This window comes from Archocentrus centrarchus, chromosome 11, assembly GCF_007364275.1.
Source record: "Archocentrus centrarchus isolate MPI-CPG fArcCen1 chromosome 11, fArcCen1, whole genome shotgun sequence".
Classification (NCBI taxonomy): domain Eukaryota; kingdom Metazoa; phylum Chordata; class Actinopteri; order Cichliformes; family Cichlidae; genus Archocentrus; species Archocentrus centrarchus.
In genome coordinates, this window is record NC_044356.1 from 35,911,076 (window position 1) to 35,983,164 (window position 72,089).

At 42.6% G+C, this 72,089-nt stretch overlaps 1 protein-coding gene and 2 long non-coding RNA genes across 4 annotated transcripts; 2 read left to right on the forward strand and 1 right to left on the reverse strand.

The window, feature by feature from the left end:
- The first annotated feature begins 13,357 nt into the window (after nt 1–13,357).
- On the forward strand, nt 13,358–13,854 carry LOC115787548 (uncharacterized). The gene is made up of 2 exons (XR_004020514.1): nt 13,358–13,429; nt 13,669–13,854. It is a non-coding gene; the product is annotated as an uncharacterized LOC115787548 (long non-coding RNA).
- Nucleotides 13,855–41,021: 27,167 nt separating this feature from the next.
- On the reverse strand, nt 41,022–42,217 carry LOC115787547 (uncharacterized). Its single transcript, XR_004020513.1, has 3 exons — nt 41,939–42,217; nt 41,580–41,684; nt 41,022–41,170 (listed from the first exon to the last, which is right to left on the reverse strand). It is a non-coding gene; the product is annotated as an uncharacterized LOC115787547 (long non-coding RNA).
- LOC115787545 (corepressor interacting with RBPJ 1-like) lies at nt 42,104–46,822 on the forward strand. 2 transcript variants are annotated; one of them, XM_030740281.1, is made up of 6 exons: nt 42,104–42,230; nt 42,362–42,639; nt 43,087–43,208; nt 43,747–43,890; nt 45,824–45,970; nt 46,208–46,822. In XM_030740281.1, exons 3-6 carry the CDS (start codon nt 43,091–43,093, stop codon nt 46,282–46,284), a joined length of 486 nt encoding a protein of 161 aa, XP_030596141.1. In that variant the 5' UTR covers nt 42,104–42,230; nt 42,362–42,639; nt 43,087–43,090; the 3' UTR covers nt 46,285–46,822. The 2 variants fall into 2 exon arrangements, with proteins under 2 accessions (XP_030596141.1, XP_030596142.1); XM_030740282.1 differs by lacking the exon at nt 42,104–42,230 and having other exon boundaries at nt 42,339–42,639.
- The last annotated feature ends 25,267 nt before the right edge of the window (nt 46,823–72,089 follow it).

The following is a 72,089-nucleotide window of genomic DNA, read 5'->3' on the forward strand; positions in this document are numbered from 1 at the left end:
AGGAGCAATGAAGGTGAGACTGAGATCAGAGGAGACAAACATGGGAAACAGACTTTTACAGTTTCCTGTGACGCTCCTGCAGCTCACAGGTTTTTGTGCTGGATGATAAATCCTGTTTCCTTGGTGTGTCTGTGAGTTTCTGTCAGCATCAGTTTAAAGCCTGCATCAGTTTAGATCAATAATGTGTCCCAAAGTTTCCCCCACAGTTTTTCTTTGCTGACCAGAACACACGTTAGTTTTCTTTGAAATGTTAGATTTACTAACAGATTCATTTTATTAATGTGTTTTAGTGCTCTAGAGACAAAATTTAGTTGTTTTTCTCATCATGTTTAAACTGGTGGCAGCACAGTGGTGTGGTGGTCAGCATTGCTGCCTCACATCTAGAAGGTCTGGGTTCGATTCCACCGTGGCCCAGGCTTCTCTGTGTGGAGTTTGCGTGTTCTCCTGTTGGTAACATTTTTCAGGGTCTCCATGTTCCTTTTGGCCGAAAATTCCAACCCCATTGAATCCAAAGTTTCCAATAAATCACTGGGATGAACAGGTTCCAGTGCAGGCTGTTTATTAGACATCTTAGTTACACAAAACACAGGCAAAGACCAAAACACAGACAGTAACATAGTTGAGACTGAGAAATACACACACACACAGACAGAGAAAGATGCAGGAACAAAAAGAGTAGAAAGAGAGGAAAGGACCGTAAGTGAGTGAAGTTAAAAAGTAAGAAGTGAGAAGTAAAGTACAAAAGAGTGGAAGAAAGTAATGAGTGAAAAAGTGAGTAAAATGGGGTGAAAGAAGAAGTAGAAGTCCAGAGTTAAACAGAGTACAAGAAAGCAACAAGCCCTCCCGGGAGTGAGTGCCTTTGAGCCGCTGCAAAGGGGATAGAGGAAGAGCAAAAAAGAGCGCCAAAAAGAGAGCCAAAAAGACCTCTCTCCCAACTTTACCACCGCCTTTTATTGCCCAAACTCACACCTCCCCCCTGTTGTTATCAGAAACAATGGGCATAGAAGGATGCTCCCAATCCACTATGTTCCATACTAGTTCGATCCTCATGCAATGGCTCCAAGACTTGTTCTCTGGGGCCTGCCAAAACAAACAACTTTCCCACGTGAAAATAACTCCCACCGGAGCACTACTCCGCCCTTCTATCCATATTTTCACATTACTAGAAATACTTTTGGGCGGTCTTATCGCAATACTCCCTTACATTATTACAGTAGCTCAGGTGGAACTTCAACCCCCCTTTTTCAGAACACACACTCCCCGCTACCTGACCTCCACTCTGGCAATGCTGTGTCAAAAGTGCACTGTGTACAAAGGTGAGCCTCTAAATATGAATGAGTGCAGTTCTAATAGTGGAAAAAACCCAAGGCCCTGGACAGAGCAGGCCTCAGTTCTTTCCACTCACCTAAAGCATGCAGTGTTCCAGTGTGTGAGTGACAATATAAGTGAAAAAATAATATATAATGTGACCATTAACCCCTTAACTGGCAAGGGCCCGGTGACGGGCCGTTTGTAGTCCCTTTTATATGGCAGGCTAGACCCTCCCATTTTTATTGACACGTCATTCGGCCCATCATGTAACTGGCTGCACCAAATCACCTGACAAAGCTACGTGATGCCCTCTGAGTATTATTGGCGCTGGGAAACCCATTTCTTAACATTATTGGCCGAATGAGGTGTCAGTCAAAATGGGCGGGTCTAGCCTGCCATATAAATGCACTTCATTCGGCCCGCGGACCAGACGCAGCCGATTAATAGGCTATGAAATGGGTTGTTCAGAGCCAATAATAACCAGAGGGTGTTATGTAGTTGTTTCAGGTGATTTTATTTGCTGCCAGTTAAGGGGTTAATCCAGTGTGTGTGATTAATATATGTAACAATACATGATATAGTAAAATACCAATATCAGATGATAAAAATATCCAACACTCCCCGTGTCTGTGTGGGTTTCCTCCCACAGTCCAAAGACATGCAGTTAGTGGGGTTAGGTTAGTTGGTCACTCTAAATTGCCCACAGGTGTGAATGGTTGTTTGTCTCTGTGTTGGCCCTGTGACAGGCTGGTGACCTGTACAGCCCCTCCCGCGACCATGAACAGGATAAGTGGAGAATGGATGTCAGAACTTTTATTGTAGGGATGAAAACAGAAATTAGTGGTTCAAACATTAGTGACTATAAAGAGGCTGATCGATTGTTTTCTGTTGATCTGCAGGAGGTTCCCCCTCCGTGATCGTCCCTGTGGTTGTTGCTGTGGTCGTTCTCGCTGCCGTCGCTGTGATCGGATTCATTATTTACAAAAAGAGAACAGGTGAGAGAGCAGAACTACCTGGATCTGTTTGTACACTGCAAACAAATAATAATGATGGTAATAATTCATCGCAGTCATTATTTACAGTTCGCAAAGCAGCATAACTAAGGGATGGTTCAGGGTCACCTGATTCAGCCCTAACTATAAGCTTGATCATAAAGGAAAGTTTTAAGCCTAATCTTAGAAATAGAGAGGGTGTCTGTCTCCTGATTCCAAGCTGGGAGCTGGTTCCACAGAAGAGGGGCCTGAAAGCTGAAGGCTCTGCCTCCCATTCTACTCTTAAGTATCCTAGGACAACACAACTCAAGGTGTAGTTGACGCCCAGCTCCGGGACCACTACCTCAGGCGTGGTGTCCAGGTACGCCAGTAGTAATTTAGTGATGACAGTGATGGGTCATTTCAATCAGTGGTTTCAGTTGAAACTAATTTAGGACTTCGCTCTATTGTTTCATGTTGCCTATTGAGGTCACTGGAACAAAGGGGGGTTGAGACATCTGGGGAAGGAGCTCAGGACCGCACTGTAAGCGGGGGAAAGTTGGTGATGTAATCCACCTCCTCTGTTCAATGATGGTTGTTCACAGTGGACATAGATGGCTTCTTTCACTCCCCTTTCAAACCATCTGTTTTCCCTGTCCAAAATGTGAACATTGGCATCCTCAAAGAGTGCCCTTTGACCTTCAGATGCAGATGTACAGCTGAGTCTTGTCTGACAGTATGCTCCGGCGAGTAGGGGGGTGGTCCTTTGTGTTTACATTGAAGTTGAAAGTGTCATTTTTGATTGACCACTGGATTCCAAGCACATGACCTTCTGGTGTGGTCTCAGGTTTGAGGTTGAGTGACTCTGTTGTGTTTGCTCTTTCTGAGGATGCAAGATGGGAGAGAGCATCACTTTGGTTGGAATTGAACTTGTGCAAATGTAAATCTGCAAGTTTGCAAAGGGCTTGCGTTTCAGTGATGAGTTCTTGAGCCTCTTTGACTGAAGGGACACTCGTCAACCCATCATCTACGTAAAAGTTCCTTTCAACAAAGTCTGAGGCCTTTGGGTACTCAGATCTGTGCTGTTGTGCTAGGTACTTAAGGCCAAAGTTAGCACATCCAGGGGAAGAACCAGCACCAAATAAATGCACAGCCATTCTGTACTCTTTGGGCTCTATGTCTAATTGCCCATCGGGCCACCATAGAAATCGTAAGTAGTTTCGCATCTCAGGGCAAACAAAGAACTGATGGAACATTCTTTCGATGTCACAGACTATAGCGACATTCTCCCTTCTGAAACGGCAGAGCACTTCCACCAATGAGTTGATCATGTCAGGACCTGTGAGAAGAGTATCGTTTAGTGAGATGCCAAGAAACTTAGCAGAACAATCAAAGACGACTCTTAGCTTTGCTGGCCTTTTGGGGTGGTACAACCCATGTTGTGGGATGTACCATGCAATCTCATTATCAGTCACAGGAGGGGCTGGTTCTGCATCACCACTGCTGATGATGCCACTCATACAGGTGCGGTAATGCTCATGATACTGTTTGTCAGCCTTTAGCCTTTTCTTTAGGTGTTGCAGTCGAACTGTGGCTAGCCTCTTATTGTTGGGAAGGGCTGGTGGTTTATTGTCCTTGAAGGGAAGGGGCATCTGGTAGTGTCCATCTTCGCTTTGTTTAATGGTGTCACTGAGGATTTGTAAAAAACGAACGTCATCCTGGGATACGTACTTATCCTCATAGTTTCTCTCGTTGAAGTCTGACTCTAAGACTTTAAGCACATCAGCGGCTGAGGGTGTGGGCATTTCTTTGACTGTAATTTGGTGCACATAACTCTGATTTCCCTCTCTGTCCAAGTGGGGATTACCAGACCCAATGATACTCCAACCAAGTATGGTTCTTTGTGCGAAAGGCTCATTTAGCTGTCCTGTGACAATCTCTAGGGGAGCTAGTGCTGATGGACAGTCATAACCAATTAGCAAGCCCACTTCACAGTCCTGTAGTAGCTGTAGCTGATTGGCTAGGCCTTTAAAGTGTGGCCAATGAAGTGCAGTATCTCTAGTGGGAATATGAGACTTGTCAATTGGGATGAAGTCACGAGAGTAGGCTTGTTTTATTTTGACATGGATGTCAGTCAAAGCTATGCACCTGCAAGTTGCTAGCAAGTTTACTCGCCACAACCGTGTCAACAGAAGTCGTTGTGCTGAGTTTTAAATGCACTGGTTGAGTATCCACCTTCAGCTCCAAGGCTAAATCTTCTAAAATAAAGGAAGAATCGCTCTGGGTGTCAAGCATGGCGTATGTGAGTATTTCTTTCTGTGGCTCAGATGCAACATGTCTTTCTCTCCCCTCAGCCCAACCGGTCGCGGCAGATGACCCCCCCTCCCTGAGCCTGGTTCTGCTGGAGGTTTCTTCCTGTTAAAAGGGAGGTTTTCCTTCCCACTGTCACCAAGTGCTGCTCATAGGGGGTCGTTTTTGACTGTTGGGTTTTCTCTGTATTATTGTAGCAATACAAAGCGCCTTGAGGTGACTCTTTGTTGTGATTTGGTGCTATATAAATAAAATTGAATTGAACTCACACAAAAACTGGTACTATGCTGGATGTGGCAGATGTTTTTCTCGTAAGTACATGGGTCATAACTTTATGCACTTCCTTGTTTGCACTCTCAGCTGGGGGCACAGAGACCTCAGTTCTCCTTTCTTCTGGTTCTTTTACTCTCTCTGTGTGCAGACAGGTGGGGTGACGTCGACCGCACTTACTGCAGGAGTGACGTCCCTTGCGTTCTTTAGTTACGTGGCCTTTTCTCAAACACCCAAAGCAGAGATGATTTTCACGAATGAAAACTTTCTTTTTTGTCATTGGTTTTTTCTGCAAAGGCAGAACACTTGGTTATGCCATGCGATTCATCCTTGCAAAACAAACAAGGTGGTTTAGGTTTAGGAGTGACCACTGTGGGTAAGGGAGGCCTTGTCTGAACAGTTGTACTATCTGCTTTAGCTCTTTTAATGTGTCTCTCCTCCGTTTTTTCATTCATTAGGAATGGTGAGGCAACAGGATTGCAAGCCACTCTAGCTTCCCTTTGCATGAACTGGGTGAAGTGAGCAAAGCTAGGATATTCCTGCTGTTTGTCTAGCTCCTCCACTACAATGCGACTCCACCTCTGTATTATCCAGTCAGGCAGTTTTTTAAGAAGCTTGTGATTTTCCTCACAATCATTGAGGATATCCAGGCCCTTGACTTGGGGAATAGCCTCTGCACAGCTTTAGAGAAAGTCTGCAAACTCTCTCAATGCCAGGGGATCGTTAGCAGCTATTTTGGGCCATTTTGCAAGCTTGGTTCTAAATGCTCTTTGGACAATGAATGGATTGCCATACCTTTCTTGTAGAAAATTCCAGATGCCCTGGTATGCCCTGGTACGCCTGCTCAGTGTTACAAAAAAAATATCCCTCTACTGCCTTTTGTGCTTCACCTGCAAGATAATTCTTTAGATACAATATTTTCTCACACACAGGTAAGGGTTTGTTCCCAATTAGTGCCATAAAGGATACTTTCCAGTCAACAAACTTTAGAGGGTCACCACTATAGATAGGTGGTTCAGGTACAGGAAGTCTGTTTAAGGTGAGGGAGTTTGCAAGTGCTTCAGCTAAGAAGAAGAAGAAGAAGAAGAAGAAGAAGAAGAAGAAGAAGAAACAGCCTTTATTGTCCCACAGAGGGGAAATTTGGGTGTAACAGCAGCCGCAGTTATTATAAATATAAGTAAAAATATAATAATTCACACTATTAAGAAAAGAATATAAATATATATAAAATCAACAAACAAGATTAACCTTAATACTACTAATAATAACACTATATACAATGTACATGATGTGCCTGTGTGTTGAACCTTAACAGGCCGGACTATTTACAGTATATTATATATTATCCTACATTGTGTAGGTTATTGTGGTTTTTGTTGGGAGCAGTGATGATTATAAAGTCTTACAGCTGCTGGGAGGAAGGATCTACGATAACGCTCCTTTGTGCATTTAGGATGCAGCAGTCTGTCACTGAAGGAGCTCTCCAGCTCAGCAACAGTTTCATGCATGGGATGGGAGACCTTGTCCATCAGTGATGTTATTTTGGTCAGAGTCCTTCTGTCTCCCACCACCTGCACTGAGTCGAGAGGACATCCTAGGACAGAGCTGGCTTTCCTGATGAGCTTGTCTATCCTCTTCCTCTCAGCTGTAGACAAGCTGCTGCTCCAACATACTGCTGCATAGAAGATGGCTGATGCCACCACAGAGTCATAGAAGGTCTTCAGGAGTGTCCCCTGCACTCCAAAAGACCTCAGCCTTCTCAGCAGGTAGAGTCTGCTCTGACCCTTCCTGTAGAGCGCATCAGTGTTATGAGTCCAGTCCAGTTTATTGTTTAGGTGAACACCCAGGTACTTATAAGAGTCCACTATCTCAATGTCCGCTCCCTGGATGTTCACCGGTGTCCGTGTGGTGGGTCTGCGCCTGCGGAAATCCACCACCAGCTCCTTGGTTTTAGCGGCGTTGATCAGGAGGTGGTTCCGCTGGCACCAGTCCACAAAGTCCTGAGTCCACTGTCTGTACTCTGAGTCATCCTCACCTGTGATGAGGCCAACTATGGCAGAGTCGTCAGAGAACTTCTGCAGATGGCAGCGGGGGGAGTTGATGGAGAAGTCTGCAGTGTAGAGGGTGAAGAGGAACGGTGCCAGCACAGTTCCCTGTGGGGCCCCCGTACTGCAGACCAGCCTGTCAGAGACACAGCCCTGTGTCCTCACGTACTGTGGGCGGTCAGTGAGGTAGTCCAGTATCCACTCTGAGATGTGGTGGTCCACTCCTGACAGTTCCAGCTTGTCTCTCAGAAGTCCGGGCTGGATGGTGTTAAAAGCACTGGAGAAATCAAAGAACATGATCCTCACAGTGCTTCCAGGCTTCTCCAGGTGGGTCAGAGCTCGGTGCAGGAGGTAGATGATGGCGTCATCCACCCCGATGCCAGGCCGGTAGGCGAACTGCAGCGGGTCCAACGAAGACGACACCATGAGGCGTAGATGGTTGAGGACCAGCCTCTCGAGGGTCTTCATTAGATGCGATGTCAGGGCTACCGGCCTGTAGCTGCTAAGATCCTTTGGATGTTTGGTCTTTGGTACCGGTACCACACAGGAGGTCTTCCACAGTTGTGGTACTTTCCCCAGCTTCAAGCTCAGGTTGAACATGTATCCCATGATGCCACACAGCTGATCTGCGCAGCACCTCAGGAGCCTGGAGCTGATGCCGTCTGGACCAGCAGCCTTTCGCACCTTGATTTTACGTAGCTCCTTCCTCACATGATGAGTTGAGAGGGACAAGATGGAGGTGGGGGGTGGGGGTTGTGAGATGGAGTCCTCAGAAGTGAAGGGGGTGGGTGATGGCTGAGAGCTGAGAGGTGTGAGGTCCCAAGAAGAAGAAAGGTTGGCAGTCATTAAAGATGGTGGGGCTGACAGCAGGGGGGACTGGGCTGGGGGAGGGGTGGGTGGCTGGTCAAACCTGTTAAAGAACTGGTTCAGGTTGTTCACCCACTCTAAGTCTCCCACAACCCTAGGGCTTGGTTTGTGGCCTGAAATTGAGTTCAAACTCCTCCAAACCCCACTGATGTTGCTCTGCTGTAGCTGGTCCTCCATCTTCTTCCTGTAGATGTTTTTTCCATCCCTGATTTTCCTTCTCAGATCCTTCTGCACGGCTCTCAGCTCCTCCTTATTTCCTGATCTAAAGGCTCTCTTCTTCTCCTTCAGGAGAGCCTTTATTTCGGAGTTGATCCAGGGTTTGTTGTTTGAAAAACACCGTACCCTCCTGGTGGGCACAGTGTTTTCCACGCAGAAATTTATGTACTCAGTGATGCAGTCCGTGATGCTGTCGATGTCCTCCCCATGAGGGGCACAAAGCTCTTCCCACACAGTGGAGCTAAAGCAGTCTCTCAGAGCTTCTTCAGTCTCCTCAGACCATTTCTTCACTGTGTGTGTCACAACTGGTTCTCTGTGTACCAAGGGTTTGTACACAGGCTGGAGATGAACCAGGTTGTGATCTGAGCCCCCCAGGGGAGGCAGAGGTGATGAGCTGTATGCCTCCTTGATGTTGGCATACAGTAGATCCAGTGTGTTGGTATTCCTGGTGTAGCAGGTGACATACTGGGTGAAGGTGGGGAGAGTGGAGGACAGGGAGACGTGGTTAAAGTCCCCTGAGATCAGAAAGAGGGCCTGTGGGTGCTGTGTTTGGAGTCTGCTGGTAGTAGCATGGAGGACATCGCAGGCTGCAGCAGCGTTAGCAGAGGGCGGCACATACACAGTTATCACAATAACATGTGAAAACTCCCGAGGAAGATAGTACGGCCTCAAGCTAACAGCGAGCAGTTCAATGTCCTTACTGCAGAGCGTCTCTTTGATGGTTAGATGTCTGGAGTTGCACCATCTATCGTTCACAAACACAGCCAGACCCCCGCCCCTCTTCTTACCACTCTCCTTGGTTCTGTCGGCACGGATCAAATGAAAGCCGTCCATGTTTATGTGTGAGTCCGGGGTTAGCTCGGTTAGCCACGTCTCCGTCAGGCACATGAGGCTGCTCTCCCGGTAGCTCCTTTGATGTCGCGTTAGCGCCGCCAGCTCGTCCACTTTGTTGGGAAGAGATCTCACGTTTCCCATGATGATGGACGGGATGACGGGCCTGTACCTTCTCCTCTGGCAACGACGACCTATGCCCGCACGTCTCCCGCGTCTCTTCCTTCTCAGTTCGCGGGGAATATCAGGTCGTTCTGCAGGAGTAGGCACAGCGGAGCTCCCGATGGAGAACAGCTGGTCCCGAGAGTAAACAATAGGAGCGTGGCCACTCTCGCAGTCTCCAAACATAAACACCATAAAAAGGGTAAAAAACAAAAACAAAGTTTTCCAGAAAAAAGTCTGCTCCATCATGGGGAAAAAGAGCAGAAGATACAGAAACTCAAAAACACATCTAATACTAAACAAAATGAGAAAAAACACAGAATGAGTGCGGAGCTGCTGAAACTGGCTGCCTGCTCGCGCGGCGCCGGAAGCAGAACTTAGCTAAGCTAAGTTCTTCTCGTTCTGCACTGCTGTGGTGATGTTGAAATGATGGAGCCAACGGATTTAAGGAGGGCTGTGGTACGCTGACAGGGTCATTTAAAGCATTTTCCATGTTGTGGCAGGATGCTAGATCACTGTTTTCAGGGTCGTTTAAGGTGCTTAAAGCTCTTACTCGTGCTGCTGCTATTTTCACTTCACTGTCTGCCTTTAACTGTTGTAGTTTAATTTTTTCCTGCTCAAGCCTTGACTTTGTTTCCAATTCTTCTTGTTTTAACTTTGCTAGTGCCTCATTTTCCTTTCATTTCCATTCATTCTCCATTTGGTTGACTTTACTTTGCTGTGCAAGTATCTCTTGTGTGGCCTTTGCTTGTTCTATTTTAGCTGCAAATTCAGCTTCTGCCTCTTGACAGCTTGTGGAATCTGCCTTTGAGCGTGCAACTGAACCATCTGGAAATGATGTTTCAGTTTTTGTATCACCAAACACAGAGCCATAGTCATTCTTGTTTAGCATTACCCTTACCCTTTGATCGTTAAAGGGCTGATCAATATTTTCTTGTCGTTTAGCAATAAGCTCACAAATGTCCATTGTAAGCACAGTACAGGCATCCATTTTTTGACTATGTTTGGGATCATGCTTTGGTTGCGGCGAATGGGCTCATAATATTGTTGTACAACTGCATGTTTGTCCCTTATCTCATGGCTGGCACTGTTTAAATCTTCAGGTGAGCAGAAAGTCTTTAGTTTTGTTCTGATTTCTTCAGCTGACTCCTTCCAGGAGTTATATGCTCTGTCAAATGCCTTTTCATTTTTCTTCGCATCCTGTTCATGCATTTCCTTGCCCTTTTCGGTTAAGCATCTTTCACGATTGCTGGATCTCATTTCTTGCTGCTCTACGTTGTCGGGTTCTTCAGCAGGGCACGACATTTGTTCCTTTAATGTGTGTATTTGCTCTTTGTTGTAATGTCTGGACTTAAATTTCAATGAGCGTTGCTTTAACTTTAAGACTATTTAGAAACAACGCTCAGATCAGACATTTAAACCATGTAGGTACACAAATTAGCAACCACATCTTGACTGTAAATACTGCTGTTATACCACAAGTTACTTTAGAAGATAAACGACCCATACAATTTAAGGAATAGCATTTACCTGATGCACATACAATGTAGCTTTAAAATGATAAAACCACAACTGCATTTGAGGCATTAAACTCTGAATTAGTGTGCAGGTAATTCGATCTTGTTATCAGCAAAGTCCTTACGGAGTATAATACCTGAACCTTTGTGAATAGCCAAGTCAGAGTTCAATATGAAGAACGGTGATGAAGGAGTAATGATTCTTCACAGTAACAGAGTCTCTCTTGGCTGACATGTGGGTTACGCTGATCTACCGTGGGACTTTCTTTCACTCTGCAACGGGTTTTCACTGTAGCAGACCCTCAGACCCAAGAAAACACGGAGAACTTTGACGGGTGCAGTGGATTCACATTTACTTCATTCAAAACCAAATATTGCTGGAGTGCACCAAATACACCGTGAAAACTAAAAGAAAACATAAAATACATTTGCTTAGGTGCCTTTGATTGTCTCAGAACATGAATACATTACATAAAGTGCAAACTTTGTGAACTAATACAACTCTAAACATGTACCTCGCTCCGCTGTCCAAGGGCTGCAAGGTGATCAAGCTAAAGTTCCTGCTGTGCTGCTACGAGTCCTCCTTAAGCTGCTTTCTGTTAAATGTGCGCAACCAGTTCTGATTCACAAAGATGAAGAGCATCTTCTCTTCCTCTCATCTGCGGGATATTCCAGCCCCGAGTACAGGAAATGCGCCAAAAACCTCCCTAACTCTTGTTTTTCGGTTTTAGTGAAGGCACAGCTCATTACCAACTAGGCTGCAGCACCCTCTATTGTACATAACTGGTAACAACATAGATTCAACTTATAACCACAGAATGGACATTTACAGTCTTAAAGAAACAAAAAGAAGTCCAGTCGCCTTTTTTCAAGCTCCAGAGACTACTATGACCTGGATGACTGAGAATCTACACAGACACAATGGACCAAATTATTTGCTCACCTTTTAGAGCCACAGCACACACAGATCCTGTACATGTTCTCAAAGGTTTGGTGTTAACATTGGTAAGCACGTGAGTCCAATTGGCTTCCGGGGGGCAGGGCAATCAGGATCTGGTGCTGTGCGAATCACACATATTGGTAGGGACATCTCCCTGCCGTCCCTTGCTAATCATACCCCGTGATCGGCAGGGACATGATGGACATTATTTGACATTTCTCTGGAGCTGCAGGGGAGCTTATGGTGTAATAAATGGATAATAAAGAGTAATTAACACATAATGCAGCTGCCGAGATGTAAATGCAGCAACATCGCTGGTCACTGATGTAGGTCACATTGTAGGGCTGCAGAGACAGGGCTGCAGTGCATGCTGAAGCTTTAGGTCAGTATGATATCACATATTTGAACCCTTTTAGTCCTAGCTTTCACAAACTCCTTTTCCACCCCTGGGGTGCCGGTGCCCGTGCTGTTCCCAAAAGAACCGGCGAAAAGCTTAGGAACGGGCCCGCATTTCTGCCGTGCTTGCGAACTGCTCCTTTACGTGTGAGCGTGAACGGGTCCTCGTCTGCACACGGAAGCCGAAGCGCACAAACGTGGGAGAACACGCTCCCCTTTCTGTGCTGCAAATACGTTTTAGGGTCCAAACCAAACTACTGCAGCATCTGTGTGCAGCACAGAGGGAAACACAGACAGCGATTAGAGCAAGACGACAAGTACGCACTTTGTGTTCTTTTATCTGTGATATGAAGTGATACAAAGCAGCAAGTTCAGCCTTAGAGCCCAACCTAATTCACAGCCGTGAAAATCGCTTTTCTCCTGTAATACACATGTAATATGGTAGAAAACTTGATGTTGAGATGGCAGAGTCACGCCCTTCTGCTGCTTTCGTCACGTGTTCTTGGTTCCAGACCAGCTAGTTTGCGGGCCCAGAGTTGAACCCGTTTTTCGGCCGAGCACCGAGTGGTTCCGCGGTGGAAAACCCGCCTAACGGTTCAAATAAAGGCACCGGAACCCTGTTGGTGGGAAAGAGGCTACAAAGAGCAGAAAAACTAGAAAACATACAAAAAAGATTCAAACAAAACTTCAAACACAAAATGATCAGAGCTCAGATTTAAATCCTCAGAATATTAAAACCACATTCATTAATTATTGCAGCTGTTTGTCATAACTTCTTTATTTCTATCCTGAGCCTCAGTTTGTGAGTCAGAAAACAAAACAACCACCAACTCAGTTCTTAGAAACACACAGACACACACACACACACACAGACACACACACACACACACACACACACACACACACCTTTACCTGCATTAGAAAGTTGTAACTCCTCTAGCTTCCTCCTCGGTCACAATCGTTTCAGTTTCTTTCCTCACAAACTCACAGCAGGTTTGTGTTTCAGAACTTTTCCTAAATGTGTTTCTTTATAAACAAAAATGTGTTTTGTCAGTCAGCTGATTATAAAAACTTGAATTATTAATATTTACTTTCAGTGGTGAGAGTGAGATTAACCAGAACACACATTTCATCAATCTGACTTTATTGTCACATGAACACATTTGTGTGTAATATCTATGAACATGTTTGTGAGTCTGTGTTTTCATTGGTACATTAAGTTCATGTTTTTATCCAGATTGCAAAATGAAATTATTAAATTGTGTTTCATGACTTGCATCATGTGTGAAATGAAATAATGTGTGAAATTTATAGTTGAACTGCTAAAATTATGTATTTCTCTCATTTTATTTCAGACAACCGGCCCCCAGCTCGTAAGTTAAGCTTCATCTGTTTCCTCTGATGTCTCTACATGAAATATTGTTTGTGTGTTTGAACCTAAAGTCTCCTCAGGCCTGTGTTAGCTGTAAAAGTGTGCGCTCAGAGCAGGATGTGCTCTAACTGTGTGTTTCTGACCTGCAGCTGTGGAGAACCCTGAAGTTCAGGAACAAATGGTTCCTACAGCCTGAAGGACCAACAGCTCCTCTGCACTCAGTGAGTCACTGCAGAGTTTATCATGTTTAATATTTCATTTTAAAACTCATGGATATTGTGACTGCAGGAAACTGTCCTGTTTATACATAACCAGAGTGATAAAGTTTAAATCATGTGTCAGTGTCCTGCAGAAGCATGTGAGGCAGATACCCGACTGAACTGGAATATTTTAATGATGATGTAAATATGTTGTTTGTGCAGCTGAACAATGCAAAAATTCATTGTTTTTCTCTCTTCAGGTTTATGGATAAATGCAGTGAAACAAGAGGCGGAGCCTAAACTGGAACATCATGGATTATTGATGAAATGATGGAACTTTGAGGAATCTGGTTGTAGATGATTATTAATCAATATTTAACTTTGAACATGAGTCACAAATGTTTAACAAAAACATCATATCTGGATCATTTCTGTGCCCATGTGGAGAAAAAAAAATCACCTTTAAACAATAATGTCATGGTCCATTTGATCCTGTGTGTTTTGTTTTTACTTTTTTTTTTTGTCTGTTTTGGGTTTGGTTATGTTTTGTTTTCTAGTTCCTTGTGTTTCCCGGTGTCAGGTCTGCGTCTTTGTTCCCCCTTCTGACTTCCTGTTTTATTTTGATAAGTCGTCTGGTTCCTGTCTGTTGTGTTCAGTTTTGCTTCCCCTGGTCTCATCAAAGTAATTAGCATCACCTGTGTTCCCAGCTGTTTTCCCCTCATTATCCTCTTGTGTATTTAAATCCTGTGTTTTCGCTGCCTGTTGTTGTGTCATCGTCATTGTTTGCCTGCTGTGTGTGTCTTGTTTTTTGCCTTGTATCTGGAATCTAAGTCAAGCTATTTTTTGTTAACCTGAACTGGTTTTGTTCAGCCCTGCCTTCCGTTCTGCACTGCTAAATAAAGCTGAGTTTATTACTGGGGTCCTCCTCCTGCCTGCCACACAGCCGTTCCATGACCAATAATGAAAATAATTTTACAGCTACAGTCACAGTTAAACCTGTGTGAGTGATAATAACTAATAAAGGTTATCTTATCATCTTAAACAGATCCACTATATTTACAGTTTAGTGTTCCTGGTGTGGGGTTTGTCACAAAACTAGTCAAAACACTAGGAATAAAACACCATAAGAAACACCGGGGGTCAGAGGACAGACAAGCTGAAAAAACAGACACAAGACCATAGATACGGAGGAGACAGGGACAAAGGGAACAGGACATCAAAACAAACTGGGGACTGAAACTCAGGAAAATAAAAACCAAATACAAAATGCTGGGCAAACGGCCCAGGACGTGACAGTACCCCCCCCCCCCCCCCCCCCAAAGGCCGGCTCCCAACGGCCAAAACAGGAAACAAAACCAGACCAGGGAGGGAGGCAGGGGACCGGGAAGGTGGGCCCGAAACAAAAACAAGCCCAGGCAGGGAGCAACAAAGGCAGGGAACAGAAACCAAAACACAAGGGAGCACAGGGGCCAGACTGGAGCACGAGGGCAAATGAGGCGATGAGGAGACGACACAGGAGGCCGACCACGCCCCCAGCGGTGGCGGCGATCGCTCTCCGGAACCACAACAGGCCTGGACTCTCCTTAGCCCAGGGCGGTCGAGGACTCAGGACACTCGGAAGGTCCGGACTAAGCGGGACCCCCTGACGGCTAGAACTGAGCGGGACACTCTGAAGACGCAGGCGGCTCAGACTGAGCGGGACCCCCTGACTGCTCGGACTGAGCGGGACACTCGGAAGACTCGGGCTGCTCGGACTGAGCGGGACACTCGGAGAACTCAGGCGGCTCGGACTGAGTGGGACCCCCTGACGGCTCGGACTGAGCGGGACACTCGGAAGACTCGTGCGGCTTGGGCTGAGCGGGACACTCGGAAGACTTGGGCGGCTCGGACTGAGCGGGAACCCCCAATGGCTCGGACAGAGCGGGCCAAGGCAGTGGTGCAGGGCACACAGCCATCTCCTCGCACAGCTGGGGCTGCTTGGGGAACTGTGTGGGTGTGTAAGGTGATAGGGAGGATGGTGGTGACAAAAGGTCTGAGGTACCTAGTGGACACTGCACGAAAAGAGGCATATCCGTCCCCGTATACTGACGCGGGCGCACCTAGTTATCGTCAGCTTTCGTCAGCATACGGGGAAGCGCATGTTCGTTCGCCTGAGACGGATATGGTCGTTTACGTACCACTAGAATCAGCGGGGGGTAAAGGTACGGGGGGGAGCCGGCAGGCGAGGCGTTAACGACTCCACTTTACATATGAATAGCAGCGCTGCAAGCTGAAGCAGCGGTAACAGACCCACGCGGCTTCTCAGTCATTGGCTGAAAAAAGTGACATCACAATTCAACCCTCGCATGTGATTGGTTGGTAGATCTGTTCCCCCATTGGCCTTTATAAAAGCAGGCCCGGGTAAGCCCCCCCCCCCCCATTAAATAATAACCCAGTAATAAAAATTCTTAAATTACTTTGTAATATACCTTGTATGCTAATAACCTAATTCAATTATGAGAAAGTGAGAGGCACAAGTTTGAATTTTTTTGTTTTATTTATTCACTTCCTGTTCCTGTTTCGGAGCACAGTGTTTTGCTGTCTGTTAGCTGTTATATCTGTATAACTCGATTTATCTGGATAATAACATATTTTAGTGTAATCTTCACCTACTTTAAATAGCATACTCTTTGCTGAATCACCTGTATTCACATTACTCACTTTATTTGTTTTTAGAAATTCGCTAGCTTAGCTCAGCTAGTAGCTTAGCCCTTAGCCGACTCATTACCAGCATGGCTTCTTCTCCTGTCTCTCCTGCACTTTCCTGCTCTGGGTGTCACATGTTTAGTTACTCCTCGGCCTCCTTTAGCAGTAACGGTACTTGTAATAAATGTAGTCTGTTTGTAGCTCTGGAGGCCAGCCTTTCTGAACTAGAGACTCGGCTCCGCACCCTGGAAAATCCTACATCTAGCCAGGCCCCTGTAGCGGGTGCGGACCATGGTAGCTTAGCCGCCGTTAGCTCCCCCCCAGCAGATCCCGAGCAGCAGGGAAAACAGGCCAGCTGGGTGACGGTGAGGAGGAAGCGTAGTCCTAAGCAGAAGCCCCGGGTACACCACCAACCTGTTCACGTCTCTAACCGTTTTTCTCCACTCGGCGACACACCCGCCGAGGAACAAACTCTGGTTATTGGTGACTCTGTTTTGAGAAACGTGAAGCTAGAGACACCGGCGACCATAGTCAAATGTCTTCCAGGGGCCAGAGCAGGCGACATTCATGGAAATTTGAAACTGCTGGCTAAGGCTAATCGTAGATTTGGTAAGATCGTTATTCACGTCGGCAGTAATGACACCCGGTTACGCCAATCGGAGGTCACTAAAATTAATATTGACTCGGTGTGTAACTTTGCAAAAACGATGTCGGACTCTGTAGTTTTCTCTGGGCCCCTCCCCAATCAGACCAGGAGCGACATGTTTAGCCGCATGTTCTCCTTGAATCGCTGGCTGTCTGAGTGGTGTCCAAAAAATGACGTGGGCTTCATAGATAATTGGCAAAGTTTCTGGGGAAAACCTGGTCTTGTTAGGAGAGACGGCATCCATCCCACTTTGGATGGAGCAGCTCTCATTTCTAGAAATCTGGCCAAATTTATTAACCCTCCTAAAAACTGACTACCCAGGGTTGAGACCAGGAAGCAGAGTTGCAGTCTTACACGCCTCTCTGCAGCTTCTCTCCTCCTGCCATCCCCCCAAAACCCCATCCCCATAGAGTCGGTGCCTGCTCCCAGACCACCAAAAACCAAAGCTAAAATCAGCAAAAAGCTATTTAAGCATAAAAATTCAAAAACAATAAAAAATACAGCTTCATCAACTGCACCAAAAAATAAAACAATTAAATGTGGATTGTTAAACATTAGGTCTCTCTCTTCCAAGTCCCTATTAGTAAATGATTTAATAATTGATCAACGTATTGATTTATTCTGCCTTACAGAAACCTGGTTACAGCAGGATGAATATGTTAGTTTAAATGAATCAACACCCCCGAGTCACAGTAACTGTCAGAATGCTCGAAGCACAGGTCGAGGAGGAGGATTAGCTGCAATCTTCAATTCCAGCTTATTAATTAATCAAAGACCCAGACAAAGTTTTCATTCTTTTGAAAGCCTGACTCTTAGTCTTGTCCATCCTAATTGGGAAAATCAAAAACCTGTTTTATTTGTTATTATCTATCGTCCACCTGGTCCCTACTCAGAGTTTCTGTCTGATTTCTCAGACTTTTTATCTGATTTAGTGCTCAGTTCAGATAAAATAATTATAGTGGGTGATTTTAACATCCATGTAGATGCTGAGAATGACAGCCTCAACACTGCATTTAATCTATTGTTAGATTCAATTGGCTTCTCTCAAAATGTAAAGGAGCCCACCCACCACTTTAATCATACTCTGGATCTTGTCCTAACATATGGCATAGAAACTGAAGACTTAACAGTATTCCCTGAAAGCCCCCTCCTGTCTGATCATTTCTTAGTAACATTTACATTTACTTTAATGGATTACACAGCAGTGGGGAATAAGTTTTATTACAGTAGAAGTCTTTCTGAAAGTGCTGTAACTAAGTTTAAGGATCTAATTCCTTCATTGTTATGCTCTTCAGTGCCAACACAGTACGGAGCAGCTACCTAAACTCTGCTCCCAGTGAGGTCGATTATCTCGTCAATAGTTTTACATCCTCACTGCGTATAACTTTGGATACTGTGGCTCCTCTGAAAAGGAAAGCTTCAAATCAGAAGTGCCTGACTCCGTGGTATAATTCACAAACACACAGCTTAAAGCAGATAACCCGAAAGCTGGAGAGGGAATGGCGTCTCACTAAATTAGAAGATGCTCATTTAGCCTGGAAAAAGAGTTTGTTGCTCTATAAAAAAGCCCTCCGCAAAGCTAGGACATCTTACTATTCATCATTAATTGAAGAAAATAAGAACAACCCCAGGTTTCTTTTCAGCACTGTAGCCAGGCTGACAAAGAGTCAGAGCTCTGTAGAGCCGAGTATTCCTTTCACGTTAACTAGTAGTGACTTCATGGATTTCTTTACAAATAAAATTTTAGACATTAGAGAAAAAATTATTCATAACCATCTCAAAGATTATTCTTCATGTTCGGCTGCTTTCAGCACTGCTGGTATTTGTTTAGACTCTTTTGCTCCAGTTGATCTTTCAGAGTTAACTTCAATAGTTACTTCCTCCAAACCAGCAACATGTTTGTTAGATCCCATTCCTACTAGACTGTTCAAAGAAGTCTTTCCAATTATTGATGCTTCAATCTTAAAAATGATCAATCTGTCTTTATTAGTTGGCTATGTACCACAGACCTTCAAGGTGGCTGTAATTAAACCTCTGCTTAAAAAGCCATCACTTGACCCAGCTGTCTTAGCTAATTATAGGCCAATCTCCAACCTTCCTTTTCTCTCAAAGATTCTTGAAAGAGTAGTTGTAAAACAACTAACTGATCATCTGCAGAGGAACGGTTTATTTGAAGAGTTTCAGTCAGGTTTCAGAATTCATCACAGTACAGAAACAGCATTAGTGAAGGTTACAAATGATCTTCTTAGAGCCTCTGACAGTGGACTCATCTCTGTACTTGTCCTGTTGGACCTCAGTGCAGCTTTTGATACTGTTGACCATAACATTTTATTACAGAGATTAGAGCTTGCTATAGGTATTAAAGGTACTGCACTGCAGTGGTTTGAATCATATTTATCTCATAGACTCCAATTTGTTCATGTAAATGGGGAGTCTTCTTCACACACTAAGGTTAATTATGGAGTTCCACAGGGTTCTGTGCTAGGACCAATTTTATTTACATTATACATGCTTCCCTTAGGCAGTATTATTAGAAAGCACTGCATCAATTTTCATTGTTATGCAGATGATACTCAGCTTTACCTATCAATGAAGCCAGATGACACACATCAATTAATTAAACTGCAGGAATGTCTTAAAGACATTAAGGCCTGGATGACCTCTAATTTCCTGCTTCTAAATTCAGATAAAACTGAAATTCTTGTTCTCGGCCCCACAAATCTTAGAAACATGGTGTCTAACCAGATACTTACTCTGGATGGCATTACTTTGGCCTCCAGTAACACTGTGAGAAATCTTGGAGTCATTTTTGACCAGGATATGTCCTTCAATGCACATATTAAACAAATATGTAGGACCGCTTTTTTGCATTTGCGCAATATTTCTAAAATTAGAAACATCCTTTCTCAGAGTGATGCTGAAAAGCTCATTCATGCATTTATTACTTCTAGGCTGGATTATTGTAATTCATTATTATCAGGCTGTCCTAAAAGCTCCCTGAAGAGCCTTCAGCTGATCCAAAATGCTGCAGCTAGAGTACTGACAGGGACTAGAAAGAGAGAGCAGATTTCTCCCATATTGGCTTCTCTTCATTGGCTCCCTGTTAAATCTAGAATAGAATTTAAAATTCTTCTCCTCACATACAAGGTCTTGAATAATCAGGCACCATCTTATCTCAAAGACCTCATAGTACCATATCACCCCAACAGAGCCCTTCGCTCTCAGACTGCTGGCTTACTTGAGGTTCCTAGGATACTTAAGAGTAGAATGGGAGGCAGAGCCTTCAGCTTTCAGGCGCCTCTTCTGTGGAACCAGCTCCCAGCTTGGATTCGGGAGACAGACACCCTCTCTATTTTTAAGATTAGGCTTAAAACTTTCCTTTATGATAAAGCTTATAGTTAGGGCTGGATCAGGTGACCCTGAACCATCCCTTAGTTATGCTGCTATAGGCCTAGGCTGCTGGGGGGTTCACATAATGCACTGTTTCTCATTCACCTTATTTACTTTGTTTATACTCCACTCTGCATTTAATCATTAATTGATATTAATCTCGGGCTCTCTTCCACAGCATGTCTTTCTCTCCCCTCAGCCCAACAAGTTGCGGCAGATGACCCCCCCTCCCTGAGCCTGGTTCTGCTGGAGGTTTCTTCCTGTTAAAAGGGAGTTTTTCCTTTCCACTGTCGCCAAGTGCTGCTCATAGGGGGTCGTTTTGACTGTTGGGTTTTCTCTGTATTATTGTAGGGTCTTTACCCACAATACAAAGCGCCTTGAGGCGACAGTTTGTTGTGATTTGGCGCTATATTAATAAAATTGAATTGAATTGAATTTATATTCACAAGCATTCTCCTAAATACGTTTCTACTGCAGGTCTATATTTAGTCACTAATCAGGGATTAAAGTATCAAAAATATTTTGACAGGGAAGGGGTCCTTCCGGTACCGGACGGTCACCAGTGCTAATAGCTGTGCTCGCTAGCAGTATGTCCGGGAGCTGAAGCAGAGAAAAAATAACAGCTGAAATTCTCAGCACAGCGAGCACAACACATGAACACGCAGAGAGTGGTGGAGGCGGAAAAACATGTCAGAGATGATCGCTCAGTGTCAAAGGGAATCCATCACAGCGACGGAGAACTTTATATAATCTGAGGGTTTTTTTTCCTAACTCCTGATCCCCCACTCCATTCCAGTAGGTGGCGGTAATGCAGCTTTAAGCTGCTTCGGTCAACCGCAAACCCACAAGATGAAGAAGACGACGGAGAACTTCAATGCAGCTAATGTGGGTCGGATCGGATTGCATTTTTTATTTCTTTCCGATATCCGATCCAGTAATTTAGGCCAGGATTGAACCGATACCGATATTGAATATCGGATCGGCGCATCCCTAGTTGTAATGCCAACAGTAACGCTAAGGCCTCCTTCTGAATGGTACTGTAGTGCAGTTGGTGTTTTGAAAAGTAGCAGATGGGATGGTAAACACCATGCTTGTCCTCCTGCAGAAGCACTGCACCAGCCCCCAGAGCACTGGCATCCACCTCAAGCTTGAATGGGTGCAGAAAGTCAGGAGCAGCCAGTACAGGGGAGCTGCAGAGAAGATCCTTGGCTGCCTCAAAGGCAAATTAACATTCCTCTGACCACACGAAAGGCAACTTAGGACTAGAAAGCTTTGTCAATGGTGCAACCACATCAGAAAGATTTTTGCAGAAGACTATGTAATAACCGGCCATGCCTAGAAAACGGCGCAACTCACGATTTGTTTGAGGAGCAGGGAAATCTAATATTGCCTGCATTTTTGCTGCGACAGGAAGGACCTGACCCTGTGCCACCTTTTTTCCAAGGTACAGTGTATCACAAAAGTGAGTTCACCCCTCACATATCTGCAGATATTTATATATCTTTTCATGGGACACCACTGACAAAATGACACTTTGACACAATGAAAAGTAGTCTGTGTGCAGCTTATATAACAGTGTAAATTTATTCTTCCCTCAAAATAACTCAATCTACAGCCATTAATGTCTAAACCAGCGGCAACAAAAGTGAGTACACCCCTAAGAGACTACACCCGTAAATGTCCAAATTGAGCACTGCTTGTCATTTCCCCTCCAAAATGTCATGTTACTCGTTAGTGTTACTAGGTCTCAGGTGTGCACAGGGAGCAGGTGTGTTCAGTTTTGTAGTACAGCTCTCACACTTTCTCATACTGGTCACTGAAAGTTCCAACATGGCAAAGAAGTCTGTGAGGATCTTAAAGACGAATTGTTGCTCTACATGAAGACTGTTATATAAGCTGCACACAGACTACTGTTCACTCTGTCAAAGTGTCATTTTGTCAGTGTTGCTCCATGAAAAGATATACTTAAATATATGCAGACATGTGAGGGGTGTACTCACTTTTGTGATACACTGTAGGTAACCACAGCCTTTCCAAATTCATATTTGGCTAAGCTCCATGTCAGAGAGGCGGTACCCAACTGCTTAAATATTTCACTGAGGCGTTTGATGTGCTCAGTCCAGGTGGATGAAGAGGCTACTATATCATCCAGATAAACCTCACAGTTGGTGATTCCACACAGAACAGTGCTCATGAGCCGCTGGAATGGGGTGGGTGTGTTTCGCAATCCAAAAGGCATCACACGTTACTGAAGGAAATGGTCAGGGGTGACAAAGGGACTGATCTCAGAGGCACATTTGGTCAGTGGGACCTGTCAGTAACCTTTAAGGAGGTCTAACTTTGTCACAAATGTAGCCGAGTCGACACGATCAACACAATCATCCATACGTGGAAGGGGGAATGAGTCTGGTTTTGTGATGGAGTTAACCTTACGGTAACCTTACAGAACCGTGATGTTTGATCAGGTTTGGTACTAAAAAAAAGCCAAGGCAGACTACATGAGGAGAATAGAGTCCCATCTGTCCAGCAATAACACATGGGAGGTGAGGCAGAGCATTCAGAGCATCACAAACTTCAGAGGTGAAGTCTCAAACCAGTTTAACTTCCTGAAAATTCTTCATAATTATTAAAAAGTATAAGTAAAGTCATAATGGCCCTGTGTTTACTTGGCATAGGATTGATACCAAATCTTGCAGTATTGCACACAGCTACATTGAGCAACATGTACACGAGGAGTGATTGACAGTACTAAGACCCTCCTCCTGGCTCTGATTGGTTGTTTTTGACTGGGAGCGGTTCAGGGAGGAGGTGGAGGAGCTCCACTTTTTTAGCAGATTATCGGTCTCATACTGTCGTGACAGTTTTAACAAATATGTAAAAACCAGATTTTTTATAAAAGTTACTGCAGCTTTAATCTGTATAAGATTAAAGGCTTTACTGTCGATGAGTGTTTGCCATTTTTTCAGTTTTACACATTTAACTGTGGTTTTGAAATAGCAGCCATTTTTACAAAGATTGTTGGTTTAAAAACTAACTTTATGTATTGTTTATGAAAGGCAGAGAAAAGTAAAGACTTTTGTGATGAACTATGAATAATTGTTTTACATTCTGTGATAAATGATGGAAGTCTTTCTGGGTGGTAAGCACTGGAGGGATGGTGCTTGACACCAAGCTCTGTCATGACCTGAGCGAATACTTTTGACATGAACTTTGTCCCCTGATCTGATTGGATGCATTTTGGAAGTCCAAAAGTTGAAAAAACTTAACAAGCACTTTCACAATGGCACGAGCTTTTAATGAGCACAAAGGGATGGCTTCTGGGTACACACACATCATGGTGAGGATGTACTGGACCTACACAGTCAACAATAACATGCTTGAATGGCTCATCAATAACAGCGATGGGTTTTAAGGGAGGGGGTGGTTTACCTGTGAGCTGACATGTGTGGCATGAGCGGCAGGACTTCACCACATCAGATTTAAGAGCAGACCAGAAAAAATAATGAAGGACACGATTGTAGGTCTTGATAGTTCCTAGATGAGCGAACGTCAGGTGGTCGTGCACTAAGCTTAAGACTGGGTAACGAAACAGCTGTGGAACCACAGTTTGATACACTGAGTCATGAGTGCAACCAGAGCGAGGAGTCCAACACCAGAACACCTCAGTGAAGTAAGCTGCAGACTTTTCACTCTTAGGTTCCTTTACATAAGACCAACAGGCTGACAAACTGTCATAATTTTTGGTCTCTGGAGCTTGAAAAAGGCGACTGGACTTCTTTTTGTTTCTTGAAGACGTTTCACCTCTCATCCGAAAGGCTTCTTCAGTTCTCAACCAAATGGTGGAGAGACCCAGGTATTTAAACCCCAGTGGGCGTAGTCCCCTGGAGGTGGTTATGACCCTCTATTGATCATGTGCGTGAACACATGTGCCCAGGTGTGAAGGGGGCGTGGGTCATATTTAATCAGTGGTTTCAGTTGAAACCAATTTAGGACTCCGCTCCATTGTTTCCTGTGGCCTATTGAGGTCACTGGAACAAAGGTGTGAATGGGGGTTGAGACGTCTGGGAAGGGAGCTCAGGACAGCACTGTAAGCGGGGGAAAGTATCTCCTCTTTGACTCCCACCACCCTCTGGAACACAAACTTGGGGTGATCAGGACCCTACAACACCGTGCGGAAAGTGTTCCCTCTAAGGCAGAAGGGAAGCATAAGGAACACACACACATTAAGAAAGCCCTCAAAACATGCGGTTACCCCAACTGGGCCTTCATCAAATCAGCTAAGATGCACAGGAATGAAGGCCAAACACAAACTACAGAGAATGGGAAGGACAAGAGGAACGACATTGTCATCCCATATGTGTCAGGCTTGTCAGAGAAACTCAGAAGAATTTTCTCCAAGCATGACATCTCAGTATACTTCAAACCAAGTCACACCCTAAGACAAAAACTGGTTCATCCCAAGGACAAACCCGCCAAACACAAGATCAGCGATGTAGTGTATGCTGTTCAGTGCAGTGAAGAGTGCTCGGACCTCTACATTGGTGAAACCAAACAGCCTCTTCACAAACGAATGGCACAACATAGAAGAGCCACCTCGACAGGACAAGATTCAGCAGTACATCTTAGTGTTGTAGTACTCGAGATCGGTCTTGGTCTCGAGACCGGTCTCGAGACCGCTTTTTGATGGTCTCGGTCTTGTCATGGACTCGACCGCATTTGGTCTCGGTCTTGTCATGGACTCGGACCTTGCGGACTCGGGATTTTATTTCAAGACCAGTCAAGACCACAGCTGTGGAAATATCACTAAATTGCCAGAATACTGTCCAATTTATTTGTTAACATCTTTGCTTTTATTGGATGCAAAACGTTCTGATTCAAATCCAACAAATATTGCGCTCCTCTGCCTCTCAAAGGAGCGCACCTCACAGACTCCGCCCCGGCTAGGTCGCTGCTATTATCGCTGCTTACGCCTGTATCATTTCACCGCAGTTTGCAATCTACCACAGACCACGGACAGTTTCATTCACAGTGTGTACGTTTGATCTCACTATGGTCACGCGTGTGCTGCATAAATCGAAATAACCGCATGAACACGAAGAGAAGTAAGAGGGAAAATGAAGATCAAAGGAAAATTTCAGGCTTCCGATTCAACAAAAAAATCCCAGCATGAAAGGTAAATACCAACCTTCATGTATTTTGATACACAAACTAAAAATTTAATGCAAGTTTTAGGGCTGCAACGATTCTTGGAATAATGCAATTCGATTATTAAAATCCTCGACACAAATTTGTTGCTTTGATGTTTCGTTTCAGCTCTGCAGCTCAGGTGTCTCTGTGTAAGCGGAGCCTTTCCAAAAAAAACAAAAACGACCCTTTAACACGAGTGGATCGCTGAGATGTTTTTTTCACGCCCCTACTTCTCTGTGCTGTGAGTGCGCATGTTTGAATGTGCGCGCGTGTTGTGCAGAGGATGTCAGCTGTTATTTTTTTCTTTACGTCAGCTGTAGCCACCAGAACTGATCTATAACCACAGTGTACTGGGGAAAGGGGGGCTGCCATTAGCACTAGCAATCGTTCGGTGCCCCCTCCACCCCCTTCAGTACAGAGGGGCTCCGTCAAAATGTTTTTATCAACCACCTGATCAGCAACATGAAGAACAGAGAACTTTGTAGCTGCTCCATCCACCCTGTTTGTTTCACACAGAGAAACATCTGCAGTACGGAAGTTAAAATATGCTGATGAGTTGTTAAAATGAAAAATTATTTCTTATCCAATTACTTGATTAATTGACGGAGTAATCAATTGAATACTTGATTACTAAAATAATTGATAGTTGCAGCCCTACTTGTATTCAGAAAGCCATAGTCAAACATTAGTTTTCAGCACCAGTAGAGCTATGAGAGGCCTTCAAGAATAAAATACTACAGTTCCCAGCAAGATGATGTCACTTCCTATTGTTGCATTAAAAACGTGATAGTTTATGCTCACAATATGGTGGCTGATATTCAAATGTAGGAAATGCTATTAGCAGCTGAGGAATCTGGATTATGTTTTTGTTGTGTATTTTTTTATGTGATTTCTGCAAACACAGTGGAAGGAAACGGCACTCTGGGACACATTAAATGCTTGATGTATAAATGTAACTTTTCTGGATTATATGCAAAAATTATCATTCTATCGATCTAATAAGGCCTGATTTAGAGTTCTGCATTGATCCTTTGTGTATAACTGAAAATCCTCTCTGAAGCAAACCTGACATGCACCTCGAGAAATGTAACTACACGTCCAAAAAAACTGATTACTGCTTTCTGGTTATGTCTTAGGCCCCATCACTCAATTAACAAGTGGGAGCGGCATTTAGTGGTTAGTATTAGCTTACTAATTAGCATTAGCATTAGTGCTGGGGTGAGAAATATTTCTTGCTAGAACCCGGAAGTTACCATGGCCACCACCAATGGTAACAGCAGAGAAGTAAGTAAGTTGTTTCTCCGCCATTCATACATTGAGCTAGTGGTGGGCAGATTGATCCTAATATCGATAATATGGATGCCAACGTTGTATTGGTATTGATCAATATCAGTGTAATGAGATCGATACTTTGGCTTCAGTTTCTCTCCTGTATGCAGTGCTGCGGTTTCATTAAAGATACGAGCTGACTGTCTAAGTGTCGCTCCTGTCACAGCACAGAGCACTTTGCTCCTCCCCACAGTGTTTTGTTATACTGTCATGTGATACATAACATATTTTATTTGGGAAAAAAAAGGATTTTGCTATGAAACATTTAAATCAAATTTAAATTTAAATTTGTAGAAAATTAGTGAATGAAGGAACATTTTTTATTAAATTTTTTATTATACTTTCTGAAAAATCTACCTGGAAAAAAGTTTGCATTTGTTCTTGAGTGATGATTTTGTACACTTAATTTATGAAAAAAAAATCCAGACATCAATTTATGGGGAAAATTGTTTTGTTCTATTGTTTCAGAACAATAACTTTTATTTTGATAAAGTATTTTCTACTTACATATAAACTTTGCCCAATTCTATCCTGGGTTTTAACTAATTAATGATCCAAAGGAAAAAAATCTCAAACCAGTTAAACTTCATGGAAATGCTTCATAATTATTAAAAAGTATTGGTATCAGTATCGGTGATAATGGCCCTGTGTTTACTTTACATAGGATCGATACCAAATTATGAAGTGTTGCACACAACTACATTGAGCAGCATACACCAGGAGTGATTGACAGTGCTAAGACCCTCCTCCTGGCTCTGACTGGTTGTTTTTGACTGGGAGCTTTTCAGGGAGGAGGTGGAGGAGCTCCATTTTTTTCGCAGATTATCGGTCTCATACTGTCTGACATGGTGACAGTTTTAACAAATATGTAAAAACCAGATTTTTTATAAAAGTTACATCATGCAGCTTTAATCTGTATAAGATTAAAGGCTTTAGTTCTTACTGTCGATGAGTGTTTGCCATTTTTTCAGTTTTACACATTTAGCTATGTGGTTTTGAAAAAGCACCCATTTTTACAAAGGTTGTTGGTTTAAAAACAACACAACTTTATGCATAGTTTATGAAAGGCAGAGAAAAGTTAAGACTATTGTGATGAACTATGAATAATTGTTTTACATTCTGTGATAAATGATGGAAGTCACCCAGGAGTATTAAATATATTTATTTGAGCTGTGAGTGTTTAATATCAGGATGATTTTATGGGAATGCGGATCTTTCAGATCAATTTGAGAAGTGATTTTGATCATGTTTCACATTTTATTGTGTCATGTAGTGTCAGGCACTGGTCTTGGTCTTGTCTCGGTCTCGCCCCCCCTCGGTCTTGGTCTCGACTGGTCTCGGACCCTAAAAGTCTTGGTCTTGTCTCGGTCTCGATACCCTCTGGTCTTGGTCTTGTCTCGGTCTCGGGTTAGGTGGTCTTGACTACAACACTAGTACATCTGCATCTGAAGGAAAAAGGGCACTCTTTTGAGGATGCCAATGTTCACATTTTGGACAGGGAAAACAGATGGTTTGAAAGAGGAGTGAAAGAAGCCATCTATGTCCACTGTGAACAACCATCATTGAACAGAGGAGGTGGATTACGTCACCAACTTTCCCCCGCTTACAGTGCTGTCCTGAGCTCCCTTCCCAGACGTCTCAACCCCCATTCACACCTTTGTTCCAGTGACCTCAATAGGCCACAGGAAACAATGGAGCGGAGTCCTAAATTGGTTTCAACTGAAACCACTGATTAAATATGACCCACGCCCCCTTCACACCTGGGCACATGTGTTCACGCACATGATCAATAGAGGGTCATAACCACCTCCAGGGGACTACGCCCACAGGGGTTTAAATACCTGGGTCTCTCCACCATTTGGTTGAGAACTGAAGAAGCCTTTCGGATGAGAGGTGAAACGTCTTCAAGAAACAAAAAGAAGTCCAGTCGCCTTTTTCAAGCTCCAGAGACTACTATGACCTGGATGACTGAGAATCTACACAGACATATGTCATCATTTTTCTGAGCTTCAATGAGCTTTTCTTTACCTACTGAAAGCATCAGGGCTGTTTCATCAGGCTGAAGCTCCACTGAAACAGGCACACTTTCATCATTAGGCTGTGAACTCGCTGGGCCAGTGTCGTTCATAAAGGTGGCACTCAGGTCCACCAAGTCACCAAGTTTACGTGCTTGTGTGCGTGTCACAGCCCACACCGGTGGGTTTGGTGCATCAAGATTGGGAACGCTCACATCTGTCTGTAGCATGTCAGTTACTTCGAGTGATGGAAAAACTTGACTTGAATCATTCCTGAGAATAACGTCAGTACCTGCCACTGGTAACTGAGGGCGCACCACAATTTTAACTTTGCCTGATACAAACTGAGACGACAACTGCACAAAATGTAATGGTGCACGCACAACACACAGTTTGACTCCCCGTGTATTGCTTTACATGTTATAACATCACACACACACTTTGACACGTTAAGGTTAATAATAACTTCCCCAATTTAATTAGAAACACACATTTAAACAATATTTCTTCCCTCAGGTCTGTTAACAGTTCAAGCATAAAAATCAATAGTCCACAATAATATGCTACCAAATAAAACTCGTTGCAGAACTGATTCGGGGCTCGAGTGCAGTGAGACCAAAAACTTTGGGGTCGTTTCACTCACTGAGTATGCCAAATATATCGGTGCAAGAGTTCAGTCACACGTGGTCCTTCCAGGAGCAGGAATGAAGCACAAAGGCATACCCGTCGAGCTGTCGCCTTCCAGCGTTGCCAGAAGAACCCTGAGCTATCGGTAGCTCAGAGCGCTATCTGGGTCTTTCCTCTCGTCTCTGCGCTTGGACAGTTAGCTGAAGCTGTTGCAATGAGCTGTGTTAGCTAACACATCTGCACCACTGTAGGACTGAGCTGAAAACTGTAAAACTCTACCACAAATAACTGTTTTGCACCAGTGTCATGCAAAATAGTGACAGGAACTCTTTTTTTCCCAAATCCCCAACCAGACACAAAACCTTTTGATACAAAAGGCCTGAATTCCTCATCCACTCTGTCATCCCCACGATGCTACGAGTGGGTCTTAGTTTGAAGAAGGTTTACTGGAGAAGGAGAAGATTTAACCTTCTTAGACTGTTCTTTCCTCTGGAGAATTGGACACACAGTGATGAGATGTCCTGGTTCATGACAATAAAAACACTCTAGATTCAGTGGTAGCAATAATGCTATGCCGGAGGTGTTTAGGAGACCCATGTTTTGGGCTTACTGAACCTGGTGTGTACCTGTTAGGGGATGAAAGAACACTGTTGTGTGTCAGAATAAACTCATCAGCTTTACCGCAGCTGCGTCGAGAGTTGTAACCTTTTGCTCTTTCAGGTACGTCACAGTTCTTTCTGGAAGCTGATTCTTAAAATCTTCCAACAACACGAGCTCACACAAATCCTCTAAAGTTTTTACTTTGGTTGCCTGACACCATTTATCAAAAAGGGTCATTTTTCCTCTGGCAAACTCCACATAAGTCTGGGTGGCAGTTTGTTTCATATTCCTGAATTTTTGGCTGTAAGCTTCTGGCACCAACTCATATACACACAACACAGTGGCTTTTACAACATCATAGTTTAAGCTGTCCTCAGTTGAAAGAGCTGAACATAGCTCCTGGGCTTTTCCCACTAGTTTGCATTGCAGCAAAAGAGCCCACACACTCTTTGTCACACACCTGCGATGTGTTCAAATGCTGTGAAATAGGAGTCCACTTTGGATTCCCTAAATGGTGGAACTAGTGTGATGTGCTTATATCAAAGCTGTCTTCTGGCTTAGGGGATGGTGACTGAGGAGAGAGGGGAAGCAGCAGCTCTCACCCTCAGGTGCATGGCTTCCACCTCCAACCTCTGCCTTTGCTCCACCTCCTTTATGGTAAATGGTAAATGGACTAGTTCTTATATAGCGCTTTTCTACTCAGTATGAGCACTCAAAGCGCTTATACAACCTGTTTGCATTCACCCATGCACTCCCATTCATACAAGCACTTCCATTTTTATGAAGCTAAGTGCTTTTAATTACCTAACATTCACACGCATTCATACTCCGACAGAACGGTCGGAGAGCAACTTGGGGTTAAGTATCTTGCCCAAGGATACATTGGCATGTAGCCCGGAGTAGCCAGGATTTGAACCGCTGACCTTCCGATCAGTAGGTGACCTGCTCTACCTACTGAGCTACAGCCACCCCTTTATGCACAGAGTAAGCTGCAGCTCCTCTGCAGACATGGTTGTTTGAGGAAGGAGACTTTGTGGTGGGGTAGGAGCACCAGCAGCAGCACCCAGTTCAACTCCCTTCAGGAGCTGGCTCCCCAAACAGGCCCCTTTCACTCAGCTCTGCACACAAGAGCTCCTTCAGCTCTTTAACCTTGATGTTTCTTGGCACCTGCACATCAAAAAAAAAAAAAAAGATAGCAATAATCACAAGATCATCCTTCTTACACTTATTGAGCTTATCCCTAGCTGGGCTTATAACAAAGTCCTCCAACTGAAACTCCATAGACAACCCCCCCCCCCCCCCCCCCACACACACACACACACACAAGAAAAAAACCTGCCAACCAGAAATGCAGAACAACCAAAACAAGTACGACTCACCCCAGACGATGATGAAAACAAAGAAAAGGACGAGGCCCCAAATTCATGTTACGTCCCAGGTCCAGGGGAAAATGGGGCATAACATGGAGTGCTACCCCCCCACTCCAGCCACGCCCAAGAAAGGTCAGCAACACTGTTGTACTTTATAGTGTGCAGCAGTTTATTTGCTTCAGAGGTGAGCAGTGCCAAACCAACGAACAAAAAGGTGAATGTCCATAATTTAACCTATAAACCAAAAGCAAACCAAAGACAATCTTACCTGAGCTCCTAAAAATGACTTCTCCCTCCTACATACCTGCTGCAGTGCTCAGTATTTACAGTGGATGGAGCTTACTTTTTATAAAACTATGTACAGTGCTTACTAGTGATGGGTCAGTCGTGAAGGATCGGGCTGAGAGCTTTGAAGTGAACGATGGGAGCCGGTGTTGTGCCATAAAGTGATTTCTGATGTTTCAGTGTGCTCTTATGTATAATATCTTTGCTTATATTGGTGAACAGAGTGTAGTCAATAGGATTTATGAAGGGCTTATACATAAAATGAAGAAATTACCTGTTTTTCAAGTACGTTTAGGACTCTGCATTATTGCACCTACATTATAATACATAAGCTTGGGAACGCCTTGGGGTCCCTCCAGATGAGCTGGTGGAGGTGGCTGGGGAGGGGGCTTCTCTGCTTAGGCTCCTGCCCCCGTGACCCAACCCCAGATAAGCAGAAGAGAATGGATGGATGGATTATAATAAATCCAGTCCTCTTTGGTCACTTAAAATAACTTTACAAAGTGTATTGTTATATTTTTTTTTGTGATTTCTGCTCTCCTCTTGGCCAGATTTCTCTTTAAAAAAAAAAAAATTTTAAGATCGTGTTTTAAGATTGTGTTTTGCTCTTTGGCAAGATGGCGCCGGTGTTCCGTCGAGTCGCGTTTCCCCATCAGATACTGTTTCCCTACCGTCTCCTCGCCGCCCATGCGCCGCCCATGCGCCATAAAGCGGTATCTGATGGCGGTCACTGGGTCATCAGTTACCGTTCCCCCAGTTTATTACCAGGGGAACGGTATGTGATGGCTTTATGTCACCCATCAGATACCGTTCCCCCTATAATAAACTGGGGGAACGGTAACTGATAACCGAATGACAGCCATCAGATACCGCTTTATGGCGCGTGGGCGGCGCTTGGGCAGCGCGGAGCGGCGAGTAGACGGTGGGGAAACAGTATCTGATGGGGAAACGCGACTCGACGGAACACCGGTACGCTTGGCTTGCCGTCTGTCGCTGCCTACCCTGCTTGCGTTGGTGCTGCTATCGACGCTTATTACCCAAAATATCTACGTCGATACCTTACTAGTTTATGATCATCAGACGCTTCTGGATTTCCGGCTTCTAGCAGAAGTGAAGTCTTTTTATGATGACCACAAAATCTTACCTCTGTTCCTGTCAGAGATCCCGGACTACCTTTGCCGAGCGCGGGCTCTGCTCCCCCGGAGGAGGCGCCGCCGCTCCCGCGGGAGACGCAGCGGTACACAGGTACGGCTAAAGGCATCCTTAACACATCCTGCGGGGCCCGTTGGAGGAGCTGTATCTCATCCCACATATGGAGTGACTTATGGTCGTTTTCCTCTCTGCTGCTCAGGGGATCCTCCTTACACCTGGTTGGTACCTGTTGCTGGCCCGGAGGGTCTGTTCCAGCTTTCGCGGCCTCGTCGCCTCCTCTCTCTTCGTTCCAGGCAGACTGGAGTAAATCAGGGGAACCTGCGGACTCTTCGCCGGGACGTCTGCAGTGTCAGCGCCCCAGCCCCAGCGGCTCCTATCAGGTTTGGTCTGGTGAATGCTAGATCCCTCTCGAACAAAACTTTTATTCTTAAGGACTTCTTTGCTTCCAAGGCGCTGGACTTCCTCTGTATGACTGAGGCCTGGGTGAACGCTGGTGAGTCCAGCGTTTTTTCTGAGCTTTTACCGCCTGGCTGTGGCTATTTTAATTCTCCGCGGACATCAAGCCGTGGAGGAGGAATAGCAGCTCTCTTTCAGAATATGTATAAATGTAAGCCGCTGTCTCCATCTTTGTATTCCAGCTTTGAACTGAGTTTATTTGAGCTGGGTCGCTCTCATCTACAGACCACCTAAATACAACAAGGATTTTATAAATGATTTTTCTGAACTGCTGTCTGAATTTATGCCTAAATATGACCAAGCCCTTTTAATCGGGGATTTTAATATACATGTGTGCTGTCCTGACAAGCCGATGGTTAAGGACTGTTTAAATTTAGTGGACTCTTTTAGCTTTATCCAGTGGGTATCGGGCCCCACACAGGAACGTGGACACACACTGGACCTTGTTTTATCGTATGGTTTATCGATTTCTAATCTGTCAATTTGTGATGCAGTGTTTTCAGACCATAAGCCTGTGTTATTTGACCTTGCTTTGCCCTGTAACAGTGTTAAACCTCACGCTCCCGCGCAGCACTGTCGTGTTTTTAACTCGTCCACTGCAGCACATTTTCCCGCTCTCTTCAATTTAAACTGTGACATTCCTGAGTCTCCTAATACAGAGCTGCTCACCTCCTGGTTTCACTCCACCTGCCAGTCTGTTTTGGATATGGTGGCTCCAGTAAAATCCAGGCGGCCTAAAACTAAATCTGAGCCCTGGCTGAATGACTCCACTCGTGCTGTCAGACGTGAATGCCGAAAGGCTGAACGGAAGTGGAGAAAGGACAAGCTGCAGGTGTCTTTTGAAATATTAAAGGACTGTTGGCGTCGCTATCAGGCAAGTGTGAAAGAGGCCAAACGAGAGTACCTGTCAAGTATTATTGTGGGAAACAGTCACAAGCCTCGTGTACTGTTTGATACTATAAATACTGTTTTGAATGCCCCTCAATCTGCTGGCATCGAGCCCTCAACTGAGGCTTGTGAGAAATTTCGTGATTTCTTTGTGGCAAAAGTAGAAAATGTTAGTGCTCTCATATCACCTCCTGTTTGTGACCCCTCAGTCTCTGCTCCCTGCTCTGTTGCTGCTGCTTTGCACCAGTTTGTGCCGATCAGTATTTCTTCTTTATCCGAGATTGTCGGCCTTTTAAAGCCCTCAGGCTCCCCGATTGATGTCATCCCACCTCGATTTGTTAGAGGTTTTTCCAGTATTAGGCCCTGCTGTTCTTGCTCTTATTAACAGCAGCCTGTCCTCTGGGGTGGTTCCTCAATCTTTCAAACACACGACAGTGTTGCCATTGATTAAAAAACCCGGGTTAGATTCAACTGTTTTGTCAAATTTTAGGCCTATTTCTAGGCTCCCTTTTCTATCAAAAATCTTGGAAAAAGTCATTTATAGCCAACTGAAAGCCTTTTTAGATGAAAATGATATCCTTGAAACTTTTCAGTCTGGTTTTAAGCCTCTCCATAGCACCGAGTCTGCCCTGCTAAGGGTGTTTAATGACATTTTCCTAACTACAGATGCGGGAGACTATGTGATTTTACTTCTTTTAGATCTAACGGCTGCCTTTGACACAGTGGACCACAACATTTTAATTTCTCGTCTAGAATGTTGGGTGGGTATTCAGGGCACAGCTCTGGAGTGGTTCAGGTCATATTTGACCCAGAGAACATTTTCTGTTGGCCTAAATGATTTTAGATCATCCTGTGCACCTCTGTCGTGTGGGGTGCCTCAGGGCTCAATACTCGGACCACTACTGTTCTCTCTGTATTTGCTCCCCCTTGGTTCCATTTTAGGAAGCATAAAATTGCCTTCCACTGCTATGCAGATGACACCCAGATTTACATGCCCCTAAAACAAAGTGATGCGAACGCCGTCCACACACTAACGAAATGTCTCGATGACGTCAAAGCTTGGATGGCTTCAAATTTCCTGAATTTTAATGATAAAAAGACGGAGGTCATCATCTTTGGTCTGGGCATCACGGGGAGGGTCACTCCTGTGGATCTGGGTTCTTTATTTCAATATGCTTAGCCCACGGTCACAAGCCCACGGTCACAAGCCCACGGTCACAAATCTGGGTGTCAAAATGGACGAGAACCTTAAGTTGGAGGGTCAGATTAATGCTGTGGTTGAGTCTAGTTTCTTTCATCTGAGACAGCTCGCCAAAATAAAAAATATCTTGTCGAAAGATCACTTTAATACAGTGATCCACGCCTTTGTTACAACCAGGCTGGATTACTGTAATTCTTTGTATTTTGGCATAAATCATTCCTCACTGTCTCGTCTTCAGCTTGTACAGAATGCTGCTGCACGGCTATTGACTGGAACACATAAGAGGGAACACATCACTCCAGTTTTATCTTCTCTGCACTGGCTTCCTGTTTATTTTAGAGTTCATTTTAAAATTCTTTTATTTGTTTATAAGTCCTTAAATGGCCTTGCACCACCTTACCTCGCAGAGTTGCTGCATCTACACTCCCCCTCCCCCCCACTTACATCTGCTGACCAACTGCTGTTGGTCGTACCGAGGACTAAGCGGAGGCTCGGGGGGGACAGAGCATTCGCCGTGGCAGCCCCCAGGTTGTGGAACGCTCTGCCTATGCACATCAAACAGGCCTCTTCACTAGCTATTTTTAAACCTTCTCTTAAGACCCACCTTTTTTACCAGGCATTCAAACAAGCTTGAGATGTTTGTATCGCAGTGTATTTATTTCTTATGTATCTATTTGTTTTTTAGTCTAATTTTATCCTGACTTTTGATTGTGTATTTTATTTTTATTTTATTGTTGCTCTTCTATTTTTATGTTACTGATGCTCTTATTTATTTTTTTTATATTATTGATGCGCTTATTTCTGTGTGTTGACTTTTACGTTTGTCTTTTGTTGTTTTTATTCTTCCATGTTCAGCACTTTGGTCAGTGCTTACTGTTTTAAAGTGCTCTATAAATAAATTGGCTTGGCAATCACAATTTTTACCCTGATAAATAAAGAATATATAAAAGTCACTGCCAAAAAATGATTGCAGCTTCTAACTTGTGACGGAAATGTTGTTTCTCACTCAAAATGACCTGATATCATTCATGAGAGATATGTTTGACATATTTCTCGTGACACACAGAGGGAGCGTCTCCTGTAACGTTTGCTCAGAGACGTGAAAGAGGAAGTTTACATAGAGGCTACATGCAGGAATGGTGAGGAAAGTAATTCATTTTACACATTTTTTAAACTACAATCTGAGGAGACATGTGGGAGCTGAAAGAGTCGGCTCTCTGAAAAGAGCCAAACTTCCCATCACTAATGCTTACAAACCATCACACAGACGAGCACACTCCAAATGCAAACTGCTGACTGTTGTTGGGCCGGGAGGAGACAAAGGAGGGGGGGCAAGGTGGCTGTCAGCTAGAGCATTTGAGGCAGCTTTCCATCCAATTATCCAATCAGCAGGCACCTCCTCAGCCTGGCCAATCCGCTGGTTCCACCTGTTACAACAGCACACACACACACAAAAGGGAGGAGAGAAACCAGACACACCCACTCACACTCCGGTGGGAGGGCCTTAGCAGAAAACACATGTGGATCATAACACATGAGAATAGAAACATTATTCCAATCTAAATTTAATCCTAATGAATGCACTCAAACTGTTAAAGTGAATTTAAACACAGCTCTGTTCTCTGTGTCCTCCATAGTAGAGGGTGACTGTGCCTCCACCTAAACACCAACATGAGGATACTCAGGGGTTACAGTGGGATTCAGAAGGTGGAGGAACCCTAAGATCAGCTGTAGTGGCTCTGCATGGGGAGAAGAATCACAGCTTTCTATTGTAGCTGCAGTAAATGATGTTGGTGTGCAGGCTGTGATCAGCTGACCTGCTGCTGCTCTCCTTCCTCTTTCTTGTGTCTTTCTCTGAGTGAACTTCTCTCTCTTTGCTCTCCCTGAAATACAGCAGCTGTTCGTTAGCTCGCAGACACACTGTGTGACAAACTGCACACACTTTGTGTGTTGATGAGCATTTAGAAACATTGCATTTAAAATTACCTGCCACACATTACTCTCTTTATGATTATAGTGCTATAAATGATACATTAATTACCGTATTTTCCGGAGTATAAGTCGCACTTTTTTTCATAGTTTGGCTGGGGGTGCGACCTATACTCCGGAGCGACGTATATGTGACATTTATAACACATGAACCAAAATACTCCAGCCACTTGACATCTCCGTGAACTGCAGCTTTAAGGCAGTCTTGTGTAACCTGTGGGCGCAGTGGATGGTGGATGGAGAGCACAGCTTAACGGCAACTGGGAGAATGCGCCACCCAACTTTCCTGGAAGTCATTGGATGGATCGAGAAAACATGGGCTTCAGTGACAAACCATCCTGTTGGGATTCAGAAAGGCTGGAATAATTGGAACTGCAGCTGACGACGAGTCTGACTAACGCGACACAGAAGAGGAAGCGGCGCTTCGTCTACGGAGTGTACGGAATTGTTTAGAAGTGACACCGAGGATGAAGAATTCAATGGATTGATGGTTTGGTTAACTTGTTAGTATGTTCTTTATGCTATGGTTATCTGAATAACTTAATGTTACGTTAACATACCGAACACGTGTTCGTTGTGCGTCATGTAGCTGAATGTGCTACGTTAGCATAACGTAGGCGTAACCGTGTTCGTCCTGTTCTTTAATCCATTATTATTTTAAATTGCCGTTCAAGATGGAATTTGTGCTCTGGGTCTCGGATTCTATCAACCACCCCCCCCCCCCCCCCCCCCCCAAAAAAAAGTGCGACTTATAGTCCAGTGCGACCTATATATGTTTTTTTCTTCTTTATTATGCATTTTTTGGCTGGTGCGACCTATACTCCGGAGCGACGTACAGTCCGAAAAATACCGTATATGGTTTTGCCTCTTTAGTTTCTTTGTACGGTGATGGAGGATACGCCAGTACGATTGTCTCTTATATGTTATTATTCCTCCGTTTAGGCTCAGATCATTTGATGTTTGATGGAAATACAAACTTCTCTCTGATGTTAAACCTAAAATAATGAGTTTGTTTTGAAAATGTAAGAAGTAGAAAGTACAGATATTTGTGTAAAAATGTAGGGAGTAAAAGTAAAAAGTAATAAGGTACAGATACCCGAAAAATCTACTTAAGTACAGTAAAGAAATATTTATACTTCGCTGCTTCCCACCTCTGGTAGATACAGGAGTGACCAATAGCTGTGACGAGCAAACAAACATCATCCTGATGAAGGAGATTTAAAGTTTTTGTGCCTCCACAGATGAAGTTTTATCATTCAGTAAGATTCAGTACTTCAGTGTTTTTTTGGAAAAGTCCCATCAAACATCATTTTTAATGGTTTCTATCTGCTCTCAAAAGGAAAGTTTTGTTTGTTTTTTTTTATTTAAAGACAAGTATTGTTCATATTTCCAGATGATAAGTAGTCTTATTTACATTTCAAATGTACGTCAAATTCTTGGGCAGCATATCAGGGGGAAAGCAAACAGATGTTTTTGATAAATGCTTTTTATTCTGTTTTTTACAGATGAAAAAATCCAACTATTTCATTTATTTCACTGCATCAGCCAAAAGTTTAATTCGGTAGCACTTTCTATTACAGTTCGGTAATAATGTGGTAATAAGGGGGTATTAATGGGGTAACAAGCTGGAAACGAAAGGTAATAATGGGGTAATATACAGGACATTACCATCCAATTACCAAGGTAATTACCCAGCTGATATCCAAGTAATACCACTAGTAACAACAGTGAAAAAGCTGGAAAAGGAAGGTAATACTGAGGAAATTTAACGGTTATTGCCATCCAATTATTAAGGTAATTACCAGCTAATATCAAGTAATACTGCTGGTAACAACAGCGGTTACAATTGAGTAATATTCCACTGAAATTCATGTAAATGGATCGTAAGGCCCCCAAAACTGATGGTAATGGTCTGGAAACAGAGATATGCCCATGAGGCTAAACCCTTTAGTAATAGTAGCTTAAAAATATGGTAAAAAATATTGTATGCAGATAGCAATAAGGAAGTAATGTTTATGCATTTAACTTTTCATAATTTTTAATAAATTGTAATAAACGCAAAATTATGAAGTATTATTGGCTAAAGTTTTAACATAATAGGATGTATTACCATGTTATAAGGCTTGAATTAATTATACCTCAGCATTCTGCTTTGCTTAATAGCCTAAATATTATGATTAATGCTTTGGCTTATTAAATGGAAATATTTATGGTAATTTCTTTGTAATAAGCAGGAATCAGGGCTGCAAAATGCAAAACCGACTGTTTCTATGCAATAACCTATTTAAGTAAACTGCAACAAGTGTGAGCATTATCTGGAAATGCTCATGGTAGTTTCTGTGTAATAAGCAGGAATCAGGGCTGCAAAATGCAAAACCGACTGTTTCTATGCAATAACCTATTTAAGTAAACTACAACAAGTGTGAGCATTATCTGGAAATAATGGTGGTAGGTTCTGTGTAATAAGCAAGAATCAGGCTTCTAAACTGACTGTATTTATTGCCAAGTTAATCACTGAATAAAACAAAAGTCAAGAGTTCTGATGATGAACTGGAAACACATGGAAAATGCTAAACTACCTGTTTGAAAAACATTAAGTATTAGATTTAAAAAAATAAACATGCATAAAACACTCATTAAAAGCTCGCTGGAAAATAACTGCATTGTATTTGTTTGAGGATCACAATATTAAGCATAGCTAAGAGGTCTATTTAAAATAGTTTTTGAAATTGCATAGGAGTGTAGAAGATCCTCTGTCACAGCACATTTTATATCTGGATGACAATGGAATACATATTTTAAATGTCCAATACACAAAAACAAAATGCCATCCATCTATGCATTTTTTCCAGGGGAGCTGGACCCTGTCTCAGCTGTCATTTGCGGGAGATGGGCTACACATTGGACAGGTCACCAGTCTGTCATCGGGCTAATGCCGAGACGAACTATTCACATTTACAACTAGGGTCAATTTACACAGTCAGACCTAGAGCTAATTTAGAATCACCAATTTATCTAACCCCATGCATGACTGTGGGAGGAAGCCAGAGTAGCCAGAGAGAGCCCACACAGATCTGGAGATAACATACAAACTCCATGCAAAAAGGCTCCAGCCACAGGGGTGATGTTATTGTACTGGATGTATGGCTCTTATATCCTTGAAAAGGCGACCAAGGGGTCCATTTCTGTGTTGTCTACCCAGCCAGTAGTTCCACTCAATAAAATGTAGGATCTCTCTCAGTGACTTCTCAGTCATGTTGCCTCTGAAACGGTACACCTCTTGCTTAAAGGTTCTCCAGGACCTTTCTATATGCTGGGTATGTGCTCCTGTAGCAGGGTGAACAAAAAACCTCTGGTGATTGACTTGGTAGTGTATATACCCATGTTGCCTCAGTCTGCAGTAGGAACGCCAAGAGTCACTCAAAATTGTACTTGCAGGTCTAACATATCGCTGTATAATAGGAAGTAGTCTTTCAGAATTTCGTCTGCGAACAAATTTCAACACAGGCCTCCTTCTCCGTTGATTGACTTCCAACAATCCAAAAACCCAGCCTCTCCTGCGCCAAGTAGCACCAAATCGCCCGCGTGCATACTGAAAAATTAGAAGTTTTTGGAAAGAGGACAGTGTTAAGGCATGATTTATTTGCAGTTGTCTGAACAACAATTTCATAGATACAGATGTACCTATCACCATTATTCACCAATTAATATCTTAAATAAATTCATATCTTTACCTTTCTCTTGTGACAAAACTTGCTCTCATCAATGACAACAAAACCATGTCTCCCACCTATTCTCATTTTCCCCCTCCTCTTCAGGTGCTTAACTGCTTGCACACACACCCTCCTTAGTGTCTTGGACATCTTGGACAAAGTGCGGCTGCTTCCACAGACTCCCTCTTCAATTAAGTCCACTTGCCTCAGTCTTAGCCCTTGTGCAAACCTGCAGCAATGTAGTAAACCTATATGAATAATGTTAATGTGATATTAACACAGTTTATTACTGACTTCTTAATCATGTAAAAGGTGTTACTGTTATGTCACATGTATGAAATTATTATAAAATAATAATGTGGTAGAATAGAAGGGATATTACTAAAGGTGGTTCTACACACTACTTAATCATGGGGTGTACTTAGTTAGTACTTAATTTTCATATACTGCTTCTTCATTTTTGCGTAGCTTTTATTAAATAAATAATGAAATGTTGTTGCTGCTCATTCAAGGTTGCATTTACCTAATTTTACAACAGTTTGTGTTTAATATTATGCTATGAGTCAAAATAGTTTACTACATGCAGTACATATGTACTTACTGTTTATCATGACTATATGTATGTCTGTGTAACAAACCTATGCATGAACATCATCCAAGAAGTCAAGGAGGAGCGAGAGCCTGAGAAAATAGACCCATCTCTTATGGATTTGGACATGAATCTATTATGTCTTCGACACACCCTTTGAACAAAATATGCCATTTGGTAAAACATAATGAATACATGAATTAATACATTAAATATCAATAAACAACAATAATAATATTTTAAATTTTTGTGACTGTGCTGATTAGCTCATGGTATTTTACAAAATGTCTTACTAAAGTACTTTCAAAGTACTCTCCAAATGCAAATAACTAACCTAGAAATGTGTAATTCAGGCATATGGAAGACATAGGTCAAATTTAAGAAATTTATAGGAAATCAAGAACTTACCAGCGATATCCATCTCTTGTGTTGCCACCTTTTCTCATTTTCATTTTTCTTTCACACAGAGAGCATCTCTTCTTTTTTGAGAGTAATTTCAGTTTTTGAAGCCATTTTAGTACAAGTACAAGCTTCTTCTTATTTCCCCTTTGTGTTATGTTTAATAATTTTTCAGCGGTGTTCATGTTGAATGGACTGCAAGTCGAGTATGAATCACATACTGGCGCCAGATAGTAAAGCAGCTGTCTGGTCCGTCAGTTAATGGTCCCCCATTCACTCTGCTTCCACGGCAGTAAGAAAAGTAAATAAAAAATAATAAATAACTTCATTCTTTAAGTGCAAAAAGCAAAAAAAAAAAAAGTTCACATTATTTGGATTTATTGTCAATTTAGATTCAGTTAAGTGGGACAATGTACCCTGTTTTCGTTACAGCCGTAGGAGTGCCTGTGCATCACTTTAAATCTTCCCCCTCCAAACTAAGCTCTGCTGGAAAGAACCGGCTGCCAGTAGGTGGCAGACTGCGGTCTGGTGGGAATATGCACATTTTCTTTTATCTCTGGAGGAGAGAGAAAGAAGAAGTTGGCGCCAACAGCCACACTTTGCCTCCTTTTTTGGCGTACCTCACAGTTCCAAGCTGGCAAAAACCACTGGATTACAAGAGTGTCTTTGGAATAAAATCGCCATACTTTCTACTGTTGTAAGGTTGCAAGGTAAGAACATGAATTCTTAATATTACAGAAAATTATGCGCATTTTTGTCTTTTTTTGATAACATGCTGTGATGTTTCGGGGTTGGCACATTTTTATTATATATATATATATATATATATATATATATATACATACAACAAAGGAACTAGTTTGTGTCAGTCTGAATCACTGTGTGGTTTATTTTGATCCTGATATTTGATGTTTTGAGGTTTGTCAAAAAATACTTGATATTGGACCATTGTGTATATGTGTAGACCCAGAGGGTTATTGGTTTATAGTCAGGTGTATTTCCTGTATCCTTATTTAAAAAAAAAAAAAAAAAGTTAAATTCTGCACTTTGTATTTGCTTAACTATATTACTGGCTCATTATTAACGATAGCCATTAAATATTACAAAGTTACCAATAAACAATTAAATGTTTCCAATACAATATTCTAACATTTCAGAGCTATGCCTTTAAGAAGAAGGTACAACACAGCCAACCAGGTACATCCATCTGTGAGTGCTGATGGCAGTGCTGGATCTGCACAGGTGGAACAACTTGACAATGTAGAGGGTAAAGGAGAAAGTAAGTATACAATCTTATCCACAAGCATTAATTGACTACACTCATGTAGGCTTTTTCAGTATGACACCTTTAATGCACCAGTATTTATAAATCACTACCCCCTAATTCTATACTCCTCTCAAACTTCCTACAGTTTACTATTAAGTCTTCAAAAATACAGGGGGAAAATACCTATCATTACTCATTTTTGTAAGCGCAAACTGTCATATATGTTAAAAAGCATTCTGTTGTAGAATTTGACTGTATTCACAAGTAAAGTTTGAAGCAAAAGTTAGTATTTATTGGCAGCCATAGACTGAAACATAACATATATTTTAGAATCTGCTAATAACACAACAGTGAAGACACCGAAATAATTTAATTGTTGTAGAAGAAGAACATTATGGAAAAGAGAAACTCAAACAAAAAAACCAACAATGTTGCCATACATTGTATAATACAATTAAAACATCAAAATTGATTCCTTGGTTTTCATTGTATCTAAACATGTCCTTTTTCTTTTGTTTTGTGATGATATATATTTTTTTTACCATTATAGCACCAGGAACTCCATCTACGTTGGCTCCAACTGCTACAGCAATAATTCAGCAGCTAAGAGACAAAATTACTGTCCTTGAAGATGAAAGAAATTTCCTCAGAGAACAGCTGAAAAAAGCACTGGATAACATCCCTACTACTTCAGGTGAAACACAGAAATTGTGATCTGCTTTGATTGATTGATAATTTAAAAATGCAATATGGCTTATATATATATATATATATATATATATATATATATATATATATATATATATATATATATATATATATATATATATATATATATATCTTGCTCCAGCCTCTGACGGGGACGGTCGCATTCTATCTCTCTCCCTGCCCTCCCTATCTTTCCTGCTTGCTGCTTGCTGTGAGAGCGTCTCTTGCACACTGTTCGAATAAGAATAAGATTGAGAGCAATATGGATTTGGCAAACTGGGCCTTCAAGACCATTGATCGAATTTTTTCCACTATGAGATCTGGGAAAGGGGAGCCTGCGTGTCCGAGTGGAACAGACCCGGTTGGATACGTCATCGATTCTTGGAGCTCGTGGAGACCTGTGTGCTTCTCGGCCCTCGAGGTGGAAGACGTGGAAGATGCTTACATATTTGGCTATCTGGTAGCAGTATCTTTTCTGTTTGGGCTCGGAGGATACCTGATTTACCGAGAAATCAAGAAAACCTGGACGGCAGTTCGACATCTGCAGAGGCTGCCGACCCAGGTGGATGGGCTGACCAGAACCGTACAGACTCAGACTCAAAGCCTGATGAACCTGAGCCGTAGACTTGGGGAGTAGCAGGTGAGAGGGGTTCGATCTGGAGATAAGGTACGGTTCTGCACAGTGAGGACGGTAACTAATGAATTTGGATTATTGGATTTATTGAATGGTTTCCCAGTGAGACTGAAGGCTGTTGAAAAAACAAGCAGCCTGTTCCAAAACAACATCTGCATTATCAGAATTCGGCTCCCTAGCCGGCCTTGGCTGGCAATCATATCTCTCCAGAACTATGTGTGAAGGCCGCTATCCCCCTCAGCCCTCTCTGTGATCTGTGAAGCTGGATCTGGTGTACCAAGGCTGCTGATGAACTTCCATCACTATCAGCGAACTGTTTGGCTAGGAGCTGGCATCTGGGCTCCACAATGCCCCCACCCTCTCGTCTCCGTCTGCATCCCCTCCTGACCCTGACCCTACCCACCATTCTGCTATCCCGGCTTTATATGTGCAATATGCTTTTTGCTGAGGTGTTTTTTGGAACCTCGTAAGGTGTTCTTTATGAACACAGTATGAGATGATTTTTTTGAACCTAACTATCCCAATGTATCTCTTTCTGTCTTTCTGCTAAAGGTAGCGCCGTTGAGAAACGGTTGCATGACCTCAGACATCTGTCCCCCCTGTCTGTGTTATGTTTATGCTTGTTTTGGATGGATGTTCTGTTAACTGCAATTTCCCCATTTGTGGGACTAATAAAGGCATTCTTGATTCTTGATTCTTTATTCTTGATATATATATATAAAAACAGAGGACACCTACAATCTAAAGGCTCATCCATTTTTTTAGAGTTTATAATCTAACCTGTTGAAGAACTTCAACTGTCAGTCATCTTCCATCAGTCCGGTCAATGAAAAAAATGGTTTGTTTTTAGAGTCGTGGCCAAAGGCTTCAGCAGTTGCAACACTAAGAAAGCAAAATTTATTTGCCAGTAACAGTTTTTGAAAAATATGAATTGCTTGCGAGTTAGCACTCTGTGTTGACCCTGCGACAGGCTAGCGACCTGTACAGGGTGTACCCTGCCTCTTGCCCTATGTCAGCTGGGAGAGGCTCCAGCCCCCCCGTGACCATGAAAAGGATAAGCGGAAGAGAATGGATGGATGGATGGACGGACGAATTGTTTGTGATAGATTTTCACTGTGTCATAGACACATTTATAAATAATTTAATATAAACATGTAAAAGTAGATGGATACAAAACTTTGTGCCATTGTCACAACTTTTGATCACAACTGTATACTCCACTTGTCTCTTTTTCACAGTACACTTTATTTTATTTTTTTATTTATTTTTTTTTTACAATTCTCAGCAAAACGACATCATTCCCCCTCAAGTTCCAGTTCCTCAGATTCATCAGCCTCAGACTCTGAGTCGTCTTCTTCACCGAGTGACGGGAAAAAGAGCAAGAAGGCCAAGAAGAAGAAGAAGAAGAAAGTGTCACAGTTTGGCAAAAGAAGTATGTTATGTAGCAGTTAACATTGTTTTTTACATTTTTTTTTAGAAAATGTCAGATTTGCTGACACAGTCATATAGCTATGTGTCACAGTGAGTTCTGTCTTGTATGACTGCTCAGTTGTGTGATTTAACATTTTAGGTATTAAGAGTGTAAATATTGGAAACAATTCAACACATATATACTTACTTGTTCATACCTCTGGATGTGTTGTGATTGTTTTGTTCTTGGCTTTTACAGTGAAACACCCAGAAGATGTCAAACACAGGTATATGTTTGTTCTTAAAACATTCAAGAAAACACACAGCCTGAACTGAAGTTGTGAAAAACTCAACGTGGATCGAAACACTATTGCCTACACAGCCGTCATTGCTGAAGTCCTTTTGGTAGCGGACAGCGAGGAGAAATGTAGGGTTCCACCCTTTACTGGCGGCTCACTCCTTAAGTATGCAAAAGAGGTGAAGGTTTTCCTTGATGATGAGCCAGAGTTAAGAGCAAGAATAGACAAAAAGAAAAAAGAGAGAGTTGTTGCCCATCTCTTACAAAATCAAAGGGAATTAGGAAGTTCTTCTTGCTTTTTTCTATTTTTTTGTCACAACCTTTTGAGAAAATGTTTGCAGTTTTAACATGAATAGTTTAGTTAATGAGAAGTCTGTTTTTTCCAGCTATTTCCAGGATTGGATGATGTTTTATTAATTTCTTTGTGATAACTATTCATGTGTGATAAGTTTTTCTTTGAATATTACCCATAAGAAGTGAAACCATAGGGTTGTTTTATTGATTTACTTTGTTTTATTTTTTCGCATGTCTTTGTGTTGTTGATGTTGGTTGTTTGTTTGTTATTTTCATTTTGTAAATCCTGATCTCATATCTTAGAATAGAATATTTCTTTATTTACTTATGTTCAGGCATTGATCAAGTTATCATTTTTATAAGGTTGCTTCAAGTTTATCCATGTTGTGTTATACAGACATTGCTTTGTTCTTTAAGGAAAATGACAATAAAACTGCAAGTTCATGAAGGAATTTGGTCAGCATTTTTAGTTTAGTATATGTAAACAAGCAGAAATTTCTTCTTGTAATCTGATGGTTTTTGCAGTTATTGCTATAGAACCTACCACCATTATTTCCAGATAATGCTCACACTTCTTGTAGTTTGCTTTAATAGGTTATAACATAGAAACAGTCGGTTTTGCATTTTGCAGCCCTGATTCCTGCTTATTACACAGAAACTACCACCATTATTTCCAGATAATGCTCACACTTGTTGCAGTTTACTTAAATAGGTTATTGCATAGAAACAGTCGGTTTTGCATTTTGCAGCCCTGATTCCTGCTTATTACAAAGAAATTACCATAAATATTTCCATTTAATAAGCCAAAGCATTAAGCATAATATTTAGGCTATTAAGCAAAGCAGAATGCTGAGAACCTAAGGTATAATTAATTCAAGCCTTATAACATGGTAATACCATCCTATTATGTTAAAACATAGGCAATATTTCTTCATAATTTTGCGTTTATTACAATTTATTAAAAATTATGAAAAGTTAAATGCATAAACATTACTTCCTTATTGCTATCTCCATACAATATTTTTACCACATTTTTAAGCTACTATTACTAAAGGGTTTAGCCTCATGGGCATATCTCTGTTTCCACAGCATTACCATCAGTTTTGGGGGCCTTACGATCCATTTACATAAATTTCAGTGGAATATTACTCAATTGTAACCGCTGTTGTTACCAGCAGTATTACTTGATATTAGCTGGTAATTACCTTGATAATTGGATGGCAATAACCGTTAAATTTCCTCATTATTACCTTCTGTTTCCAGCTTTTTCGCTGTTGTTACTAGTGGTATTACTTGGATATTAGCTGGTAATTACCTTGGTAATTGGATGATAATGTCCTGTATATTACCCCATTATTACCTTTTGTTTCCAGCTTGTTACCCCATTATTACCCCCTTATTACCACATTATTACCGAGCTGTAATAGAAAGTGCTACCTTTAATTCTTTAAGATGATATTCTTATATATTCAGTGTTTTTTTGTTAGTTTTTTGTAGCAGTGCTTGAAGACACAGAAGTAGCAGGGAGGACTCTGCACTTTGAACTCTGTCTTTATTTTTCTCAGCAAATCTGCTTCTGTGCATTAAAGCCTTTGACATACAGATTTCATGTGAAGTTCATCAGAGTGGACAAACACTAACCCACACACAGAGACGTGGATCCTGCAGCACATAGATCGGTTGGCACACCCCTAAGAGGCTGAGGCCAGAGGTGAAGAGGTCATGGTCTATTGTAGGGAGTGACCGGGTTTGGAGACAAAAGTCAGAGAGGCAGAGCTGAGCTGATTTGGACGTGTTGAGGATGGAGTGTGGATCCACTGGAGGACCTCAGAGGAGGTTCATGGATTTGGTGAAGGAGAAGATTAGTAGGGACAGTGAGATATAGATGAAAGACATTAAAAATATACACACTTTTATTGAATCACCAGACATATTTTTATGCTGACCTCTTGTGAAAAAAAACAAAAAATTAAAGTCTGCTGTATACATTCATCAATACACTCATTCAGTTATTATATCTACAACAATCACCATGGATTTATAGCAATCTGAGCAACGCCCTATTTACCAGATACATCTGAACTAAGTAAATGTATTTAATGTCTCTGTGACATGAAGGGAAATAATCAGTACTTTGGATATTATAGGGGGAAACAGCGTTAGCTGCATAGTTTGTTTTTCAGTGACATTCATTATGTTTCATTATGATCAGAGGAAAAAGTTTCTTTTTGGAACAAATCTATGGCATCATCTTACCACGTATACAGAGATGCATTACATTGACTTTTTTTGGCTACCTCTGATGTCTCCTCAGCCTCTACACCTGCCTAAACCTCTGGACAACAAAATGTTTTCAATAAATGGCACCAGGTCCAAAGTCACTGGAAGGACCACGCTGTTAAGGAGGCCAAAGGTAGAGAAACTTTGTCCCTGGACCTTTAAAAAAAAAGTCTCAGTGGTGCCAAACAAGAAGAAACAGTTAGTACCCAAAAAACTTAAACCAGGTGTCCCCATCATCAGTGAGTCTATGACAGACCCAACTGTGGAGACATCAAGCTCTGACAGGGCTGACAAAAATCCAGCTATACTGCCTGAGACAGATTCAGGAAAAAAAAGAGCCAAAGTAGCTCAGAGGAATCAGCTGCTGATGTTAGAAGAGCAGCCAGATGTTGGCATTACAGGCCATGGAAATAGAATAGAATAGAATAGAATAGAATAGAATAGAATAGAATAGAATGCCTTTATTGTCATTATACAGGATGTACAATGAGATTGGAGGACCACTCCTGTTCAGTGCCATGTAACAGAAAATCAAACTCTCTAAAATAAAAATATTATAAAAATATTATAATCTAGTATGATCAATATAATCAAGAGATATACAGAAATAAACAATGTATAAAATATACAAAAAATAGAATGTATAAAAATATATACATACATTGGTGCATCTGTACATTGTAAGAAAAGTAAATATGTGTATACATATAATAATGAAGATGATGAATATTGCACTTGGTGAATGAATATTGCACTAGTGAATGAATACTGGATATTACACAATATAGGAATGTCAGATATTGTTCAGTATGAATAATATAATATATAATATAATATAATATAATATAAATATTGTTCTGGCTTTGATGCTCCTGTAGCGCCTGCCAGAGGGCAGCAGGTCAAACAGGTCAAAGCCAGGGTGTGAGCTGTCCTTGATGATGTTCCTGCTCTGCTGATGCAGCGGGAGGTGTAGATGTCCATCAGGGAGGGGAGAGGGCAGCCAACGATTCTTTGTGCTGTCTTGACTACCCTCTGAAGCCTGACCCTGTCTGCCTCAGTGCAGCTGCCGTACCATACTGTGATACAGTACGTCAGCGGGCTCTCAATGGATGAGCGGTAGAAGGTCAGCAGCAGGTTTGAGTTCAAGTTGTTCTTCCTGAGGACCCTCAGGAAGTGAAGTCGCTGCTGAGCCTTCTTGATAACAGCTGTGATGTTATCTGACCAAGAGAGATCAGCAGAGATGAGGACACCAAGAAACCTGAAGGTGTGGACCCTCTCCACATGCTCGCCGTTGATGTAGAGGGGAGCTGGGTCAGTCCTGTGCTTCCTGAAATTACGTGGATCTAGTTTCTCCAGAACCAACGGGGGCTGTTCTAAACCAGGAGAAGAAATGTATAATAAAATCAAAGTGGGACACCTGAGTTTACCCCTGAAGGATAAATCCAGGTCTGAGTTCACCCCCTTCTGGAGAGCCAGACTTTGACTGTACACCAGATCCTTTACAAAAACTCCTGAAAGACACTTTTGAAATTGTGAAGATCACAACATTTTCTGTTCACCTGTCAAAACCATCAAACCTGTCAGTCAATGAAAAACAGTAAGAAAGCTGATTTTAAGAGGACTGAAGCCACTGCAGTCACTCCCCTCATTCTTCAACATCCTCAGAATCTCAACCATCAACTCATTCTTCAGCCTCAGAGACGTCACACTCTGAAGCTGCATCACCATCACCCTCACCTTTATTCTCACCTTCACCTGGTTCATCAACAGCAGCACCACCATCCTCTCAAACACATTTAATCCCATCATCACCTTCATCATTACCATCATTACCTCAGTCCATATCATTGTCATCTCCAACAACATCATCCTAACCCTAACCCTTTCCAGCTCTGATAAATTTGATTCACTTTTGAGCAATGAACTAGATAAAAGCAGCAAAAGTATCATTGACTCTGCACAGAAAAGTAACACCCCTCAGAGAAGGTGGGGTACCACACCTCCACCCTCACAAACATGGATACATCTGCCATCCACACCCCAAGTTTGGAGCTTTTCAGAACAAAACCCAATCATGTCAAGCTGAAGAGTGATGGTACTGAAGGGCAGTTTGCTTGTGCAGGTTCAGAGGTCAGGGTCACTGTGTCTGGAAACGCAGCTGAGCAGCAGCTCACCGGCCTGGAGGGCTCCACCACCTTCACCACAACTGGCGGTCAGCACCACCATTTGTATGCTGAGCATGGATACATCTTGTTTGTCTAATAACTCTGTAGATTAATTTATGAATGAAATATGAATCTCATCAGTGCAGTGATTTTAATAGTAATCAGTCATTAAGTAGGAACTTCAGAGAACACCTTCAGCAGTCTGCTCTTCCTCTCTAGGCTCTGGGAAAGTTGAGGAGGGGCCAAAAGACCTCCAGCCGAGCGATGTGACTCCACATACTGCCATGGTGTCATGGAAAGCACCATCAAAGCCTGTTAGTAACTACAGACTGAGCTATCAGGTCGAAGGTCAAGAAATGAAGGTGAACAATGTTTGTGTGTGTGTGTCCTAAAAATGAATTCTTTCCTGATGATGGGAAGTTTAATTCTTGGTTGCCTGCTGACCACCTCATATGTCTCGTTTTTCTTTGTTTCTGTTTCTTTTATTGAATATTTTTACTCTCAGTTTTGTCCTCATTAACAACATCTCAACACTGCCAGTTGAGTTGCTATGAGGTGTCTGGCGCTGTCACTTGGTGTTGGCTCTCACTGCGGTATTGTATCACTTCCTGTTCCTGTTTCGGAGCACAGTGTTTTGCTGTCTGTTAGCTGTTATATCTGTATAACTCGATTTATCTGGATAATAACATATTTTAGTGTAATCTTCACCTACTTTAAATAGCATACTCTTTGCTGAATCACCTGTATTCACATTACTCACTTTATTTGTTTTTAGAAATTCACTAGCTTAGCTCAGCTAGTAGCTTAGCCCTTAGCCGACTCACTACCAGCATGGCTTCTTCTCCTGTCACTCCTGCACTTTCCTGCTCTGGGTGTCACATGTTTAGTTACTCCTCGGCCTCCTTTAGCAGTAACGGTACTTGTAATAAATGTAGTCTGTTTGTAGCTCTGGAGGCCAGGCTTTCTGAACTGGAGACTCGGCTCCGCACCCTGGAAAATCCTACATCTAGCCAGGCCCCTGTAGCGGGTGCGGACCATGGTAGCTTAGCCGCCGTTAGCTCCCCCCCAGCAGATCCCGAGCAGCAGGGAAAACAGGCCAGCTGGGTGACGGTGAGGAGGAAGCGTAGTCCTAAGCAGACGCCCCGGGTACACCACCAACCTGTTCACGTCTCTAACCGTTTTTCTCCACTCGGCGACACACCCGCCGAGGAACAAACTCTGGTTATTGGTGACTCTGTTTTGAGAAACGTGAAGCTAGAGACACCGGCGACCATAGTCAAATGTCTTCCAGGGGCCAGAGCAGGCGACATTCATGGAAATTTGAAACTGCTGGCTAAGGCTAATCGTAGATTTGGTAAGATCGTTATTCACGTCGGCAGTAATGACACCCGGTTACGCCAATCGGAGGTCACTAAAATTAATATTGACTCGGTGTGTAACTTTGCAAAAACGATGTCGGACTCTGTAGTTTTCTCTGGGCCCCTCCCCAATCAGACCAGGAGCGACATGTTTAGCCGCATGTTCTCCTTGAATCGCTGGCTGTCTGAGTGGTGTCCAGAAAATGACGTGGGCTTCATAGATAATTGGCAAAGTTTCTGGGGAAAACCTGGTCTTGTTAGGAGAGACGGCATCCATCCCACTTTGGATGGAGCAGCTCTCATTTCTAGAAATCTGGCCAAATTTATTAACCCTCCTAAAAACTGACTACCCAGGGTTGAGACCAGGAAGCAGAGCTGCAGCCTTACACGCCTCTCTGCAGCTTCTCTCCTCCTGCCATCCCCCCAAAACCCCATCCCCATAGAGTCGGTGCCTGCTCCCAGACCACCAAACACCAAAGCTAAAATCAGCAAAAAGCTATTTAAGCATAAAAATTCAAAAACAATAAATAATACAGCTTCATCAACTGCACCAAAGAATAAAACAATTAAATGTGGATTATTAAACATTAGGTCTCTCTCTTCCAAGTCCCTATTAGTAAATGATTTACTAATTGATCAACGTATTGATTTATTCTGCCTTACAGAAACCTGGTTACAGCAGGATGAATATGTTAGTTTAAATGAATCAACACCCCCGAGTCACAGTAACTGTCAGAATGCTCGAAGCACAGGTCGAGGAGGAGGATTAGCTGCAATCTTCAATTCCAGCTTATTAATTAATCAAAGACCCAGACAAAGTTTTCATTCTTTTGAAAGCCTGACTCTTAGTCTTGTCGATCCTAATTGGGAAAATCAAAAACCTGTTTTATTTGTTATTATCTATCGTCCACCTGGTCCCTACTCAGAGTTTCTGTCTGATTTCTCAGACTTTTTATCTGATTTAGTGCTCAGTTCAGATAAAATAATTATAGTGGGTGATTTTAACATCCATGTAGATGCTGAGAATGACAGCCTCAACACTGCATTTAATCTATTGTTAGATTCAATTGGCTTCTCTCAAAATGTAAAGGAGCCCACCCACCACTTTAATCATACTCTGGATCTTGTCCTAACATATGGCATAGAAACTGAAGCCTTAACAGTATTCCCTGAAAGCCCCCTCCTGTCTGATCATTTCTTAGTAACATTTACATTTACTTTAATGGATTACACAGCAGTGGGGAATAAGTTTTTATTACAGTAGAAGTCTTTCTGAAAGTGCTGTAACTAAGTTTAAGGATCTAATTCCTTCATTGTTATGCTCTTCAGTGCCAACACAGTGCAGAGCAGCTACCTAAACTCTGCTCCCAGTGAGGTCGATTATCTCGTCAATAGTTTTACATCCTCACTGCGTATAACTTTGGATACTGTGGCTCCTCTGAAAAGGAAAGCTTCAAATCAGAAGTGCCTGACTCCGTGGTATAATTCACAAACGCACAGCTTAAAGCAGATAACCCGAAAGCTGGAGAGGGAATGGCGTCTCACTAAATTAGAAGATGCTCATTTAGCCTGGAAAAAGAGTTTGTTGCTCTATAAAAAAGCCCTCCGTAAAGCTAGGACATCTTACTATTCATCATTAATTGAAGAAAATAAGAACAACCCCAGGTTTCTTTTCAGCACTGTAGCCAGGCTGACAAAGAGTCAGAGCTCTGTAGAGCCGAGTATTCCTTTCACGTTAACTAGTAGTGACTTCATGGATTTCTTTACAAATAAAATTTTAGACATTAGAGAAAAAATTATTCATAACCATCTCAAAGATTATTCTTCATGTTCGGCTGCTTTCAGCACTGCTGGTATTTGTTTAGACTCTTTTGCTCCAGTTGATCTTTCAGAGTTAACTTCAATAGTTACTTCCTCCAAACCAGCAACATGTTTGTTAGATCCCATTCCTACTAGACTGTTCAAAGAAGTCTTTCCAATTATTGATGCTTCAATCTTAAAAATGATCAATCTGTCTTTATTAGTTGGCTGTGTACCACAGACCTTCAAGGTGGCTGTACTTAAGCCTCTACTTAAAAAGCCATCACTGACCCAGCTCTCTTAGCTAATTATAGGCCAATCTCCAACCTTCCTTTTCTCTCAAAGACTCTTGAAAGAGTAGTTGTAAAACAGCTAACTGATCATCTGCAGAGGAACGGTTTATTTGAAGAGTTTCAGTCAGGTTTCAGAATTCATCACAGTACAGAAACAGCATTAGTGAAGGTTACCAATGATCTTCTTACAGCCTCTGACAGTGGACTCATCTCTGTTCTTGTCCTGTTGGACCTCAGTGCAGCTTTTGATACTGTTGACCACAACATTTTATTACAGAGATTAGAGCATACTATAGGTATTAAAGGTACTGCACCGCAGTGGTTTGAATCATATTTATCTCATAGACTCCAATTTGTTCATGTACATGGGGAGTCTTCTTCACACACTAAGGTTAATTATGGAGTTCCACAGGGTGCTGTGCTAGGACCAATTTTATTTACATTATACATGCTTCCCTTAGGCAGTATTATTAGAAAGCACTGCATCAATTTTCATTGTTATGCAGATGATACTCAGCTTTACCTATCAATGAAGCCAGATGACACACATCAATTAGTTAAACTGCAGGAATGTCTTAAAGACATTAAGGCCTGGATGACCTCTAATTTCCTGCTTCTAAATTCAGATATAACTGAAATTCTTGTTCTCGGCCCCACAAATCTTAGAAACATGGTGTCTAACCAGATACTTACTCTGGATGGCATTACTTTGGCCTCCAGTAACACTGTGAGAAATCTTGGAGTCATTTTTGACCAGGATATGTCCTTCAATGCACATATTAAACAAATATGTAGGACCGCTTTTTTGCATTTGCGCAATATTTCTAAAATTAGAAACATCCTTTCTCAGAGTGATGCTGAAAAGCTCATTCATGCATTTATTACTTCTAGGCTGGACTATTGTAATTCATTATTATCAGGCTGTCCTAAAAGCTCCCTGAAAAGCCTTCAGCTGATCCAAAATGCTGCAGCTAGAGTACTGACAGGGACTGGAAAGAGAGAGCAGATTTCTCCCATATTGGCTTCTCTTCATTGGCTCCCTGTTAAATCTAGAATAGAATTTAAAATTCTTCTCCTCACATACAAGGTCTTGAATAATCAGGCACCATCTTATCTCAAAGACCTCATAGTACCATATCACCCCAACAGAGCACTTCGCTCTCAGACTGCTGGCTTACTTGTGGTTCCTAGGATACTTAAGAGTAGAATGGGAGGCAGAGCCTTCAGCTTTCAGGCGCCTCTTCTGTGGAACCAGCTTCCAGCTTGGATTCGGGAGACAGACACCCTCTCTATCTTTAAGATTAGGCTTAAAACTTTCCTTTATGATAAAGCTTATAGTTAGGGCTGGATCAGGTGACCCTGAACCATCCCTTAGTTATGCTGCTATAGGCCTAGTCTGCTGGGGGGTGATATTAATCTCTGGCTCTCTTCCACAGCATGTCTTTCTCTCCCCTCAGCCCAACCGGTCGCGGCAGATGACTGCCCCTCCCTGAGCCTGGTTCTGCTGGAGGTTTCTTCCTGTTAAAAGGGAGTTTTTCCTTCCCACTGTCGCCAAGTGCTTGCTCATAGGGGGTCGTTTTGACTGTTGGGTTTTCTCTGTATTATTGTAGGGTCTTTACCCACAATACAAAGCGTCTTGAGGCGACAGTTTGTTGTGATTTGGCGCTATATAAATAAAATTGAATTGAATTGAATTGAATTAACTTCTGAAAACATGATCTTTAGGTTTGTCATCATTGTGGTTTTCAGGTTTGTGGGCTTTCTCCTCTTTGATCTGAAGAAACTCAAAGACTTAAATTTGCTGAGTCTCCTTTTCATCACCCTCTGAACTGCTTCCAGCACAGCTGCTGCCTTTAGGTTGCTCTCCTGAAGTCCCGTTCTGACTATTTTCACTCGTGATTCATAATAAATCTTCGGGGCAGGTGGGGAGTGAAGATTGTGTTGGTGATACCAAAAAAGTCCTGAATCTTCAGTGCGCAGTGAGTCATCACTCCATGGCATGCACCACGGCCAAGGTTCTCTCCATCATGAGTGAACTCCTGGTAGCACTCCTGACCCAAAGACCTAGCTTACATAGTGATGATGGGTAACTTCATAGGTTAGTCTGAGACAAAAGCTGTTGCTGCATAATTTTGAGGTCCATGATAAATTTGCAGAGCAAGTGATCAGAGCAGGACTTACAAAGACCAATCTCAAAACTGCAGCCACACTGTAAGAGGTCCAGAGGTGCACAAGGTGATCACCTTAAAGGGTAGCTCCGACAAATTCAAATCTGGATTTATCATGACTCTTGACTTTCTGTTTTTATCCATGACAGGAGGTAAATGTGGATGCCTCGTTAACGCATTATAACCTGACTAGACTTCATCCTGGATCCACATATACGGTGCAGCTATGGGCCGAAGGAGGAGGACACTACACATCCCCCATCTCCACAGGATTCATTACTGGTACAATGATGCTACAATAGTGTTTTTGTTATCAACAGATATTTCTTCTCATCCTTACCTTTTCTCTTCCTGCTCTTGACGGAGACGGTCGCACTATCTCTCTCTCCCTGCCCTCCCCATCTCTCCGCTTGCTGCTTGCTGTGAGAGCGTCTTTTACACACTGTCCGAATAAGAACAAGATTGAAACATGGATCTGGCAAACTGGGCATTCTCCATCATTGATCGAATTTTTTCCACTATGAGATCCGGGACAGGGGAGCCTGCGTGTCCGAGTGGAACAGACCCGGTTGGATACGTCATCGACTCTTGGAGCTCGTGGAGACCTGTGTGCTTCTCAGCCCTTGGAGTGGAAGACGTGGAAGACGCATATATATTCGGCTTTTTGGTAGCGGTATCTTCTCTGTTTGGGCTCGGTGGATACCTGCTTTACTGGCAAATTAAGAAAATCTGGATGGCGGTTCGACATCTGCAGAGGCTGCCGACCCAGGTGGAAGGGCTGAGCAGAGCCGTACAAACTCAGACTCAAAGCCTGGTGGACCTGAGCCGCAAGATTAGCGGGCTCGCAGGCGAGAGGGGTTAGATGAGGAGATATAGTTCGGTTCTGCACAGTGAGGACGGCAATCAACAAATTTGGAATATTGGATTTTTGAATGGTTTCCCAGTAAGACTGAAGGCTGTTGGAAAAACAAGCAGCCTGTTCCAAAACAACATTTGTTATCAGGAATTCGGCTCCCCTGCCGGCCTTGGGTTGGCAACCATATCTCTCTCCAGGGCTCTGTGTGCGGCTGCTCTTCCCCCCACTCCGCGTTGTGATTTGTGAAGCTGGGTCTGGTGTATCACGGCCGCTGACGAAATTCCACCACTATCAGCGAACTGTTTTGGCTGGATCCTGGCATCTGGCTCCACAATGCCCCCACCTCTCGTCTCCGTCTGCATTCCCTCCTGACCTGACCTCACCTACCGCCACTGTCCTTGCTTTACATGTGCAAATGCTTTGCTAAGGTGGTTTTTTTGGACCCTGGTATAGTGCTCTTTTGAGCACTGTACCAGATGACTTTTTTTTAACCTAACTTCCCCATGATGTGTTGTTTTCTCCTCCTGCCAAAGGTAGCGCTGCAAGTCGGCTGCATGACCCCAGGACACATATCCCCCTATGTGTGTTGTGTTTGTGTATTCTTGGATGGTGTTCTGTAACTGCAATTTCCAATGTGTGAACTTGTTCACCCACATGGCAATAAAACTTCATTCATTCATTCTTCCTCCTCAGGAACCCTGCAGTACCCCTTCCCCACTGACTGCTCTCAGGAGCGACTGAACGGCATCTGGACATCAGACAAGACAGAGATTTTCCCTCTAGGAGGACACGGCAGGCCCGTGATGGTTTACTGCGACATGGAGACAGACGGTGGCGGCTGGACGGTAGACTCACACCACAGATAGTTATTTCTGCATTCAGCTGGTTTGTGCTTGTTTTTGTTGCACTTATGTTGGTCAAAGACAAAAAAACAAGTTCATAGAGTCTCCAAGATCTTCATCCTTTAGCTGGGAGAAAATGGTAAATGGACCAGTTCTCATAGAGCACTTTCCTGCTCTGACTGAGCACTCAAAGTGTTTACATTCACCCATTAATACAAGCACTTCCTTATGAAGCTAAGCTAAGTACTTACTGTCTAACATTCACACCAACTCAGGGTTCAGTATCTTGCCCAAGGATACTTTGGCATGCAGCCCAGAGCAGCCAGGAATCGAACTGTCGGGTTTTTTTGCGGCTCTCTCCCCCTGTTGCTCATACCAGGCGGAGGGGAGACCAATGGAAGCAAATGCACCTTGAGAAAAGCTCCACACTTCACAGAAACTCACTGGAGATGAGCAGGTTTCGTTTCCAGGATTTATTGAAGCACAAAGTTAAACAAAGTTCGAGATAGCAAAAAGTTAAACAAAATACAAGATAGCAAAAGTTAAACAAAATGCAAGAAAGCAAAAAGCCTCCCGAGAGTGAGTGCCTTGGTGCTGTTATAAGGTGGTAGAAAAGCAAAGAAATAAACGTCCAGAGTTTAACAGAGTATAAAAAACAGAAGCCCTCTCGGGAGTGAGAGCCTGCAGCCGCTGCAAACACGGGTGAGAGGAAGAGCAAAGAAGAGCGCTCCCTCCCAAGTTTGCCATGCCCTTATATAGCCCAATCTCACACCTCCTCCAGCTGTTATCAGGGGAGGGGACATATTAAGATGCTCCTTAAGCAACAGTTCTATGAATTGATCTCGGGGGGCTAGCAAAACACCCATCTTTCCCACGTTCCGAAGTCCAGGTGCGCCTCTGCCCCTCCCCTCGGGAGAAGCTGGGTCAAAAGTGCACTGTGTAAAAGGTGAAGCTCCTCACAAAGGTGGGGGCTAGCATTACTTAATGGAAAAATCCCAGGTTGCCTGCAGAGCAGGCCTCAGCATTTTTACCTGTCTACAGCATGCAGAGCTTCAGTGTGTGAGTGACAATATAGGTGACAAATAATACATAATGTGACCATTAATTAGAGTGTGTGATTAATATATATATAACAATACATGATATAAAAATATTGATAGAAAATACTGATGTCATCAAGATAAAAATACACGACATTTCCCCCTTTGATGCCTACTGGTATCAACACAAAATATTTTTATCAATTCAAGAGTAAATATTTGTTTAAACAAGGTGAACATTGCAACACACTGCGTGAGCTGTTTTATTGATATAAACATTTGCAAGCTTCAAACTAAATCTTCTCACTCACATGGTGTGCTCATCAACTCTGAATGCTGTAATAAATCTCAATCCATAACAAACTAACTGATCTTACCAACACAGCATCCTCAATTGCAGTGCACACCACACGGGTCAGAGGCACCTACACTTATGGGCACAAAAGATAAGGCACTCGAGATATAGTATATATGTGAAAACACAACAATAGCGGCAATAGCAAAGACAATTTCAGTGTTAGACAGACTTCATAACATTGTCAGCATCTTTTAGACGATCATTCAGTCCTCATGATGTTGTAGCATCTTCTTCAGGCTTCTGTGAGGACCACTTCCTCCATTCCACCTGTTCCCCCTTCGTTGCTCTAAGCAAATCGTTGATGATCTTCAATTTCAATTCTCACCAGTGAGCTTCTAAATCTCACTGGCTTGCTCTCCATCGACGACCCTGGCCGTAGCCCACTTACTGGTGACAAAATCAGTGTCACTGTCGAGCTCTGCTGCTTCATCCGTTAGCTGACTTGTTTCACAGACTTGGTTGCTTGAAGATGCGTTAAGCACTTCCTGAACTGGGGGACCTCTCAGATCCCCCTAGTTAGCGTTGTTCCCGGTGTGCCTCGTGCCACGGGTGTTAGGAGGCACTGGCTATCTGCTATCATCAGAACTCCCACTGGCTGGGGAAGCAGCTCCCAGGAGTCACGTAGGTGATGTCATCATGTCGTGACGGCCCCCCAAACGACTCGGTTCCAGTCCAGGTGGCGTCCTCAGCCCACAACGCGTTCTTGTCGAGATGGTTCCTTCTGCTTCCAGAAGATCTAAGAAGATCTGGGTCCGTGCTGGATACCTGCTCTGCTGAGTCTCCTCTCTCCTTTAGCCGTTCCACAACAGGGCGAGCCTTCACTGGTCACGGATCTCAGCAAGATTTTCTCCAATACGAGGCCAGGCTCGGCAGCCTCTTGGCTGCGGGAGGCTGAATGGGACTGTCAGAACCTTATCTTCCATTCAGGTTTTGTTGTTACTGCTTATAGCATAAAACATAAGATTAATAATATCCATAACATGCAATGTTAGATCTTCTTGAAGTAAAGCACTCCCTTTTCTCCCTTTCTTCTTATTAAGTTGTTTTTATATTTACACTTCTCTTCATTTTTATGCTTTTATAATGGGTAACAGAAAGGATGGCATCTACAGTTGTTATCTTACCTGGGGAGTCCTTGCATTCACACGGTAGTGTATTTCATAAGGCAGAAGTCTATTTTGCATTATCATGTACAATATTTCATGCAGTTACCCCTTGTAGTTAATCATTTTGGTTGTCATATAATCTTTTATCTTTCAAATTTAACATAGGTTAGAATAATACTTTGACCCAAAGCAAGCCTTGTTTGCTTTACAGATGGACTTCTAAAGCAGATAAACATCCATTATATTTGTCGGATAGGAGTTTCTTCTGTTCATTTAGGACAGTATCTGTCATCTGTATCCCCAAACAATTATGGGGTTCCCCAGGGTTCTCTATTGGGGTCACACTCTCTTTTCTTTATATTTGCTTCCTTTGGGTTCCACTTTTGAAAGGCACATCATTGCCTCTCATTGTTTGGCAGATGAACTACAAATATACTTACCTTTATAATCTGACTGCTTCTGCTTCTATGCAGACACTAGTAAACTGTCTTAGGGATATGTACTCATGGCCTGGAGACAAACCCTCTTAAGTCGAATAAAAACAAAACAGAAATTATATTATTTGGACCACCCCACCTTGGTTGGGTATGAGAGCGCTATTGACTGTTTAGCCTCCTATTATCACTCTGTTATGTGGAACCTTGGTGATTTTTTTTATGGTGTTCTAAAACTCAATAAACACATTAGTTTTGTTGTTAAGATGAGCTTTTTCAATTAGTTAAAAATGAAGACCTTTTTCCCACACCATGCCTTGTTGAGAGTAATTTATACTTTTGTTACTTCTTGTTTCAACCTAGTTATAATTCTTTATATGTTGGATGTGATCAGGTGTTACTTAGTTATTTAACTGAACTTTTGAAACCCTATATTCCTTTCAAAGCCCTGCGGTCCACAAACCAAGTGCTCCTCAGTTTGCTTCAAGGCTGAAAAGCAGAGGCAACAGAGCCTTTACAGTGGTGACATCTGATCTCTGGAGTGATTTACCCTTTCCCATGAGAGTAGCCCAAATTCTCAATCATTTAAAAATTTAAAAATGTTATATTGGCTTACATACAGATTTATTTGAGTTTAGTACCCTTGGTTTTACTGTGCTAACACAGCTTTTTCTTTTTTCTTTTGATTGATTCTTAGTATATATTTATTTATTGTTGGTTTAGTGACTGATCAACAAAGCATGTTTTATATAAACTATACTGCACTTAGTTCACTTGAGATTGTTTTAATATGCTATAACATAAATTTTAAATTAACTTGATGCACCCAAGCATATTATCATATTTAGACAAGAAAGACCTTACTTTCTGCACTATGTTACCTATGTGGAGCGGTATTAATACTATTATTATTGCTAATAACATAGCAAATCATCAGCCTCACTTTCTAATGTCCTCCAACAATTATTCCCCCTTGAGGCTGATGAGTGCTTGACCATAACTTCCTACCTCGGCTCCACTGTCTGTTCTCCAGCTTCATGTTGACCCCCTCTGTATTCAGATTACTTATGTCCAGTGAAGTGTCACCCTTTAGTTCTCCTCCTCCTGGAAAGACAAAGTTAGCTCTGACCAGGCTATTCCCTCGATCACACCTTTGAGATCTCCTGGCCATTTGATTTTAAAGTAATGGCCACTGCACTGGGAAGCTGTAAAGCATCAATTAACTGCAACACAGCCTCTCCATATACTAGAGGATTGCCTTCAACTCTCTGAAATCCTCTCTATTTCTAAATATTAGCATTAGCATGGCAAACCTCATTAACCTAGGCTGAATCAATGTACAAATTAAGTCTTACCTGTAGCCAGTGTACAAGCTGCTGTTAAAGCTTTTTGATCTGAGATCAGCGATGAACTCAGCAGATCAACCTTCTGAGCTTCTAGAGCAGAAAAACTTACACCTGCAGAATTAAGTTAAACAACTGTGCAGCCCACATTACAGCCACACTTATCCCTAAAACAAGAACCATCCAAAAGCAGTGTTAAATCAGCTGTAATAAATTCATTATGCACATTAATTTTCTCAGCTCCTGAATTTGTCAATCTGTGGCACAATCATGAGGAGTTCATTTTGGAAACAGGGTTAACATTATTACATCTTTAATAGTTCAGGGGCAGATAACCTTACCTCCTACCCCGTAGTCTTATTTGAGTGATGACAAACCTCAGGCAAAAAAACAAAACACACAATTGATGTGGCATACAAAGAGTTACAGGATGACCTGGAGTTAAAATCCTAGTTTCTGAAAAACAAAGTCTGCTGCCATCAAACCTTGATAGCAAGGTGAGAAGCCAGCTTTCATGTTATCCAATTTTATATTGTAATAAGGCAGGAACCGCTTACCTACTATGGGATCCTGCGTAAGGGCAGCTCTTACCTAGCCCCTGCTATTAGCCACATATAAATGGAAAGGTTTCGAGTAATCTGATTACCCAATGCCAGGTCAGATTGCGTGTCCTGCTTCAGTGCGTCAGATGTTGCTTCAGCTCCCACCGACCACTGCAGCTAGGGATCAGAGTTAGTTTGTCCTGCTGCTTTATTGAAGCAGCAGAGATGCAGTTTTAAACACATAGTCACACAGTCTTTTGGAGTGCAGGGGACACTCCTGAAGACCTTCTATGACTCTGTGGTGGCATCAGCCATCTTCTATGCAGCAGTATGTTGGAGCAGCAGCTTGTCTACAACTGAGAGGAAGAGGATAGACAAGCTCATCAGGAAAGCCAGCTCTGTCCTAGGATGTCCTCTCGACTCAGTGCAGGTGGTGGGAGACAGAAGGACTCTGACCAAAATAACATCACTGATGGACAAGGTCTCCCATCCCATGCATGAAACTGTTGCTGAGCTGGAGAGCTCCTTCAGTGACAGACTGCTGCATCCTAAATGCACAAAGGAGCGTTACCGCAGATCCTTCCTCCCAGCAGCTGTAAGACTTTATAACCATCACTGCTCCCAACAAAAACCACAATAGCCTACACAATGTAGGATAATATATAATATACTGTAAATAGTCCGGCACATCATGCACATTGTATATAGTGTTATTATTATTAGTAGTATTAAGGTTAATATTGTTTGTTGATTTTATATATATTCTTTTCTTAATAGTGTGAATTATTATATCTTTATTTATATTTATAATAACTGCGGCTGCTGTTACACCCAAATTTCCCCTCTGTGGGACAATAAAGGCTGTTTCTTCTTCTTCTTCTTCTTCTTCTTCTTCAAATCCACCGTCTGCTGAATCCTGTCATTCCCAAACATGTCAACATTCACCAACCATTTGCGGTTGTCGGTTTTAATCACAGTTTCTAATTGAGAGAGAACAATTAGCGTCCTCTGTCCACCAAACTGTCTTCCTAGATATTCAGTGGTTTGTTAGCAGAATTGCAAGAATTCTTCTCATTTTGTTCTTTTAGAGGACGACAAATCAGCTGCATGCTGTGAGACAGTACTGAGAATATTCAGATACTTCAAGTCTTACACTAAAATTTGGTTTAAGATGTTAGGGCTGTTAATCACAATTATCACAGAATGTACTAAGTACTAAACATAAATACCACTTAATATCTGGTGCACTGTTAGAAAGCAGAGATATGGATTAGGAACCACAGGTGTATCAGAATCTGCAATTGCATCAGTATGTAACTGTCTGAATTTTGGTTTTAGTGTATGAGCTTTAAAAGCACTCCAGCCTTCAATAGCTCATCAATATTAAGCCTGATAGCTTCAATGGCATGTGACTTAAATGAACTTTGCCTAATTTAATAAGGTAATTTGACCTCAGGTTTCAGCTCAACTGTATCAGGCTGGACAAATTTGAGCCTTCCCTCATTTCAAGGATTCAAGGATTTTAATTTGCCATCTGTGCATGGACCAAGGTCCAGACACATTGGAATGTTTGTGCAGGGCTCTCTCGTAGTCAGCCAAGTATACTGCGTTGTTTCACTCAGTTGAGATGGAACCTGTTTCAACATATTTTTTTTGTTATTTGAATTTGATCTACACATGTTTATCTAATAAACTATTCATTCACACTTCAATCATACTTGGTGGTGGTAAGTGTTTTGTCCTTAGAAATGTGCATGCATTTATTGTGTAGTTAGATTCCCTCTAAAATAAGCTTTGTCTTGTTAAACCATCAGTGCAGTACATGAGAGTATGTCCACGAGCAATCAGCAAAGAGATGTGGCCCAGCATCTGACACTTGTTACCAGTTTTTCAGTCCATCAGGTGCAGCAGCCACACCCTGTGGAGCAAAGTAGATGTAGTCACCAGTAAAAATGAACTGATCAACAAAAGAACATTTTTCTTTTTACGTTCCCCTATTGATCAACTCTTCAAATCACAGTCCATAGTCTTTGGACTCCAGTTTCTCATTAAACAGTAAATGTAGAGCAATCCGGGCTCCTCAGCTCCTCAGTCTCCTCCTTTGCATTCGTACCCAGAGCTCCCACATTTCATCCATCGTTCATTTAACATGGAGTCTTCAGTCACTGGCTGCAACCAAAACACCTCAGGTTAAACCCAGACAGTCTCTGTGTCTGTTGGCACATCATCACTCTGTGTGCTTCCTCAGTTGACAGTTTGCACACAGTTCATCACTGTTGCACATGACTTTGCTTCTAAAGAACACAGAATGTCTTTTCTCATAAGACTTATTGAAATGTCAGCTTACTTGACAAATTAAAGGATACGGCAGGTTGCTCCTTTTCCTCTTCTGGCCTCTCTGGACCTCCTTATGGCCAACAGGCTGTTGGTCTAGCCCAAGAGGTCATGTGGCAGTCTCTCTGGAGGTGACCTGTGAAGTTACCTCTAAGCAGGTGTTTCTCTGTTGAGTAGGCTGAGTGAGTCCAAGCAGCGGTCCTGGCTGTGACAGTTCTCTCCTTCCTCCACGCCAGGTCACTCTGCCTCTCGTCTGCTTCTAGTTTCTCCCTCTCAGGTGTACAAGTCCAGATTGTCACCTTGATTAACATGCATGTGTACAACAGGCACAGCAGATTCAGTTAGAGTGTTAAGAACAGTTGATGCAGGGAATCCACTCGTTACCTGTGTAGTGCTGACAGCAGGAGGAGCAGGCTGGGTGAACGAGAAGAAGCTGCAAGACTCTGAGCAGTGTTAGCAGTCAGCACTGCAGCCTGAGCCTCAGTGTGCAGTTATCAGAGGTGTTTAGCCTTCTCCTTCCTCTGATTGGTCATCTCTCAGTCTCTCCTCCGTTGGAATGTACGCAGCCCTTTTGTTGGACTCTCCTCCTCCGTCAGGATTTCTCCTATCTTAGAAGAGCTCTGCCATCAGGATACTGCTGCCTGAAAAACTCCACTATACAGTGTGTTGCATCTCCAGTTTCACATCATCAGGCAGGTTAGTCTGGAATACTCTGCTCAGCTCACTGGGATGTCTCCCAAAGAGCTTAAATGTCTCAAAGTGCAGAGCAGCTCCTGCAGCATTTTCTCCAAAGGAAATGATGACTTACTTGGTTTTTGTGATGTTGAAAACAGTCCATCAGCCAGTCTCACCATGTCCATAAGCATCCATGGCTCATGGGTAGACACACCTCACCCCCTTCACGGTGGAGCACATAGACACATTGCGCTCCTCCTCCTCCCATTCAGGAGGTAAGAGTTCTTGTGTGTCTGGACGTCACTTTGCTGGCTGTCCGTCTGGGGTATTATCTTCCAGCCTCTGCTCCTGCCTCCTTTGCAGGAAGGCCATCCTCTTCCTTGTCCAGCTGTTGTTATTGTTGTTGTTTAGGAAGGTTGCTGTGGAGACCTGCAGCGTCATCTGTAAATCATCTCTGGACACAATGTTAGTAGAAGAGAACAGATTGCATTCTGCTCATGTACTCTGCTCTTTATCTTCATGGTTTTTTGTTTAAAGGTCCACTTCTTGTGTGACGTCACTCACCGCAGTTTGCTCAGAGGACATGCTTCTCAAAAATGATCTTAAAGCACTTAAAGAATAAAGTGGAGGCATTTTCTGCCACAATGGGGCAGAGGAAGACACTTCAGGAATGTTCCCTTTTTTTTTTTTTTTTTTTTTTCGTTTCACCTCCACTTTATTACATCATTTTTGTTTACCATAAATTTTGCTTTGATCTATTTCCCCTCTATCATAACCCCAAAACCACTTTCTATCAGTAAACACATTCTCATCTATACGTCACTCAGCAACATGCCATGTTAAAAGATACCAGGTGAAAGTCAGAGATGGAAGTCCATCATTGTCATTGTGCATACACCCCACTCCTGGTTGGAGGTGGATATTACCGTTTTATTACCGTGTGCATGGGGCTGTGGATCACCCCCCTGTTTTAGAGGGTCTCCATGGGTTCCTGCTCCACACTCGCTCTCTGAGAATAACAGTGTCCACTGTGAAACAATAGCTGTCTCTCTGGCTATAATTTTTACTCAGAGTAATCTCTCAGCACCATCAAATCTATTTAATTCATTTGTTATTTATTTTAAATGTGTTTATTTAATAATTTGGTAAACTTACAGATTTACTTCTATAACTATGTTTGGAACCAGGCAGATATACAGCAGAGAGGTCATTGCAACTCAATTTGCCCCCTTCATCTAAACCCTCCGGTATTCAAAGAATGTGCTGAGGTGAAGACATCATCTGCACTGAGAACACACACACAAATATCCAAACAATATTTCCCGAGGACCAACTTACAGATTTTTCTTTTTCTAGGAACTCCTTTTGACTTCATCTTGATTTATGTTTTAAATTAGGGTTCTTGTGAGGTGTCAAAGCTTCAGGTTGATCAGCTGGGTGTCCTGCAGTCTCTCAGACCTGTTACACAGCTGTGTTTCTAATAATCAGATTATATTTTTTTTCTAAAATTCCTTTATCTCCTCAGAGGCTCAGCTGTTATTTTATCCTCTCTAATCTATACTCACCACTCCTTTACCTCACTCACACCTACTGCATTTATATTTTCACTTAAATCTATTTATTTTAGGCTCAGTTTGTGTCCAAGCTATATTATTATCATTACTATTTTGTTATTATTTATTATTCAGACTATTGTTATTATTATAGTTTTTTTATTTAATTCTCTCTTCTTTCCTTTTCTCCCAAATATTTTAACGTTTATTTCCCCTTATTCTTCCAAGTTTAGGATTCATTCTTACCCATTCTCTTAAGCTTTTTAATTTTATTTGACTCTTTTTCTAGTTAATGTTACTTCTATTATTAGCTTTAATCAATCCAATTATTCTATCAGAGGTTTTTCACTTTTAAATGGGTTATTCTTTTATTCAAATGTATTTAAACTGTTCCTGTTTTCCCCTTTTGGTCTCTAATTTAACACTTCTAGCCCCTCCAGATTATCTACTTTTAAACTTTTTACACTCTTCAATATTAACTTTAAACCTCAATGATTAATTTTCCTAGTTTGCACTTATTTCCCACAATTTTGTGCAAACTTTAATTCACCAATTGTATAGAAAAGCAGACAAGCTCTGCTTTTAATATACACACCAACAGATGTATGCTGCTGCAGGCTGAGGCCTTGCAGCCTGCAGCAGGTCCATCTTCACAGATCACTCCTCTACTACACTGACCACCAGTTCATGAACACATCTATTAATTTATTTGATCTACACTCCGATTATTTCCCAGTTATTTTATTGTTACCATTACATAATGTTATCTATTATTCTACTACAGCTGTTAGAGATTTTATTTACTTTCCCACTATCTTCTAGTTTTCCCCAAGTATTTCCTCCCTTATTTTTACCAATTTCTCCCAATTGTGTCATTTGTTCTCGCTCACCTATTTTAAACTTCTAATTCTAATCTACTTCTTTTCAGCTTTTCTATTGACCAACATCAATTTTAACATTGTTTGGATGACTTACTGGCTCCGGCAGGAGCTTTGTTTTGTTCACAGGGCTATTTTTATTTGAGCTCCTCCCGATTATCCTTAACCTATTACTGGTTATAAAGTTACTATTAACCCCAATTCATAAATTCCTTATTCACATATACACAACTTTTTTTTTCTTTTAGAGCAGAGAGAGAACTGCCCAGTGACAGCTCTCTCTCTCTCTCCCAAACTCCCTGCCTGCTCGCACACACACACATCCCAGGCTCTCCCACACACACACATACCGGCGGGTAGACACACACACACAGGTCTGCAGCCAAGGCCTTTGCAGCTTGCAGCAGCTTCTCTCCTCCTTATCCCACAGCAGGTTATATTCTTGAAGCACAATTTACAGCAATTAACAATGATAAATGAGTTATACTTTTCAAAAGCAGAATATACAGCAGGGAATAACTACAAGCCCAGGCAATATGTACAAAATATTACTTAAACACAACTTAACCAAATGGCACCACTCATCCAGTGCCTGACGTCATAATCACCAGCCGAGTCTCGATGCCTTATTATCAAAGGTTTCCCCCTTCAGAGAGCTACCCCTAAGAGCTTATCTCCGACTCGCCCCTGGTTGTCGACCACGACCGTGCAACCCCCGCTCGTCAGAGCCCGAACCTTTAGCGGATTCTGAAGAATCGTGCGGTAACCGCCGTGCGACTTTTTGCTAGCTTCCTTTTTTTTCATACAGTGAATCCTCCAGGCCGAATCTTCAGTGCATTGTTACCGCAAAGGTCTCAAAATATTAATCATGGCACCCCCAATAGCTTACTTCCGATACACGACCTGGGCAATATCTCTCGCGGCAGATAGCAGCCTGAGCTCGTCCGGCCCAAGATAAAGGTTTGGACCGGATAATTCTCAGCGGTAAATCTCCGCGAGGACCTATCACTTTATTCTCTTCAGCGCTACTCAATAAATACCCCCAGAACAGATACGACAAGACGAACAGACAAGACAAACACCATTCACAGCTGCGATCTCACACACAACACGCATTCAGAGTTCAGCCATGCAATAAAAACCCCAGACACAACGCCTGCTCAATCCAGGAGTCTCCTTTTATCCGGATTAGACCATTTTAACTCAAAATAGCCGACCACAAAACCCTTAAATTTTACAAATTCTTTATCCAGAGCAAGACAGCTGTTTTATTTTGAAAGTGTAACCAGGAACCTGGGCGGAAGTCTCACTGTCACACGGACGACACCAATGTGGCAGAAAACTGCTTTACTTACTTTTGCGCGCTTTTGGTGTTCTCCGTAGCAACGTGAGGCTCCGTCCAAACCCTAGGTACCTCTCCAGCTGTTCTTATCTCGGAGTCCCATCTGGGGTGCCAAGATGTCGGGTTTTATTTGCGGCTCTCTCCCCCTGTTGCTCGTACCAGGCGGAGGGGAGACCAATGGAAGCAAATGCACCTTGAGAAAAGCTCCACACTTCACAGAAACTCACTGGAGATGAGCAGGTTTCGTTTCCAGGATTTATTGAAGCACAAAGTTAAACAAAGTTCGAGATAGCAAAAAGTTAAACAAAATACAAGATAGCAAAAGTTAAACAAAATGCAAGAAAGCAAAAAGCCTCCCGAGAGTGAGTGCCTTGGTGCTGTTATAAGGTGGTAGAAAAGCAAAGAAATAAACGTCCAGAGTTTAACAGAGTAAAAAAACAGAAGCCCTCTCGGGAGTGAGAGCCTGCAGCCGCTGCAAACACGGGTGAGAGGAAGAGCAAAGAAGAGCGCTCTCTCCCAAGTTTGCCATGCCCTTTTATAGCCCAATCTCACACCTCCTCCAGCTGTTATCAGGGGAGGGGACATATTAAGATGCTCCTTAAGCAACAGTTCTATGAATTGATCTCGGGGGGCTAGCAAAACACCCATCTTTCCCACGTTCCGAAGTCCAGGTGCGCCTCTGCCCCTCCCCTCGGGAGAAGCTGGGTCAAAAGTGCACTGTGTAAAAGGTGAAGCTCCTCACAAAGGTGGGGGCTAGCATTACTTAATGGAAAAATCCCAGGTTGCCTGCAGAGCAGGCCTCAGCATTTTTACCTGTCTACAGCATGCAGAGCTTCAGTGTGTGAGTGACAATATAGGTGACAAATAATACATAATGTGACCATTAATTAGAGTGTGTGATTAATATATATAACAATACATGATATAAAAATACTGATAGAAAATACTGATGTCATCAAGATAAAAATACACGACAGAACCATCAACCTTCCAATTCATGGGTGACCTGCTCTACTTCCTGAGCCACAGCCACCCCAATCTCTAACCCCACGTTAGAGAAAATCCTAAGACAAACGGAGGAAGTTGGCTATAGAAAATAAAACCAGTCTGTGGGGGCTCACTCACTTTGAAGGCAACCTCAAGTGTCATTGATGGGACTGCAGATTGTTGTGTTGACAGCCAGGTTAATGAATGCTTTTCTGTGCCTTTTCCTTTCTGTCTGCAGGTCTTCCAGAGGAGGAAGGATGGCGCAGTGAATTTCTTCAGAGGCTGGAAAGAGTATACTGAAGGATTTGGAGATCAGAATGGAGAGTTTTGGCTCGGTGAGAGATCTTATTCATGTTTGAGTTCAAATTTACAGGACGAGCAACAGGCTCAGATAATTATTCAGAAATAAATGGTGAAACATCCAAAGCAGCTGCCACAGTCAGAGGGAGGAAGTATAGAGTCTGCTTAAAGGAGCAGGTTCAAGTGGAGAAGCATCAGTTTCTGGAACTGCAATGAAAAACTGCTGTTTTCATTTTCATCCTGGTCTTTCAATATATTTTTATTTTAAAAAGTGGTTAGTCAAAATTAGACAAATGAAGGTCATTTAAAGTGAATCCAACAAACCAAATCCTCCTCCTTCAGGACTCGAGAGTATCCACAATCTCACAGCGATGACCAGGATGAGTCTACGCATCGACCTGCAAATCGGGGAGGAGTCTGCCTTTGCGCAGTACTCGACGTTCGAGGTGGCCAAGAGGAACTATGTGCTGACTGTGGGAGGATACAGCAGCACTGCAGGTAAGACAGAGACAAATTTAGCTCTTAAAATTTGGCTGAACACGAGGTGTGACCAAAAGTTTTCAACACTGCAGTGTTTGGATGTCCTGGCATGCTTTGAATGCTCCGTGGGAGTCCTGTTCTGTCTGGGTCTCCTTCAGTGTGTCAGAAAAAGCCATCTCACCAAGGTTCAGGTCATTTGTGCTGAACATGCTCCTCTGCTGCTGTTTCTTCACACAAAGACTGCAGTGCATCAGAGGAATATGACTGCTTGCACAAAGAGACAGGACTGCTTCATACTGACTGTGACAACTTCCTTCTGTCCTTGAAACATTCCCAGGTTTAAATACTCAGTGAAAACACTGCCAGCCTGCCCCCTCTGCAGCCCTATCCCCAGAGGTCCCCAAACCTCACAAAT

What these genes read in the sequence shown, in the direction of transcription:
- LOC115787545 (XM_030740281.1), top strand. Translation starts at nt 43,091, where the DNA reads ATGCCTTTAAGAAGAAGGTACAACACAGCCAACCAGGTACATCCATCT. An exon ending in TAACATCCCTACTACTTCAG is followed by an intron (nt 43,891 to 45,823) that starts GTGAAACACAGA and finishes TACAATTCTCAG; the next exon opens with CAAAACGACATCATTCCCCC. An exon ending in GTCACAGTTTGGCAAAAGAA is followed by an intron (nt 45,971 to 46,207) that starts GTATGTTATGTA and finishes TGGCTTTTACAG; the next exon opens with TGAAACACCCAGAAGATGTC.